The sequence below is a fragment of the Silene latifolia genome, chromosome 7, assembly GCF_048544455.1.
Source record: "Silene latifolia isolate original U9 population chromosome 7, ASM4854445v1, whole genome shotgun sequence".
NCBI lineage: Eukaryota > Viridiplantae > Streptophyta > Magnoliopsida > Caryophyllales > Caryophyllaceae > Silene > Silene latifolia.
The window spans coordinates 8,233,941-8,294,888 of record NC_133532.1 but is presented as its reverse complement, the minus strand read 5'-3'; the positions used below and the strand labels follow the sequence as shown (position 1 = coordinate 8,294,888).

The 60,948-nt window shown below is 34.1% G+C and overlaps 3 protein-coding genes and 1 pseudogene across 7 annotated transcripts; 2 read left to right on the top strand and 2 right to left on the bottom strand.

Moving 5' to 3' along the window:
- Positions 1-374: 374 nt before the first annotated feature.
- LOC141589672 (uncharacterized) lies at positions 375-8,079 on the bottom strand. The gene is made up of 5 exons (XM_074410304.1): positions 7,970-8,079; positions 7,743-7,869; positions 7,525-7,654; positions 7,260-7,417; positions 375-476 (listed from the first exon to the last, which is right to left on the bottom strand). Exons 1-5 carry the CDS (start codon positions 8,077-8,079, stop codon positions 375-377), a joined length of 627 nt encoding a protein of 208 aa, XP_074266405.1.
- A 3,722-nt stretch (positions 8,080-11,801) lies between these two features.
- LOC141591601 (uncharacterized) lies at positions 11,802-23,570 on the top strand. Of its 5 annotated transcripts, XM_074411985.1 has the most exons (7): positions 11,802-12,245; positions 13,143-13,294; positions 14,395-14,585; positions 18,075-18,790; positions 19,341-19,611; positions 20,700-20,760; positions 22,273-23,570. In XM_074411985.1, exons 6-7 carry the CDS (start codon positions 20,742-20,744, stop codon positions 23,145-23,147), a joined length of 894 nt encoding a protein of 297 aa, XP_074268086.1. In that variant the 5' UTR covers positions 11,802-12,245; positions 13,143-13,294; positions 14,395-14,585; positions 18,075-18,790; positions 19,341-19,611; positions 20,700-20,741; the 3' UTR covers positions 23,148-23,570. The 5 variants fall into 5 exon arrangements, with proteins under 5 accessions (XP_074268086.1, XP_074268088.1, XP_074268085.1 ...); XM_074411987.1 differs by lacking the exon at positions 14,395-14,585 and having other exon boundaries at positions 20,700-20,754; XM_074411984.1 differs by lacking the exon at positions 14,395-14,585.
- A 638-nt stretch (positions 23,571-24,208) lies between these two features.
- LOC141591600 (uncharacterized) lies at positions 24,209-27,537 on the bottom strand. Its single transcript, XM_074411983.1, has 5 exons — positions 27,385-27,537; positions 25,627-26,692; positions 25,459-25,526; positions 25,315-25,356; positions 24,209-25,222 (listed from the first exon to the last, which is right to left on the bottom strand). Exons 2-5 carry the CDS (start codon positions 26,680-26,682, stop codon positions 24,430-24,432), a joined length of 1,959 nt encoding a protein of 652 aa, XP_074268084.1. The 5' UTR covers positions 26,683-26,692; positions 27,385-27,537; the 3' UTR covers positions 24,209-24,429.
- Positions 27,538-30,415: 2,878 nt separating this feature from the next.
- On the top strand, positions 30,416-35,765 carry LOC141591599 (BTB/POZ and MATH domain-containing protein 4-like; annotated as a pseudogene).
- Positions 35,766-60,948: the final 25,183 nt, after the last annotated feature.

The following is a 60,948-nucleotide window of genomic DNA, read 5'->3' as shown; positions in this document are numbered from 1 at the left end:
CTTCTCTTCAATGACACACCTATTCGCATATGTGCCTCTTCATGACCCTCTTGCGTCTCCTCATGACAATTACTACCACTGCCATTCATACGCTTCAATGACACTAACAACAACGGTCACTAGCAAACAAAACTTTTTCGTTTTCTATGATATACCCCTCGTTTTTTGCAAAAAAAACTTTTTCGTTTTCTATGACAATTATCATGACAGTCATTCATACGCTTCAAGTGACACTAAGTATACAACGTCACAAATGTGCCTCTTCTGATCATTCATACGCTTTAATGACAGTCATTGATCGCTAATGCCCTAATGCTCTAATGACTGTCATTCATATGCTTTAATGACAGTCATTGATATATTTGGCATGACAGTCATTGATCGCTTCTCTTCAATGACACACCTATTCGCATATGTGCCTCTTCATGACCCTCTTGCGTCTCCTCATGACAATTACTACCACTGCCATTCATACGCTTCAATGACAGTAACAACAACTGTCACTAGCCAGTGCCTCTCATTGAATACCGCCACTATCCGTCATAAGTTGAAGACGGATAGTGGTCCTATCACAAAATGCAAGTGGGAATGTAAGTGGAGATATTCATTTCCTTCCACTTGTACTATCCATTTGCATTTTGTGAGAATGACACTATCCGTCAGTGTCCGTCTTCAATGAGAATTTGTGTTACACAAATCAAAGAATGAGAAGAACCTAGCTAATAACCCTAAGTTGTAGGCCTTGGCGAGCAAGAAATGAAGGTCCTAACGAGCCCGAGTGCCCGACTCATATACCCCTACCTACTCAATTTCTAAATTGCTTTCACTACTCTGAAGAAGATTGCAAAACTCACATCGATAGGAAATAATAAATAAAGGCTTTAAGTTACGATAAAAGTTTCTTGAAGTAATTGTTAGAAATTGAGTAAGCTCCAAATAGAAATTGACAATAATAAATTACACCGAATCGATTTATGCTTTCCTAATAGAACAAGTCGACCATATATTAGTGTTAAGGTTATACAAAATTTCTTATTGAGATAAGAAAGTGTCCTCTGTTTTTGGGCACAAAAAAAATCAGAATTATTTTATTTTATGTGTAGTTTGTTAAAGATGGGAATATTTTTTCTGTGAAACATTTTCAATCCATATCTATTTACACATAAATATTGAGAAGGAAGAGAGGAATGTATTGTGAAGAGTTTTGTTGTTTACGGTATTTCGACCCGTATTTAATCATGACTTGACCTCATTCCATATTATAACTCGATATTTATTTTGGTCCGACTCATAGTTAGGCCATGTTCTTTTGAACTGAAACAGATCTGATCTGAACTGAACTTATAGGATCTGAACTGAACTTATAGGATCTGAACTAAACTTATAGGATCTGAACTAAACAGAACTTATTGGATCTGAACTGAACTTATAAGATCTGAACTGAACTGAACTTATAGAATCTGAACTGAACTTATAGGATCTGAATTGACTTAAATTAATTTAATTTTAATATTATTATTATTATTATTATTATTATTGTTATTTTATTATTATTATTGTTCTTGTTGTTATTTTTATACTCTCTCTTATTCATAATAACTCTCCCTCTTTTCTTTTCCATCTATTCATATAACACTCTTCATTTTCTTATTTAGTAAAGTTTTATTCTTATTTTAATCACCTCACCCCACAACAATACCCCACAATACTCATATTTTATCTTATTTTAATCACTTTATCCCACAATAATACTTATTTTAATCATCTTACCCCACAATAATATATTCCCTCTCTCCAATTACCTTACACCACCACAATACTTTACAATAAAATAACCCTCCCCTGATAAGAAAATATAATCTAAAACACATGGTAAAATAATAACATTTTTGCGCTTTATATACATTGGTTTGTTCATACAATATACTACGGTTACATTACGATAAAAAATAATGAGAAGAGTGATAATTTTGTTTTGAAAATAATAATGTATATATGTATCGAATAATTAATAATGTCAAATGTTTTTCCGGCGGTTTAAAAAAAAAATACTCTGTATATTACTTTTCTAAACTGAATTTATAGGATCTGAATTTATAGGATCTGAACTGAACTTATAGGATCTGAACTGAACTGAACTTATAGGATCTGAACTGAACTAAACTTATAGGATCTGAACTGAACATATAGGATCTAAACTGAACTTATAGGATCTGATCTGAACTGAACTGAACTTATAGGATCTGAAGTGATCTTAAATTAAGTGACTTTAAGTCCAAAAGAACATGACCTTATTGACTATATTTTGACTGATTTCTATACAACCCCGATATTTAACATGGTTAATTCTACCTAGACTAAATTATTGCAAAAAAAAAAAAAAAACAATAAAAATGTCCTTGGCAAAATTAATTGTAAACAAACAAGATTTTTCTCAATTGCCCTTTTTAAAAAATTATTCAATATGAGATTAGTTTATTTGGTTATTTTTAAATTTGTCTATACTCCGTGATATATAGGTGCACGCGATTGTATTTTGAGTAGCTTAATTGATTGAATATGAAATTAACAAGGTTTTAAATTGGCACGTCATTAATTTTCATCTCACTTCATCATATTTCGATTTGAGAACAAAATTGGTTTGCAAAATTAATCAAGAAATCGAATTGAGTAATGTCATAAAATACGTATTTTGATGACATTTTTTATTTTTTTGCCTCAAACTAATGATTTTATTTTATAAGTTTTGTCAAATTATTTTAATAAATTTTTTTTGTCACGAACCTGATAATAATAGTCTATTGTTTTTTTTTCAAAATTCACTTAACCACTCAATGTTCATTTTTTTTTTTTGTGTCTGCGTGTATTTCTCTTAAATTACTAATTAGTGAATAATTCCTTGGTTTAATTACCAATTTAGCAAAGAATATTTGTTGATATATAGTAAATAGTAAAAAAAACAAAGGTACATGTATAAGTACACATGGACAAATAAAGTAAAAGCAAAAGTAAAAGTGAAAGGAAAGAAAAGAAAACAACCACTGACAAAATCTAACTGTTTACATGTGAAGAGACTTAGGAGTGGGTGGTAAATAAATACAATAATAAAGCACAAATTCTCATTGAAGACATGACATATCCGTCACAAGCTGAAGACGGATACTATTTTACCTTACAATGTACCCACTTTTTCTCTTTCTGCAACACTATTCATGTGGTCGAACTCTCGAAGCAATGTAAACTCATTCTACCCTACATTGAATAAAAAATACAACCACTTGTAGAGGTGTAGTTGCATCATGTATGCATCGTAGGGTTGTAGTTGCATCATTAGTCTGGCTACAGACGGATATATTCGTTTATAATTAAAGACTAGTTAAATAATTTGAAAATAGTGACATTTTTGGCCCTATCATTTCACTTGTTGCTTGTCCTATTAGAAATGTGGTATTGTATTTGACCCGTTTTTAGTTATAGACGGATATGTGCCGTCTATAATGAAATTTTGTGTGCATACATTCATTCGTTCATTTTTCTTATCAGTTAGTCTTGCTATAGACGAGTATATTGGTCTATTGCTATAGACGGGTCAAAAACAATGAAAGTACTGACAATTTTTTACTCCCACCACCTCACTTATTGTTTATCCTATTAAGAAAGTGGTATTGTATTTGAGGCGTATTTCATTATAGACGGGTATCTTCCTCTTGTTATTAATTGCTATTACAATTCGTCTTTCTTATGACGTTAAATTACGACGTTCTCAAATGTGATGATTTTAAGATAAAAAATAATCAATAGAAAAATGCTAATTATCAAATAATAATCACATTTTTTATTAAAATTGTACATTTAGGTCTATAACAATTTATGAAGAAAAAAAAACACCCATCATAAATGAAAATTTGCATAACTACTGTGAAAAGAAGAAAAAGAAAAAGAAAAAGAAAGAGGTAGAAAGAGACAAGTAGACAACTACTCTGTTCACATGTGAATGATGTAATCATAGAGATTTTTGGGGTATCGTAACTTGTTAGTTATCCATTTTAAATCTGATAAAAAAAATAATTATCACACTTTTTTAAGTAAAATTTTGTTTTTTCTGACTTATTTTCAGTCTATTTCAGTTCAACTCAGCTCAGTTCAATTCAGTTCAGCTTCCTTCACTCCAGTTCAGCTCCATTCAGTTTAGTTCAGCTCAACTCCATTCAATTCAGTTCAGCTTAGTTCAGCTCATTCCAGCAATGCTCGATGTGCCATCTGAGAGGAGGGCGTTGACCCGACCTGGATTCGAGCAACGCTTACTTGAGTGTTTTTATTCGAAACAATTATTTTTACTAATATCATTATTAATATTGACATTATTCCATTTACGCAATTTATTTTCGCAGTACACTTTTTACTCAATTCAGTACATTTTTCCCCTAAGTTTCCATTTGCATACCCTTATACTACACCCCCAAAAAATTAAATTCTCTCAAATTCTAACAATACAACCTCCTAAATCCATCATATCTTTTCAATTATGAACTATAATTAACAGTAAAAAAACGTCTTTGATTAGGTAATTAGAAATTAGTCATGATATTAGGGTCGTGTTCCAATTTTTTGTATTGTGTTTGTTGTATTTAGAGTTTTGGTTATATTCAGATGCTATTTGGTGGTTACGGGTCGTGCGAACGGAAGGGCTGGTTGTCAGGTGGGCGTATGGCAGGGCTTCGCGGGTTTGTCGTCGAAATTAGGGGGCGTGGGTGGCATGCAGAAGAGTGTGGGTCGGAATCTGGTGATCGTATCAGAAAGCATTTTAAGGATGATGCTTGCGTGGTGGTCGGCAGAGGAGGCGGATGAAGGAAATTGGTGGTCGTCGGTGAGGCAGACGACGATTCGCCTGTGGGAAGTGGCCGGTGGTCGTCATGAAGTTGGATGGCGGGGTGGAAGTGGGTGGGCAGGAGGTGTTTGTAGGTAGTTGGTGGCAAGGGGGAGGATATTTAATTGTATTGTACGGTGGTCTTTTCTGTTTGGTGTATACCGTATAATATTCCGGCAGTACACGAAAAGAGAGAGGAAAGATGAGAGAGATTGAAAGGGGAGAAATGAGAGGGGTAAAATTGGAAAAGTGTACTGTATTGAGTAAAAATCGTACTGCGAAAATCAACACCCTCTATTTATTATTGTTATTAAGAATATTATTAGTAAAAATTAGAGTACTATTTTTTCATTATTATAATTTATGATTATTCATATATAATATTATAATTTGTTTCTTATAAATATTAATATTAGTATTAGTATTATACTATGAATATTAATATTATTATAGTTGATAATAACAATAATATTTATTATTATTATTATTATTAATATGATTATTTGATTAATTCAACTTTATTGATTGATTGAGTTGATTTAATTAGACTGGCAAAAAAGCCCGACCCGATTGACCCGACAAAAAAAGTGACCGAGACCCAAGTGACCCGAACTACATCACCCGAATTTGACCCGAAACCCAAATTGACCCGGGCAGGCCGAAAATGTCCCGAGCATTCTTGACCCGAAATGGCCTGACCCGAAAATGACCCGATCCGAAACCAACAAACCCGAAAATGACCCGACAAAATATAACTCTAATTGAACCAAAAAGACTTGAAATGACAATTTCTATATTATTCATTGACCCGAAAATGACCCGACCCGAAACAACCCGACCCGCTTGACCCGGAACTGACCCGACAACAAACCCGAAACAGACCCAAAACCCGAAATGACCCGTCCCGACCCGAGTTAACCCGAAATCAATGAGAAACCTGAACTGACCCGACCCGACACTACAAAAAGAATTAAAACAGGCGACTGAAATTGGCGACTGAAATCAGTCGCCAAAATCAATTTGGCGATCAAATCGCCAAAGGTCGGTCATGACCTTAGTCGCCTTTTCTAGCTTTGGCGACTAAAGTGATCGCCAAATTTGGCGATCGACAAATCGATCGCCAAATGTCAAAAATGGCGATCGATAGGGTAGTCGCCAAATTGGCGACCGATTAAAGGTAGTCGCCAAATTAGCGATCGATTAGATCGCCAAATGCTTTTATCGCCTTTTTTGGGTGACGTAGCTTGATTTGTCGACCAAATTTGGCGACTAATTTGGTTTTGGCGACTACAAATCAGTCGCCAAATTGGCGACTACTTTGTCAATCAGTCGCCAATTTGGCGACTACCTTGTCAATCAGTCGCCAATTTGGCGACTGCCTTTCAGTCGCCAAAACACAAATCGCCGCCAAAGCCATCGTAAGTTTTGGTGGTTTTTTCGTTTTCATTCTTGCTAGCCAAATATTTACAACTCGCATACAAACCGATGTTCCACAACACCATACATCCCAAATTTCAACACACAACACCATACATTTCAACCCAACACCTCCCAATTTCTCAAACTTCATTTCATATATTGAAAATGAAAGTTTTACAAGCTAAGCTATTCTAAATGTTCAAGTCTAAAGTGTTCAAGTTTTACAAGCTTACATGCTAAAATCATCATACTTGGAAGCCAACACCGGCTCCACTCCCCCCTTGTGGACCATGCGGATCATTTGGATCGTAGTTGGGTCTAGGTCCGGGGTTACAACCTTGCCACCAAGTCTCAAACATTGCCATTCTTTCCTTCATTTGGCGCAATTCTTCATCACGTTTGGCATCACGTTCATCACGCTCTTTTATTTGACCTTGAAGTTGACTAATAATTCCCGGTTGATACGTGTTGCCGGGAATTGTTGAAGTCGATCTTCTACGCGTTTTCTCATAGAAAGCAGGTGTTGAACTTCCGGTACCATACACATGCCCTTTCTTGAAGCCATCCACCAACTTATACCATATGTCATTATCCAGGAGTTTCGGATTGGCGGCTTTTTCTTGTTCAAATGCTTCCTACAATATTAAACAAATGGTTGTAAGTTAATATGGTAACCACCTTATATACGACATTTTAAAAGAGAGTAAATTAACAAAAATTAAGTGTTACGGAAACTTACATATAATTGCTTGTCTTTTGGCTTAGTCCAAGTTCTAACCCCTTTGTGGTCAACCCTGGAATGCGTGTCCGAGAAACGGTTAAATGCAAATCGCAATCTATTTGTGACTTCTTCTTTCCTCTCTCGAATGAAAAAAAAAACATACATGTTAGAAAATCAACAAAAAATCTAACATAAAATAAACATGTTGCATTGAAAACAAAAAAAAAAGTGTGAAATAATAGACAAACTTACCCCCAACATACGATTCCAGAACGATCGTGAACCCGCGTAATGAGTAGGCTCGTTCACGGCGTCTTCCTTTCCTCCTCTTTTGTTGAGGGATGCTTGCTTAGACTTCTTCTGAAAAGCTTCACTTTTGGTATGCTTTATTAAGCCTTCATACTTGTCACCTGCAATTACACATATGAAATCATAACTAATAAGTTACTGATATTATTTATAATATAAGAGAGTATATACTAATTAATACAAATAACAAAACAAGTTAATTAAATACCTTTCATGTGCTCTGGTTCCTTTGGGCGCCTAACTACCTTCCAAATCACGTCCCGATATCGTCGAGTACCGACTTCCTCGTACCTGATACGGACATTCCGTTCTTGAGACGGTGACCAAGCATATGCTTGCTACAAAAAAAAGCGACAAAATTTCATATTAGTATTTATAAAAGTATAACCTTGGTTATTAAAACAAAGAAATACGGAAAATATATACCCGAAAGTTATTGAACCACGCATCTCTTTGTGCAGGAGAAGCTTGTGTCCACGATGTAGGAATTGGACCCACGAAATTAGTCTTCGTGCTTTTCGTGACACCTCGTACCACGGAATCGTCCATAAACCTGCATTTATTTTGAACATGTAAAATTACAAACAATTATTATTTAAAAAAAAAAAAAAAAAAAACAACAAAATAGTAGACTAATAAAGAATAAAACTTACCATAATCCCGCCGGCTCAAGAATTATCTTATTATCCGAAGTGTACCGTATCGGCACCCGTGGTGTCTCGTCGGTAGCGTCAGTCTCCTCACCGTCACCGTCTGTCTGCATAGATTCTTTGAAGTCTTGGTGCGAGAGGAAAGTAAAACAATTGGTTACATGCTATTAGTTTCTTACTCTTTTTGGCCCTCTTACTACCGTTGCCTTTTTTCAACACCAAAACTGTATCTCCTTCACTTGTCTCATATCTATCCGCCCCACAATCTTTACATTTGTCAAGCAAAGCATCATATTTCCAAAATAGCATACATCCTTCAGGACATGCATCAATCTTTTCATGTGGTAACTGAATACCTTTAACTACTTTTTTGGTAGTATAGAAACTTCGGGTCATGATATTATCATCGGGGAAAGATTCCTCAAGGAACGAGGCAATGCCATCAACAGCAACAAATGGCATATTGAACTCACATTTCAAGGTAATTAGCCTAGAAGCGGCTTGTAACAATGTCATTCTGCTTCCTTCATACAAGGGTTTTTCTGAGGCTTTTAACATGTCAAGAAAGGCTTTTGCTTGTGGGTGTGGCGGTTGTTCTTCAGAAATAGTTGTATGGTCATCACTATTAAAAATAGTGGAATCCATAGCATCAACAACCATCTCTCTATATGGGTTCTCATCATTTTGTATTTGTTGGGTGTGAGTTTGTTCATGAATTGGAGAATATGCTTCTCCATGTGAAATCCAATTGTAATAATTTGGCTTAAACCCGTTTATAATGAGATGTTCTTCTACTACAATGTCAAGTGGTATTTGAGGTTTTTGCATTTGGCACAAGGGCACCTAAGTTTTTTGTCTACCAAGTCATATTCATCTTGTTGTTTAGCAAATTCAATAAACTCGCTAACACCCTTTATAAATCTAGCGGTAGGACGTCTTTTCTTATTGGAATGGTCTAATCTTCCTTCATACATCCATGAACGTTCCAATCTCTTCATTTTAATCTAAAGAAGACCCCAAAGAAATTTAAACATTTTTAAAAAATAACAATAATATTAAATACAAAATTTTAAAATTATACTCCACATTATACAATAAACATATGAAAATAATATATAAATATTGTCAATAAGTAATCCATCGTCGAATGGGGTCCTTATCACTCCAACCTAAACCCGTCAATGTACGTTTCAAGTCACTAGCAAACACACTTGTAATTTATTAATGAGGAAAAAATTGGCAAACAATTCTTCGAGTTCTCCAAATACACATATACATGTATTCGGAGAACATTAAAGGGATCGCCACCAAACTCATTCCTCATTAATAAATCACAATTACGTGTTTACTACCTAAATGACTTGAACGCGTACAAAGACGATCCCAAAATGGGGACTATTCAAGAATTACTCCTAATGAGTAATTCTTGAACGAGTACTAAGTCAACATCAAATCAAACAACAACACAATCAAGTACTAAATTAATTAAGTCAATCAATAGCCCAATTCAACCACATAGTAAAGGCTTCTATCCTAAAGTCCGTAACATAATTTGAACTAAAATTAGTAAATTTAAAAAGTAACCGGTAAGAGGAGGTTACCTAATCAAGTAAAAGCAAAAATGAAAAGAAAACAAGAAGCAACGGCTCAAGCGACGGTGGTGCCTAGCAACGGTGACAACCCCGAAAAGAGAAAAGAAAAACAAAAATAACAAGGTTATTCTACCTCAATTCATCAATAACATGAATTATCAAACTAAATTTATCAAAATCAAGTCCTAAAGAAGGTTCTACTTAGCTAATAGATAATTTCTCTTAATCCAAAAGACGGTTCCACTTAGCTAATTCCATTAATGCAAAGGACGGTTTCACTTAGCTTAACATTAATAATAATAAGGCGGTTTAATTAGTAATAATAATAATAATAATAATAATAATAATAATAACAATAATAATAATAATACAAATACTAATAATAATACTAATACTAATACTAATAATAATAACAATAATTCCCTTCCCCCACCGCCACCACCCACCGCCACCCTTCCCCCACCGCCACCACCCACGGCCACCCTTCCCCCACCGCCACCACCCACGGCCGACCTCCACCCCCACCCATAACCCTAAACCTAAACACAAACCCCCTTAATCATTCCCTTTTAATTCAAACACAAATTAAACTAAATCTAACTACAAATTAATCTAACATACTAATTACAAATAAATCTAACAAACTAACCACAAATTAATCAAACTAACTACAAATTAATCTAACAAATTAAACAAATTAAACTGAAATTAAACAAAAAAAAACTAACCTAATTAAAGAGAGTGATGGAGGCAATGAGAACGGTGGTCACGGTGGTGGAAGTGGTGGAAGTGGTGGTGTGGTTGTGTGGTTGTTGTCGTCATGCTTTGTTTCGCTTTCACTTTTGCTTTCCTCTTTTTTTTTTTTTTTTTTTTTTTTTTTGTTTCGAAAGAGTAAAGCAGGAGAGAGGTCTTCTGTTTTCTATAAAAAAATTTGGCGGCGAAAAGCAATTTGGCGGCGCCTTTCGATCGCCAAATTTGGCGACTACTCCTACATCGATCGCCAATTTTCAAAACACGGTCGCCAAATAGATTCCTTTTTAAAAAGTGACAAAACTGGTTTCTACTAAGAAAATTGGCGATCGAAATTCATTTGGCGGCGAGTTTGATCGCCAATTTGCGACTACAAATAAATCGATCGCCATATTTTAATTCTCGGTCGCCAAGCTTTATTCCCTTTTAAAAAAAAAGTCGCCAAATTTGGCGATTTCGATTTCATCGCCAATTTGAAAATCGATCGCCAATTTGGCGACTAAATAGATCGATCGCCACTTTTTTGGTCGCTTTGTTTTAGTTTTTCTTGTAGTGCGAATTGACCCGACCCGAACCCGACCCGTTGACCCGTTTTGCTGTGTCTAAGTTCACTCTATTCGATTGATTCGGCTCGATTCGATTCACCTTCATTGGGACTTCATTGATTGATTGATTCAATTCAATTCAATTCAATTCAACCCTAAACCAGAAAGAACAGGGCCTAAGTGTTCTAAAAACACATGTTAATAAACTTATTTATTATCTCATCAGTAATGTAAGTATAAACTTACTTTATCATAATTATTGAGAATTTCTTGTAAATTTTTCTATGATAAGTTTATTGACCTGTGTACTTAAGGTACACATTAGAGAAACCGTAAATAAAAACAAAATAAATTAAAATACATAGCAAAAACTTCCACTTTAGACAGAAACTATCCATCATATGTTGTAGACGGGTTAAATATCACACCACTTTTATAATAAGATAAACAATAAGTGAAATGTCACTATTTTGTCTTATTATGTAGTAGTGACATAATTGACCCGTCTACACTTTAGATAAATATACCTGACTAAAATAAGACTAATTGAAATCCTTTATCTTTTACACGTTTGATAAGTGAAAATTATAAAATTTTGATAATATTATAAATGTAGTTAGTAAGATAAATCAAACAAAATTACTCCACATAATTATTTTTTGTGCTATGCATTGAAAATTATTATAAAGATTTTACGGAAATTTCTCACGGGATCCTCGAATATTGACAGATTATACATGATATCCTTTATTTTAAGTTTCTACATATGATACCTCTGTATTTACCATTTTCTTTCCCAAAATACTTTTAACAACTTTCCGTCATAACACGGGTAATATCCGTCACTTTTACTTTTATCTTTTCTAACAATATCCGTCACAAGAGTGACGTATTTGAGGGCACAAATTGTGGGGAAAGAAGGCAATGCAAATTGCAATACCAATATTACCATCCTATCCTTACGTACATTGAATAGAATACACCCACCTGTGGTTCCATGCATTCAATCCTTCATCCATCCCTTTTCCATATTCACACACCTTTCTCTTATTATTAATTATTATCCTAATCTCAATTAACCTACCTCTCTAAACCGCCGCTTAATCTTAATCCCCTTAATCTCATATCATAAAATCTTAATTCATATTCATTCATATATATGAATTAATAATCATGTCTTTTTTATCCTCTTTTGTTTTGATTTGTTCAATCCCTTTTGTTTTTATCAAATCCAATCCAATTCAATTATTTTGTGTTGGACTGTTTCAAATCATAGATCCTTCATCCTTCATCCATTGAGTTGATGTCTCAAGGTCGCGGGACAGTGGCGGAATCAGGATTTGAACTCGGGAGCATACAACTACCACTACGGAGCGAATCGATTTTACCAAGGTAAAAAACAGATTAGGTTAAATCTTTTTTTACTGTCCATCGGGGTGAGCTCCTGCTAGCCCTCCCTTGGTTGGCGTTGTCAATGTTATGGAGTTAATTTATGTGTTGATATTAGGTTCGTTCATTTTATTTCCATGCGCGTTGAACAATAATCCGTATATGTGAGTTATATTTTAATGAAACGCATCCAAATGAAATTAATGAATATAAGGAGTATCTCTTATTTTGATGGCTTGATTTCGCAAACTTTGATATAATGAGGTAGTGTTAATAGATCGGAGATTTTAATTTGAAGTTTTATCTTTTTATTGGTCATGTTATAAAGTTGATTGATCTATCGATATATTCCCTTCCATACGGTTTCATTTCATTTCCATGCGGTGTTGAAAAATATAATTGCGATGTGAGGAATATTTTAACCAAAAGACCTGCAAATGAAATGCATAGAGGGAGTTTATCATCACAAATAACATTAGAACTCCAGTGGTATAATAGTATCATACAACCATGCTATATCTTATATCTTATTGAGCTCATGTGTAATTTTTTCGAGCTTTCTTAAAGTTAATTTTTTTCATGTTTAAGTGATTAAGTTCAGAAATTTTATGGCATAACTCGACTTCTTTAAAACAAAACTCGAAAACTTTATTATATAGCTCGAGTTCTAGAGCATACAACCGGATACAACTGGTGGTAGGATCTATTAACTGGTATATCATAGTAGTCTGATAGCTTGTTTTCGGAAACTTTGAATTATTGAGACCGTGTTAATAGGCAGAAATGTAATTGGATAACCACTCGATATAACTAATGATGTTTAAAACAATTTTTGTGAATTTCTAAGTACTAATCTTCACACAATGGTTATATTTCTCACATCTTGTTCTCACTTTGCAGGCTACATTGCAACTAAACGTAGCTTTTGTACATTGAGATTTCCGATTATTTGTCTTATGGATGATGGGGACGAGTACGGTCTTATGGATGTTGGGGACAAGCCTTGACGGTGGGCAAGTTTCTGCACTAGCAGCGTCTACCATGCCATCAAGGTAAACACAATTATATTCTTCTTTTCCTTTTGTGTGGACATGAATGCTCGTTTTTGGATCACCTGTTTTAAAAAAAATTTAATAAAAAAATATTGGAGGATTTCCATGATTCACGCCCTCGGACACTCCTCCTAACTAGCCGTCCCGTGTCCGACACCGTGTCGGACACCGGACACCCGGTCGGACACACGCCAAAAAATATTATTGTTTTGACGTGGAATAAATTGTCAAAAGAGACTGATTACAAGATTGGTTTGGGTCAGAAATGAGAATTAGTTATAGTTAAGGTCAAATTTTACCTTCAGTTACCTAAATTTAGTATCAAATACACTGCAAAAATAAAATCATACGATATTTATAACCATAAAATATGTTTTTTTTATTAAATTTAAATAGCGTGTTCCGTGTCCGTTTTGGTGCTACCTACTTCACACCTTGCGATGACGTTCCTCTTCCACCTACCACCATTTGATTATGAAATATATAATGTAGTAGTTAAAACACACAAATGGCAGTTTTATTAGAGTTAGGAATTGCGTCAATGACAACACTAGTCACACTTTCTCTAAAATTACAATTACTGATAAATTTATAATCAATATTAGGCAACCGCTCTATCTAATTAAACACTTTTTGTGAGCTTTTTAGCTCTAATCATAATGCATTTTTACTGTACATTAGAGTAAAACAATTTTTTGATTTGTCTTTCGTATTTGAGAACCCTTGGAGCATAAGACAAATGTGTACCTTTACAATTAAATACTCCGTCCACCAATTCACCTTTTTAAGCCAAACTTGTTAAATATTGACATCGATTATATAAACTTCAAATTTTAGAAATTTATACATAAAATTGACATACTTATCTTTGTTATAAAAAGTAGTTTCGGAAAATTATAATTTCGAAACGTGGTCAAAGCGTGAAAAGTAGAACGAGTAGTTTGGTTTGGTTTGGTTTGGATTGGATTGGATTGGATTGGATTGGATTGGAGGGAGTATTGTTTAGCTATATTTTTTGCCTTTTGCTTATATGCAACGTTTTCTTTGTGCCTATTCGGGAGTCGATTCTATTTTTAAGGATGTCACTGATCCCATCTCAGGTTATGGTGGGAGTTGGGATTATGTCTTGACAATCAGCTCTGGATTTGGATGGGTGATACTGCATTGGCTCAAAACTCCAGTGTTATCCACCACGTCCACGTCCATTGCTGGCTTGATCTTCAACATCCGATGCTTGCTTTAAATGGCAGATTCAGTGATTATCTGCGAGTATCCTTGAACCTAGACAAGGGTATGGTGGGTTGGATACCCAACATTATTTCAACCCTTTGTTTGGGGATTGGTTTACTTGACCGCCTGAAAAGAAGGCGGTCAAGCTCATTAGTGTACTCTTGGTCTCTCCGATATTGGCGACTTTGAAAATTGCATACACTCTGATCTCTCGTCACTTGGACTAACAACCAAGATGAATGAGAAAAAAAATAGACTCGTCCAATTAGAGCTGTTGTCAATGCGCAACTCCCTTCTCCGCATGCTCGCCTGTAACTTCGGGGGCTTCTAATCACTTATCCATAGTAGCTGCTTAAATGTGTAGCTCTGTGGAATGTTTGCTTACTCAATTCAGGCTCTGCTTTTCGTCTTTAAAAGTTCGCCTATAACTAGGCATCTGTTTTACTTCTCTAACAACAATCGCAAATTCTCATTTGTAACGAGCATATTCGTCGCAAGTTTGCGACGGGCTAAATACAACCCACATGGGGGAGATAAGACAAAAGTAAATTGTCTAGGGAATAACATTCTCTTTTGTCTAATCTACCTATGTGGGTAGTATTTGACCCGTCGCAAACTTGTGACGGATATACCTGTCACAAGGGAAAACTAGCTGAACAACAATAGAGTCTGAGGTATTAAAATCGATTGTAGAAAAATTAAAATTCAGAAAAATCAGATAAAAAGTGTCTTGTGCTACAAGTGTTGTGTATCGGTGATTAACTAACCAATAAAACGCGTCAAATAACACCTCACTTTCATATAAACCTGGCAAAGCCGACCTAAATGTTAGTGTGGATATATTGGGGACAACTTTGTATGGACTGAAGGCCGGGGCGGGGCGGAGCGAGGAATTGATATTATGTAGGGCTAAATTTTTTTCCAGTCGTGTTTATATACTTGTAACTTAAAAAGTGAGAATATAACATAGTGAGTTTAAAAGAGGGTTGAACTAAAACGTTACTCCGTACTTTCGAGTTGCCAAAACAGGTTATTTTAATTTGCACTTAACATAGATATTTATGTTATTCGAGTTACCGGAATGTAATCTTTTAACATGTTCAACATCCATTAAGTAGTACGGAGTATTATTCAAATTAGCTTGAAAATGAGATCAATTTTTTCAAAGTTTTTGTCTGTCTATAAGTTCAGCTCAATAAAGCATACAATACTTTTGATGGAGTATTTATTTCATTCAACATGAAATGACATACTAATAAGAAATTAACACTTACATTATTACTAGCAAATTAACATAGAATATGACTTCTAATTTAAAAAAAAATAAACATTGACATTACTAGCAAAATATTATCATTCCCATGTAATGTAATGATCCAACAAAATAATGACATCATTAAGTGCTTACTTTTATGAATGTGATGTATGCTAAACAAAAAAAATACAAAATTCACTTGGTAGAAGGCTCGAACCTAGGCCATTTTGTACTTCAAAACTCTTTGTCCATCTATGCTCCACTAGTTTAATGTTTTCCCTATAAACTTAAAACTATTTATCAGAAAAACCGTATTGGGCTATAGCCCATACAACCCCCTTAGTGGATCCGCCCCTGAAGGGGCTCACGTGGGGTTCCACGTCATTGTGACCGTATTGTTGACATGGAGCCACTCACTGGTCAATTTTAAATTAATGAGAAGAAAATTCACTTAACCACTCGGCGGTCAATTTTTTTCCGTGTATTTATCTAACTATTAACTTCTTTTACCAATTTATCTTCATAAGAATATTTTATTCCAATTAGTCAAAAATCCCTTGGTTCATTTACCTACTTGCAAATGGACATAATTATCAATATTAATAATTTGGCAAAAAATAATGATATACTTCCTCCATTCAACTTCACTCTACCACTTTCTTTTTTCACGTTTGCCAACGCGTGTTTTACGCGTTAAATATAATTAGCTACGTATTTGCAAAAAATATAAAAGTTAGATATTTTTAATATACTCGTAAAGACGAATCAAACAAGATCCCACATGAATATATTTCCACTTACGTATCGAGAGAAAATCGAAATTGAACACAAAATTGTGAATAGTGTACAAAAGTGAAATAGGTAGAGTGGAGTTGAATGGAGGAAGTAAAAGGTAAAACAATAAAGTACAAAGTACATAGACAAATCAAGTGTCAAAGATAAAGTAAAAAGAAAAGAAAAGAAAAAAATAAAATAAAATTTGACAAGACTGTTATTATTGAAGTTTGGCCGAAATGCTGGTGTGATACTGCAGCAAAAAAAACACAAAGGGATTATTATATTAAATAATAAGTGGTTGAAAAGTTACATTGGAAAATACAAATACAAGTTGCATGCATTCATTTTGTTTGAACACTTCTTGTGAGCATTTTAGCTCTACTCATAACACAATTTTACCGTGAATAAGTTGAACAATTTTACACAAAAACGTATTCATTTGATTGGTCTTTCATACGAGTATTTTTTTAGGTGTATTTATTTAAAACCAATTCTCATTGAAGACGAACACTTTTCGTCACAAGCTGAAGACGTGTCAAATGTTGTCATTTTAACGACAAAATGTGACTATTTTAATGACAAATTGTTATAGCTTAGGAAATTGTTCTGTAACTTTTTAGGTAAAATGGTTACATTTTCCTAAATGGGTCATATTTTATCCCGTCTTCAGCTAAAGACGGGTCAAATGTCGGAGATTTTAACTAGGAAGTTTTATATTTTTTTACTGTCCGTCATGCTGGTTTGATTTCGAAAACTTGAATTATTGAGCTAGTGTTAAGCAGAAATGTAACAAAAGATCCAAACTCGTTGTTACTCAGTATTTGTTGTAGAATCGGCTTGAGCCATCAACTTAGCTTAATGACGAGTGTCTTAAAATTATTGCAACTAAGTTTTAAGGTGAAAAATTCTTTGTTACAAATTGGTGTGTCGTACTGGCCTTTTATTTGGTCAACAGTTTCTCTTTTTGGGATATTCTCTCGTGTATCCCTGAATTTTTTCGTTTTCTATGATGTACCCCTCGTTTCTCGCAAAAAAAATGACTGACAATAATTTTCTCTGTTACAAAACGGTAATTTTTTTTTTCCAAACCAATTATCTCGTCAAGGCCTTGAATTTGGTAAAAAATTCACCATTTTTTGAACTCATAGCCGGTAGTTATGGTTGGTCAAACATTTTTTAACGATTAAACTTTGACCGACCATAATTCCCGACTACGAGTTGAGTCGTGAGTGAATTTTTTTTCACATGGAAGACCTCTTAAAGACTGTCAATTTGGAAAAAAAGTTTTATCGTATTCTGAACTTGTAGCCAAGAGGGCAGAGTTTTTTTGCATGAAAAGAGGGGTATATCATAGAAAATGAAAAAGTTGAGGGGTACACGAGAGAATATCCCTTTCTTTTTTACCTTTATCACATTATATATTCACTTTGTAGGCTATGTTGGAGTTTTGTACACTGAGATTTCCGTATGGATGTTTGGGACATGTGGTCATGCCATCTCTTTTTTTTTGGAAAACAGGGAGAAATCAAGGTTCAAATCAAAAATGGGGTGCAATGTCCTAGCAAAAGGAGTACAAATGTGTGCCAAATCAAAGTTATAAATATCCAAAACAAAAAGGGGTGCAATGTCCCAACAAAAGGAGCCACAATGTAAGATCGAGTCACGCAAGGCAAACTTGGACCTCTTCTCATAGATGGTCATCTAAGATGCTATTGTATGAAGAGCCAACAGAGAATTTATTCTTGGAAGCTAGGGAATAAAGAGATGACATCAGGCATGATGGAGGGAAGAGGGATGGACAAGATGGAGTTTGTGAGAGAGGTGGGAAGGTCATACTCAAGACCGTGGAGGTTTTATTTTCCGTCTTTGATGATTTTGAAGAGCCTGTCATTGTCATTGTCGCTCCAAATGTGGATATTAGAGCGCCATTGCCAACGGACCAAGTGAGGGTGGGATGGAGGAAGGACCATCGGATACCGATGCTCTCCAAATGTGGGATCCTCGTCCAAAAGGACGGATGGGAAGTGATCATGTGTAAGTATTTACTATGAATGGCAATGGAGGCAAGGCTGCCCTTTAGGCAAAAGATCTTCCAAGCAAGTTTTAGTAGAATAGGCATCATTGAGTAGCCATAGTTAAATATTATGGCAACTCGGTTAAATATTATGGCAACTGTGAGAGCAGCGTATGTGTCCTCTGGTCGGCAAGTTTTTGCAGTAGCCCTCAAGCTAAAGGCAAGTATCTTTTTCTTTACCTTTCATTTGTATTTATGCCTGGGCGTGAATGGTCCTCGGATCAATTGTTGCGACAGTTTTTTATCTTCTCTTTCTTTCTACTGTAAAAATGAGTTGCACTTTACCAAATACCATGACATTACTCTACCATCAATCGAATTATAATCTGAACTACAAAAGTAGCACTCAGAAAAAAAACATAAAAGTGACTGTTCTTTTAGAAATGACGATTTTTACAAGTGAATGGTCCTTAGTACTTGATCCTCTACTTATTTACTTTGAGACGATCCATACTTTATTTAAATAGAGAGTGGCGTAATGTCTTTCATATTAGACCCCCTCACATTTTCCGTTCATTCCATTTTTCTCCACTCATTTCTTTACTTTCTCCCGTTTTAACTCATAACTTGCTCACACATGCAACAAGCCAGTTGCGCACCTTGCTCTCGCTTTGATTTGGGTATAAGTCGGAAGTAAAGTAGTATGAGTTGAATGTAATAAACAAGTTCTCTGCTTGTATCTTTTCTCACATCTTATTTTCACTTTGCAGGCAATTACATTGCAGCTTTTCAGCTTTTGTGCATTGAGATCAGATTTCTGTATGGTCTTATGGATGATGGGGACGAGCCTCTCGTGGCATCTATAGTTTGTCTTGCGAATGCCCCATATCTTACTGCCGAATTTTATGGCCTTGCGAGACTCCCACAGTTGGGACAACAATAGCTAAATTCTTGGCCTTGCGAGTCTTCCTTGGGGTACAAGTGGCATGTATCCGTGGTTGGCGAGTTTCTCCATCCATCAGCGGCTACCATGCCATCCAGGTAAAAACAATTATCTTCTTCTACTTTTCCTTTTGTATAGACGTGAATGATCCCTTAGCTTTATTGTTCAATGGTTGCTAATTTCTTTTAGAAAATAAAGTATTTCCATGATTTACTCCTTATCACTATACGATTATGAAATACTCCCTTTGTCCCGGTCATTTGTCGTCCTTTTTCATTTTGGGATGTCTCAGTCATTTGTTGTCATTTCTATTTTAAGAATGAATTTGATTATTCAAATGCAATTTATTCCACTTGTCATTTAGTAATTGGCCCCTCCCCCTTTCCTTGATATTTGTGCCAAACCAAAGGATAACAAATGACCGGGACGAAGGGTGTAACACCCCGTAAATTGGAAGACCTTTATTATATTTTAAAAGTAATATTTTAATCTATTTTAATTTAATATTAATTTATTTGAAATAAAATTTATTTGATAAAATATAACTTTATTTTATTTTGAAGAAATGTAATTATTTTTGATAGTTTAGAAATGTTTAAAAGTGATTTAAACTATATTTAAACCTTTTCCTTTGATAAAATATATTTCGGATAAAAGTCGTAAAATTGGGATTTTCCCATTTCTTACGGTCGTTGGGTAAACGAGTTTGGATATTGGGCATATGAGTACTTAATCTTTTAGTAAAATCGTGTTTAAGAACGTTAATTTTCTCGGAAATCGCGTTCGACGAATATTTCTAATTTCCGTCGAAACGAACCAAAACGTAAACAATTGAAACTCACCCAAACCATGCACCCTCCATCCTCCAGGGGTCTCCTCTTCATCTTTCATTTCCTCAATTCTCATTCTCTCTCTTCCTTTCACCAAACACCAAATTCATCTCAAAAAAATCCTCCTTACAATCCCTAAATCCTTCATAAATCCTTCATTCCTCCACCAATTTGCATAAAAATTATATATTTGGAATCCTCTTTTCATCCTTCATCTACTAGTAAGCTTTATTTTCATTTCCCCCAATTTTTGTTTAAGACACTTTTTTTTAGGGTTTCGAATTTAAGCTTAATAATTGTTGTTTTTTGTTGAATTATGCTCTAATTGTGTGTAGTTGTTCTGTAATTTGTACTAGATCGAGAAAACAAAAGGCTTACTAAAGAGCTTCTAGAAAACCATGCCTACACGAGGTAAAGGTTAGTGCTAATATCTTCTATGAGCTTATTTTCGAATATTAATCTAAAATTTCGGTCCATTTAGCACACTTGTATATGTTGTTATTTATATGATTGTATGTTGGATTTATGTATGAATTTTCTAGACTTTAGCTATTTAAATGTGTTTGCTTCTTATTGGAAGTGTTGGATTCAATGATTCATGTTGGTGTTGAATGAAAAATGGGAGAGTGTTGGGATTCAGGAATGTCCTTCTTGGGTATAATAGTAAGTATAGGGGAATTGAACTGTTGCAGAATTGAACTGTTGCAGAAGAAGGAATGTCCTTCTTGGGTCTATTTATTCCTCTAACATTCCAAAAAGCTATGCTAGTCATTTTCAACAAATAAACTGCTCCTTCTGAGCCCATTCTCAGCCCCATTACTTCTCACAATGGAAATCCTCAACCTTTCCATAAAAGTCCTGCCCTCACCAAGAGACATGGTGTTGAACACTCTCCCATTAAATGGCATAGGCGTGACAATTGCATTAGGGTCAATAACAGGCAATGGTTGGGGGTCAAGCTGAACAGGCTCCTGAACAAATGGGAGGCACTGGCTGTGCCATCTGAACAGAAGCTTGCTTAATCTGCTGAGGTTTAGGTGGTACTGGTCTCCACTCCACCTCTTCTTACCCTTCTCCATGATCTGCTCTTTTTTCTTCCTGCACACACCTGCTTTATGTCCCATACCCCTACATTCTGACAGGCTTCCATTCATAGTGTACAATCTGCCTATGTAAACTGTCATTCTCATCCAAAAACTCAATTACATCCGGGAATTCCTTATCCAAAGTTACTTCCACCATTACACGAGCAAAACCTAAGAAGGACTTAGCCTGAGTAGCAACATCAGTACGAATAGGCTTCCCAACCAGATTTGCTATTTTGTTCAAAGCTAAGCCCCAAAACTTAAGGTCAAGTCCATAAAAACGAATCCAAATCGGAACAGTATCTACCTCAATTTTACTCTAAATTAGAGTAAAACGATTTTACTCAAATCCCTAGTTTTGTAGAGGTGCAACATTGTTGGAGAGAGTCAGAGTTTTTATGATATGAGACTGGATTACGTTTTAAATTTTACTGTTTACCTTAGAGCCGATCTTGGACTGAGTTGTCATTCATGTTTAGGTTGATTATCTTTGTTGTTGAATATGAAATTCTTGGTGGATAAAAAATTGTCCAAAGAATTCAGTTTTAAGATGTCGATTTGTTAGTCTCAGTGACTCAGTCACATAGACCATTTCATTCGAGTCCCAACTGTATAGAGGTTAAAGGTTAAACTGTGAGGTTGTTTTACACAATGTTTCTACCCTTATGCTACCCGAAACTGCGACAAGACAGATTAATCGGCATCAACCTATTGAATTGACCACAACTATAAGATGAGGAATACATTAGTATTCGGATTATTGATCACCGTGTCATGAAATTTGTTTTCTGTTTTCACATTCAAGTCCATCAAGCTTCACACTTATATATGTTGTTATTTATAGGTAATCAGGGTAGATTGGTCCCTGTTATTGATCCGAGCGAGTTGTATGGTTTGAAAGGAAATGATCGTATAGAATATGACATGGCAACACTAGGTGTGGACGAAGATGGTACAGATCGTGATGTTGATGCCTATTTAGTTTTACTTAATGATCTTGGTAAAGCCTGCACTGGTTTAGACACGTTGGGACAGGTTAATGCCATCGAGGATATTCCTATAACCGTATCTGATGCCAAACACAAAGCATGTGTCGTTCATGCCGCAGGAATGTTTGAGGACGAGTGGGTTGACGGTTTATTGATGGTTGTAAAAGAGAATATATATCTTCAAGCTGTCGATCATGAGGTTAATGGATGGGGACAAGTGACCGATACACAACTTGCTGTCCGTGGTGCGGCGTCATTAGGTTATGCAGGGTCATATTCCCTGCTAGGTGGTGGTGAAGGTAAAGGATCAAGGAAGTTAAAATTGAGTTTGATCGAATTTAAACGAGCAATCGTAAGATTGCTTAAAAAGACTTCAACTATTTCTGATCTATTGACGGTGGCGGTAAACATGTGTGAGCCGGTTAGGTATCGGTTTATTGCAGAGAAAGTGGTATCCACTATCAATAACTTTCAGAAGCCCCCTTATGATAAGGGTGAAACTTGTGATCTTTGTGATATATGCGACTTACTCATAGATAATTGGGGGAAAATCGCTAAAGCTGCTGACGACTATCGAAAAACTAAGCATTGGAAGTGCCGAGCGGAGAATAATAAAAAAGATGAAGAGAAAATTCTCACAAAAGAATTTGTGATTCAATGGGTAAGAGTCGTAAAAAAACCAGGTACTAGATGCGAGGACCCTCCTCAGAGGGATCGCCGCAAGATTTGATGCCTAATGCCTAGTACATGATCCATTATACTAGCTTTGTGGGGAAGTTGAGTTGGTTGTTGGCAAGGGTGGATAAGGAATTCTGGAGTCGGCATCTTTGGCGGAAGGCATGGAAGCTAGATTCACCCTTGAGTGCGATAATATTGCCAGTGTGGTGGTAGGAAGGTTTAGGGAGCACAGTCCACATGGTCTTATTTTACTTATTTTACAAGATGTGTCGTTTTTGCTTAATACTTAATTTTTATTCAAGCCGTTATTCGATCTATTATGTCATTTGTGATTTTCTACTAGTTAAAAATACCAAGGATATTCGATCTTCTATTATGTCATTTGTGATTTTCTACCATCGTTTGGCTTGAATCGCTGATGAAGATGCTACAAAATAAAGCAACGGAGACATTGCGTTGGGAGTTTTTAAGATCACTTTTACTAACATCTTTCTAAACAATCGTATTATTCATGCTTGTTTTTCCAAAATTATTAAACAACCAAACATTCTCAATTTTGTGTGATCCCCAAGTGCGGTACTCAAAGCTATTTTATCATCTTTCTGGGTTCGTTCAAACTTACCTGACTTTTGTTTAAACTAATTCGATTTTATTACATACGTGATTCAACGATACAAATTGACATAGAGGTGATTTAATACAAGAACATAAAGCATGAGCCTTTGCCAATTTATCTTGACAGAAGTATTACTTGTTTCGTCATTTTATCGCTCTGCTCATCAAAGTCAGACAGAAGTTAACATAAACATCCGGGTAGAGACCATTCTGGAGGGTGAAGAATATTACATTCCCCTTCAAAGATTTATGGCCTTCGGACAAATCATTATGGACAGGTGAGACCAACTGGGTAACTGATCAAATTCTAACCCGACCTGCCGATCCGTTTTTAGGGTCAAAGACCCGATAATCCAACCCATTACCCGTTCGACACAAATCTGAAATGACCCATTAATTTAGGGTCAAAATCTGACCCTCAACCAATGGCACGGAGGAACACAGAACCATAGCCGCCGACTGACAACCCAAGGTGCTTATAAAATGTACTGTATATTCTTGAACAACTTCTCATGGTAACTTTTTAATAAGGAAAGATGAATGTCAATTTTCTCTCTTAAAATTTGCAATGTTTTCAAGTAACAAGCACTTTAGAGCTGATAAAAACTTCACGAAATCAGTAGGGAGAAAATACAACAATTTAGGAGCAAGACACTTAATAAATTAGCAAATTTATGTTTACAAAAGTATATCCTTGGTTCATCATTTTAACTCCTTGCTTACCACTCACGAAACTTAACGGAAACATCCATGTAGAAATCACATTTGCCTATTTGCTGAGAAGAACCTTCATTCTTAAAGAATGTTACATTACCCTTCAAAGTTTTAGTGCCTTCTGCCGAATTGCCATTGACAGGTGAAATCGACAGCTCAGCTTCGATGATTAGAAAGGAATATACTGGCAGGGATAGATAAGGTTTCAGCAATGGCACCGAGGAATTAGGAACATCAAGTTCCACACCTTTGCCGTCATCCAAGAAAATAAAATTCGTGAACAACTTATCCTCATAAATATCCTCATAATTGCCATATCGAGCATAAATCTTCCCTTTGATTACCCCAGGGAGAAATTTGCTGTTTAGTCTAATGTCCACATGAGCGGACACTCCTTCAGGGAAAATTGAGTAATTGACAGCAGCAAAACCTTTTTCTCCTCGGGCAACACTGCAAATGCGCCTATTGGCTATTAGGTCCATATTGTGAGTCCAAGTGGAAATCACGCCACGGCTAATAACAGCATCACTGTCAGCATCTTTGATATCTACGAGTATACCCAAGGAGCGATCAAGTATGCAGAAACTATCTATCACAGGGCCGCGAAGAATTACAGATATGCCTGCTTTTGGACAGTATACAGGGTGGGATTTATCTATGTGGAGGATGCGTTCCATGGAGAAACCGCTGGTGACAACAATACTGCCATAGAACTTGAAAGGATTACCATCTTTGCTACAAACCACTACAGAATACAGCTCCAACAAAGGCTCGGCATCATCGAGATCAGGTAAGATACTGGTACATTTTACGAAAAATTAGTTAATAACAGATTTTATAGCTACTCATGATCCTTCATAAATCAGCATCAACATATGAGGTCCACATACCAATTAAAATGGGTTTTTGAGGAACAGTATTTAGGCATGTTGCTGCACATTCAAAAAAAAAAAAAAAAAATTAGTCCATATCAGATTTTCTAGCTGCATTTATGATCTGCAAATTATCACTATAAAGAGATGAGGTCTATGTACCAGTCATCGGTCAAGGTTGCCGAAGAAGGATGTTTAGACACGACCTGCTGGTGCTGGTCCGACATTACCTGAGCAGCAAGCAGAAAGCAGACAGCAATATCAGAACATCAGGAAATTAATTCAACAAAATTAAATTCATTGGGCGCAATGAAAAGGCCTTTCACATACCCTCTGTCTTTTAAGTAGATCCTCCCGGTCCGACCCGCTGTTTGAGGCTATAGGACCCCAAATATCTCTTGGGATATTATTTCTGTAAAGTTGGTCATATGCATTACTCCAAACAACTTGCACTCTTATCCGCCCATTGCACCCCGTAATATCTTTCTTATAAGCCCACCATTCTGCGGGTCTGAATTCAACCATACCATCAGCAATTGTTAATTTAGTATTAGCATCAGAAAAAAAGGCTTCAATTTGTAATGATGAATAAGCGGGAACAGCAACTACAGATCTTGATAGATTGATAAACCTCCCAGATTGGACGGGTACACAATCTTCAATCTGCTTACGAAAAAGTAAAGTCTTCTGCTTACGAAAAAGTAAAGTCTTTGAGACATCATCGCCACTACCAGCACCTGAAGCAACAGCAGTGACAACTCCATATAACTTGTTAATATCGGTGCAGTTATTTTTTTCATAATCAGTTACATCTTGTTTATCGTAACTCTCAAAATCCCCGTCATCCGACAAACCAATTTCTTCAAAACAGTCAAAATCATCGTCTTTGCTGAAGTGCAAGACCCTTACAGTGGCAGTAACAGCATACGGGAATATGACAAAATTCACTTCTGCATTCCAGTTGTTATTGCCTTCAACACTCTCTTGTCGATATTCTTCTGACCAGTCATCTTGGTCATTTTCACTGATGGTTCTATCCAAAGTGATACTGCGTCGTAGAGGAATTATGTCGTGACCAGAGATGACGAAAAGCTCAACCTCAAGACTGACATATTGGGACGGTATAATAACAGCATTGTTCAGGTCATCTTCAGTAGTTAGCAACAGGAGGTTGTCAGAAACCATTAACTGCGGGTCGTTTTTAGTCCGGTGGTAGATAGAAAAGGAAGGACCTCGTTTATCAGAGACCGTAACATCGCCATGAACTCGACAGCCATCATTTAAGTTGCCATTTATGCTGATATTAGATATTTGAACAAGAGGGGTAACATCAAGAGTACGGTAAAAATTTGGTCCTTTCTTTTCAACAACAGTATTCATAGCCATATTGTTTTCCCTGGAATTAAAAACATACATATTAAACCACTCCTTCCATTCCGATAAAGTACTAGTCAACTTAGAAAAGAGGGAGCACTATTCAAATTCAAATGATTTTTCGTATTTTACGTCAAAAGAACGAATTTGGGATTGAAAATACGACATTTGACCAAATATAATCGGGGTAAAGTGGAAAATATAGTGAATTACACCTGAAAATATAAAAGGAACAACCAAGATGTCGAGTTGCCATGCTCATGTTAAATCTTAAAGGTAGAATTTTGTAAAACGCATGAGTTAATAGTTCATTGGTTAACCATTATTTATATCATCATCACTATCATACTCCTCCGTCTCAATCATTTGTTTATCTATGATTAAAAGACCCCTCACATTGATACGAGTAAAAAAGCAAACAAATAATTGGGACGGTGGGAGTACAAATTATCTAAATTAAAATTAAAATTTCATACTAGTACCATTATAAATATCATAATTGAAAAATTAAACAGGTTTGACAAGCTTATCATTATAAATCGACCATTAATTATCATTAAAAATAACTACTCCAACTTTAATTGAAACATTAAAATAAATATTGACAATTTTACAAAGCCAAATCAACTTTAATTGAAAATCAAACAACTACAAAAAGAACCAACAAAATCAAAGTAAGAAAACGAAGAATGGGAATGAGAGAGACGATATTACCTGGATAGAAAGACGATTTGATTGAGAGAAGAAGATGAACTGTGTTGTTTGGAAATTAGGGTTTGATTTCAGGAATTGGGTATGTTTGTTATTTAGGGTTGGAGGATACGAGAGTACGAGACTAGAAGTCACGGAGTTGGGTGTTGTTTAGATTTTTTTTTTTAATTTTTTAATTTTTTAAATAATAAATTTTACGGTTTTTTCCCATGGTACCCTCGAATTTTGCCAGATTACACATGGTACCCCTCGTTTTAAGTTTCTACATATGGTACCCCTGTATTTACCTTTTTCTTTCCCAAAATATCCTTAGCAGACTTTCCGTCATAACACCGTTAGTTTATCTCTTCTAAACCCTTTACCTTTTTGCTTAAGTTGATTTTACCCATAACACACCTTCTAATCTTTAATCTTCATCTTCTTGCTTTACATCTTCAAGACTAATCTCACTCATCCCCTCTACCACCACCCCCAACACTACCACCACACCACCACTACCAGACTCCGACAACCACCACTCGTCATAAGCTATTTATGGATTATCCAAATTAACATTAACATGCCAGAATTTTTGTTCACAGATCTGCAACAGCTTAGGATCAGACTTAGGCAACCCAATTTGTCCCACAGTTAAACACCCAAAAAAAAATTACCCAACAAGGCAACTTCAGGAACATGTAATAACCATGAACAAGACCAGCAACAAACCCACCTAATAAACTATCCCAAGCAACAAGCCCACCTATTTGCGGAGACTTACAAAGATGCGCCGTCCGCATCGCTAGATGTTGCGCCGTTGAGGAAACCCTAATTTCGATCCCCACTGCAATTGTTCATTTGATTGAAAGAAAAGAAGTATAGTGTTGAACTTGCGATTGGGGAAGTTTTTATTGTTCAGCTTCGTCATGGGGATAATATCGTTGCTTTTATGGCGCGTGTTTCGGATGAGTTGTAATGGCCGTTGGTTAAGGAAGAGGCGATTGTGAAGGCCAATGATTCGCATTACTTTTTCTCGATTTCGGACCCGAGTTGTGCGGCCGTGCGGGGAGGGAAGTGAATGAGGATGATGGGTTGAAGGACGTGACCTTGAAATTGATTGCTTATGGGTTTGAAATTGTTCAATTCTTCTACCGCGAAATTGATTGCTTCTGGGATTCATTAAGGGGATTTTGTGGTGTGGGGAATATAGTTGTTAGATAGTTGTTTGCAGGGAAGGAGGAAGAGAAATGGTGGTTAGGGTTCTGGGTAAATGTCAAGAAATTTGGGGTTTTTTTTTTTAGGAAGATGAAGATGAGGAGTGATTAGGATTAGAAAAGGTCAACTAACGGCGTTATAACGAAAGGTGGGTTAAGGGTATTTTGGGAAAGAAAATAGTAAACACATGGGTACCATATGCAGAAACTTAAAGTAAGGGGTACCATGTGTAATCTGTCAAAGTTCGAGGGTACCATGGGAAATTTCCGTAAATTTTATTACTCTCTACCATCCAAACCAAAGGTAATATGGGAGGGGCATCTGTTTTTTTTAATGGAAAAAGTAAGGGTAGTATTGGAAATATAGTAGGGGGGTATTTGTTTCGTGCACGGGTATGGGTTTGGAATCAGGAATCATACCCGGGTGATATGGGTTTGGAACTTGATTTCTCATACCTTGTGTTTGTTTCATTTTTAAGTGGTAGGCTTTGAACCTCAATTAAGGTTAAAATGCGTAAATTAAAATATCGTAAATAATAATTTTCAATATTATAAAATCATGAAAAATATTATTTAATCAAATAAGTATATGAAAAATTGAATTTATAATATGCTATAATTTGTTTTTTTCATATTTTTGTTCATTTTAGTTTGATACCCATGGATATCAATCTCATACCCTCCCCACTCCTTGGGTATGAGAAACCCATACCTCATGGGTTTGAGGTATGGGTATGAAACCCCCAAATTTGCCAAACAAACACTTGGTATGAGTTTGGCTCATTCCAAACTCATACCTCATACCTTTCCTGTGTGAACCAAACACCCCCTAGGTCTACTTGCACTTTAATTGAAAAATAAGAGCAAATATAATGGCATTGTATGTAAATAATAAGGTTATGTATGGGTTTTTTAGTAATGTTTTTTTACCAAAAAAGAAATGGGTAGTTTGGTTTGGATGGTCCGAATAAGGTAACTGTTACCTTTGGTTTGGATAGGAGGGAGTATTAAATTTCAAATCGGGTCAGAAACCAATTTACGATTTTTGAGGGAGAATCTGGAGGGTGAGAATAGATGAGCTTGTGAGGGAGAATCTGAAAATGGACTGAATGAATTGGGGGACAGAGATAACAAATTTGGGATTTAGTATTAGATTGTTCATTGTTGTAATTGAATGAATTCACAAGTTATTTGGTAAGGGGGTGTTTGGTTCGACTCATAAATATATGAGGTATGAGTTTAAAATGAGTCAAACACATATCAAGTGTTTGTTTGGCAAAAATAGAGGTTTCGTTTCAACCTATACATCAAACCCATGAGATATGGGCTTCTCATACCCAAGGGGAGGTGTGTATGAGATTGATGGGTATCAAGTAATAAAACAAAAAAACATGAAAAAAAAACTTAAATGGAACATTTTAAATGAAATTTTTTTTACATTTATTTGATTAACTCTTCATTTTCATGATTTTTTAGTATCAAAAATAATTATTTCCAATGTTGTATTTTAGATTTTTTTTTACTTTGATGAAGTTCGATCCCATTCCACCCGAAATTGAAACAAACGCATGGTATGAGGAATCAAGTTCCAAACTCATATCACCCGAGTATGATTCCTGATTTCAAACCCATACTCACGCGCGAACCAAACACGGTGTAATTGAAGAGTATGCGTTAAAGTTCGAGGATTATTTGTAAAAATGCAAATCCGTAATGGTAATTTATAAAAAAACGCAAATACATAGTTATTTGTAATTTTCCCCAAAAAAAAAAAAAACTTTATCGAGTCATAATTAATAGAATCATTTTCTGTGAGACAGTTGATGTAACGGTTACTAAAAACCGCCTTACACAAGAATTGGTAACTCCCATCAACCACCCCCACGATCAAAATCATTTCTTCATCAACAAACCCTAACAAAATCCCCAATTAACAACCATGTCATCTCCAACAACATCACCAACAACCTCGAAAGTAGTAACAGAAACCGTAAATGGGTACCACAAATTTACAATCCTAGGTTATTCTTTAGCAAAAGGGATTAAACACATAGCATCCGATAATTCTACCGTTGGAGGATATCAATGGGCGATTTACTTTTACCCAGACGGTAAAAATCCTGAGGATAATTCGGGTTACGTATCGGTTTTTATTGCGCTTGCTAGTGAAGGTACTGATGTGAGAGCTTTATTTGAGCTTACGCTTGTTGATCAAGGTGATCATGGGAAGCATAAGGTTCATAATCATTTTGATCGGTCCTTGGAAAGCGGTCCGTATACACTTAAGTATCGTGGTAGTATGTGGTATGATGATGATAATTTGAATTGTTTGTTTCGGGTTTTGGTTTTATTGTTTTGTTGTCGATTTGTCGATTTTTGTTAGACATACATGTTCATGAGCCTGGCTTATGTGGTTTAGTTTCTGTTGGGTTTCTTTGATTGATGATAACAAGCCCATTTAATGTGTGCTATCTTAGTTTACCTTTTCAGGATTTTTGGTTAAATCGAGCTTGGATTAAGAAGTGTTGAATGGTTGATCATCCAAATGTATTGAGTCTTAGGCGTCATCTAATGTACAAGTTAGAAAGTAAAGTATTTTAAAGTAATAAAAATGATCAAGACCACATTTATTCATTTCACAAGTAATGATAGCCCTGATCTCGTTGCCTCAATTCGTAACACTTGAACTTCCTTTTATCTTTCAAATACCATTTACGTGTCTTGTATTTGGAAAAATAACTTTCAGATTTTTACAAGGATTTGGCCTTCTAGAAAAATTGGTTTGAATAAGGGTTTTTTGTCAAACACAACCTTTAAAAAACTTTTTTTTCGAAACACCACCTTTAAAAAAAAGTTTGTAAAACACAACCTTAAATATTTTTTTTTGTAAAACACGACATTTTTGGCCAGAGTTTAACCACTTGCAATAGGGTGACTTTAAGTCGATATTTGAGGTAGCAAACGAGTTCCATTTTAGGTATTCTTAGACTCTTTGGAAAGGTGGAAGTACAAGCTTTCCAATGGTTACCAATACGGCGGTGATAGGTGGGTTTATGTGGGGTCTATTGGTATGTAAAGTAAGGTTGGTCAAGGGGTGAATTGGAGAGAGAAACAAATCAGAAAAACACCAATTCACTCCTTGACCAACCTTACTTTACACACTAATAAATCCCGCATAAAGCCACCTATCACCGCCGTATTGATAATGCCGGGAAAGCTTGTACTCCCACCTTTCCAACGAGTCTAAAAACACCTCAAACCGACCCCGTTTGCTATCTCAAACATCGACTCAAAGTCACCCCATTGCAAGTGTTCAAACTCTAGCCAAAATGTCGTGTTTAACAAAAAAAAAATTATTAAAGGTTGTATTTCACAAACTTTTTTTTTAAAGGTCGTGTTTGGAAAAAAAAGTTTTTTAAAGGTTGTGTTTGACAAAAAACCCTTTGAATAATTATCATTTCAAATTGTTTTCCCTTTGTGCAAATTTGACTCTTTTGTCTTTCATAAAATAAGGATTGCTTTTTGCCATTTTTGTGAAAGCTTGTCATCATGTGACTTGTTTTCCATCCTTTGTTTTCTGAAAACTTATGATCTCTTTTGGATAATTTCAAACACTCTTTCTTTCCTTTGTCTTTTGAATAAGAACCCTCTTTTGTGCAAGTTTGGGAAGTTGTTGAGACTCATCACATGTGATGGTCTTTGACCCTTGAAACCCTAACAACTCACCTTGCTCACCCTCCCTATAAAAGGCGTGCCTCATCCTCAAAACTCTAAGACTTTTCTGAGATTTAATCTAAGTTTGCAAATCGTTTTCAAAGCTTAAAAACCGAGTCTTTACTTTGCAAAACTTTTAAAAGTTTTCAAGTGTTACAATCATGGCTACTGTTACTTTAATATACTAGACTCTCTCATTTATGAATTGTTGATCTTGTAAAGTTGTCCACCTTAATTCTTTTAAGAATAAGCTAGTGGAAACTTGATCCTTATAACATTCTAAGTTTGTGTGTAGAGTTTAGGACGGAGTAGTCTTCAACTCTTTGGCAACCGGAATAGGTTGCGAGTTGGCTTGTTCTAGAACGGAGTAGTTCTTGAACTTGTGTCACAACCGGAGTAGGTTGTTGTCTTTTTATTGTACGGGTTTTTTAGTAGTCGGAGTAGATCACTAAAATTAATCAATAAAAAGTAGATTGGACGTAGGCACTTGAGTTCTTGCCGAACCAATTCAAAATCTCGTGTTTGATATTTCTTTGTTTTATTCCGCTGCTCTTTATTTCGTTTGCTTTGCTTTGCTTAACTTTCGAAGTAACAGTTCCACATACTGTCACATTTGGTCTGCAGTACTAGTACATAAACTGAGACAAATAGCTACAGTCAGAACAGTTGTTACTTTCATTCTTCAGCAAACATTCATTTTAATACTCGTTTAATCTCTCTATATTATTCGAAGTATTCTCATGTCTCTTATCATCCTACAACTCACTTTAAATTAATAAAGTTGAAGTTAAATTTTTTAAATAGTACCTAATTCACCCTCTCCCCTCTTAGGTACTTGAATCCATAAACTCAACAGTTTCCGTCTTAAAACCAATTGGCAGTAGGAGAAGTACCTATACACTTAATTATAGGGAATAGTATGTGGTATGAGAATTTGAATTGCTTGAAAAAGTTAATTGTGCTGTGTGAATTATTGTTTTGATATTGTTTGATTGATTTCTGGAAATTTTGAATTGGTGTACAAGGTATGAATTGTTGATTCGATTAGTTTGGAGTATATTGAAATGTTGTTTGAGGTTTTCTGTGTTTAGTTGATTGAATGATGTCTGGAATTGTTGAATTATTGAAGAATTGTAAGAGGTGGAAATATGTTGGAGAAGTAAGTGATGTGAATGTGGAGCGTTTATTTCGATTTGTTTGTCTTGCGAAACAGGGTCGTAGTCAGATACAGTGCCTTATATAAAACCTACATTGCTTGAGGTTTTTCCTTGTAGGTTTTTCCTGTTTCATTGATTGTTTTCTGGAGAAGTTGAATTATTGAGGAGTTGTGACTTGTGAGAGGTGGAATTTTTGATGCGCTTAGCGTGGAGTAATGTGGTTTGTTTATGAATCGTTTAATTCAGTTTTGCAGTATTGGTTTATTTGTTTCGAATATTGTTTGGGATTTTCTTGTGTCGCATTGAATGTCACATTGCTGAATTCAGGAGTTTTGCAGGAGGAAAATTGTTGATTTAGTATGGAATATGATGTATGAATGTGGAGCGTGTAATTCAGAATAAAAAAATCAATTACGTTGGAAGAAGGTTGATATGGGTGATTGCTTGATTGATTTGTACGAAATAGTATTTTGAGGATTTTTGTGTTCTGTCGATGTTTTCTGGAAATGTTGAATTATTGAGGAGCTGAAAGAGTAGGAGGTGAAAATTGAGTTCTGTTAGAAATTCAAAGGTTCGGCTGCAACTGTAGAATCTTACTATTGTTATGTCCGAATCCACTTGCAACCTGTTTTTGTTGAAGCTGGAAAATTAGACTTCACTCTGGAAGATATCACCATGTTAGATTTATGGTCTGCACGGATCGTGGTTATATGTGACTTTCCAACAAGCACATGATCCTAACAATTTTTGTGTATGATACAAGCGTTTCTTTAAGAGAAATTTGCTTGAACAATCATCTTATCTCAAGGACGACTTTCTGAAAATTAATTGTACTGTGGGTGTTGTAGTCTCATCTGTAGATTGTCCTAGATTACATCCAGTTCGGATTCCTGAATCTGATATGGGAGCGCATTTTGGGTCATTGTTAGAAAACATGGAGGGTTCAGATATTGTTTTCAATGTCGCTGGGGAGATATTTCATGCACACAAACTGGTACTGGCTGCTCGATCATCTGTATTCCAATCTGAGTTCTTTGAGTGCTGCAATGAAACAATCGAAGAGATAATCATAACAGACATGGAACCTACAGTTTTCAAGGTGGCTATGATACTTATTCTCCGTTATATATCTTTACGTCATATAACTTGCTCACACATTGAAAATGAAATGTACTCTACTCCGGAGTCGTATGTAAAATTTTCTCTTTAATTCTTTATTTATAAATTAACGTATGTAGATAGATCTAATTTTGACATCATTTTTCTCTTTGCAGGCTATGTTGCACTTCGTATACAGAGATACCCTCATGGATGATCGGGACAAACCTCTCGTACCATCAAGTTCCTCTTCCGAGTCTCCTGTATTTGACTGGTTTTTAGCAAAGTTGCGGGCAGCAGCAGATAAATATGGGTTTGCTAGGCTCAAGCAGTTGTGTGAATCTTCCTTGTGTGAGAAGCTCGATGTATCTCTGGTCGGAGAGTTTTTAGCATTATCAGATTGCTACCACGCCACTGATCTGAAGGCTGTTTGTATAAGATATGCAGCTGAAAATCTTGCAGGTATCTTTTTCTGGTGTACTGTTCATAACGATCATAATAATTGATATTTGAAAGAGTACCTGGATCGCTGTAATATTTACGAATTACTCCTTGTCCTGGTCATTTCTATTTTAAGAATGAACTTGATGAGTAATTTGATAGTCACGCCCAATTTGTTCCACTTGTCATTTACTAATTGACCCTCTTCTCTTTCCTTGGTCTTTGTGCCAAAACCAAAGGACAACAAATGACCAGGACGGAGGGAGTACATAAAGTCCTGTATGAGACTGTTAAAACTTTTATCACACTGAACTGATATTTCTTCTGCGGCTCATTTATCCAGCTGTTATGCGCTCTGATGGTTTTGAATACCTCAAGGAGCATTGTCCGACAATTCAGTCAGAGCTCTTGAAGACGATTCTTTGGTTGTGAGGGCGGCCGCAGAGAGCGTTATTGGAAAGTCCCAAAGTGTGTGGGCACAACTTTCGGATGGTGGAGATACAACTGAAAGAAGGGTTCGGCAAAGAAACTAATTAGTCAAGTCATTGTATGTAATGCTGGCTTCTATACCAAGAAAAAGGCCGTCACGGCTAACGGCTTCATTGTATTGATAGTGTATATACCGTCTATTGTGACTGTCATATCGTCTGTGTAACGAGGAGGTGTCGAGCTAGCACCTTAGGTGTGGTATAACCGTGCTTACAAGGCGGTTTTGATAGTGTATCTACAAGATGATGTATTTGGGCATTTGGCTAATGCATCATGTTAGATTAAGCTTCCTTTTCTCGGTATGTCGGTTTTATTTAGTTTCATATAGTCGAGGTCACCAAAATGCGATCGGTTTCAACATCAAGACCCTCAAAGTCAGTGGTGGAGCTAGAGGTTTGCACCAAAATGCGTTTTCTTTTGCCATCTCCTAAAATCAACTTCCTCCATTGTTTCATCATCTCGATGCTCCGGCATTGGGGTACTTAGGACATACACAACCTTGAGGGTGGTGAGTAGAAAATGCATTTTCTTTTGCCATCTCCTAAAATCAACCCCTTCAAATTTCTCAAGTTTTCCAAACTTAGATGTCATTTCCTTAACATTCGACATTGTCAAAACAGTAAATACTTTCTAAGAATGTTGTAGTTTTGTGTGGGGTAATTGACAAATCGAACTTGGATAACTTGATGATCACGAAATGTATCGCTTTCCTTAGAAAGTATTTCTACCCTATTAAGCCTTTGGGTTGCAAGAAATCTTTCCTAGGATAATACACCAAATTCCCTCTTGTTCTAAGGCAAAACAAGAGAAAACTTATGAAGTTTTTATATTTTGTTTGTTATACAAAATTCTGAAAATAAGGTTTGTTTTTATTATTTTCTCTAACCCTTTCTCATGCATACTTTAAGTATATATATACTTATGCAAAATAATCAGAAAAACGAAAGGTAGTTACTTTCCAAACGGAACATAAAGATAAGTATGAAACAATGCAACACGGTTCATAGAACCCGATAAATATCACTCACCCCGATCGGGGTTAGCGTCCCCGATCGGGGACGTGGTTTTCCACTTTTACGTAAAACAAAAATTTGGAAATTTCCTCTAGATAACAACGGCCCCGATCGGGGCTAGCAACCCCGATAGGGGTTAGTCAATTTTCCATATTTTTGCTACGATTTCATCGACTAATTTGCATTGTAACTTATTCTTTAATTTTGCTCATTCAAACTCGTTTATATGAGCGTGTACTCCACACTCCCTAATCCATATTATAACGGTTAAACTCGCTATGATTTTTGGTCAAATCCCGATTGCATTCAAATGATACGGTGATTAACTTAAATCACCAACAAAAAGTCGCACATAAAAAAATTGAATCTTCGCAACGGCTCGAAAGAAAAAGACCAGCCATACTTTCTTGATCAGTTGTCACCATTATTTATGAGAATAATTTCATATAGTGTGTAAATTCCATGAATGACTTGTGAAAAACTACCTCTATAAGTTAATTTACCTTAATTATCCGTCCAGAATGATCTATTTGATTTTGTGCATTGATCCAATAGCTTCGCCTTTCAAAATTCGGTTAACTACATTGTTTATGATGCTATCAATTATACATTGCATATATCGTCATTGGATAATCTCATTCGTATATTCGTTCTAAGGATTAACAAAAAGATCATTTGACTGAACAATTTTATTTTACCAATATAAAAAGGGTAATAATTAAGCATTAAACGAAACCCGACCTCAAAAGTTTAATTATTATTTACCTTGCCTCAGTATTTTCTCTCAATTCGCGATTAGGAGACGATCTAAATAGATTCTTTCGTGGACATTGTCACTTGAGTTTGCAATTTTACTCTTTCGTCACAACGATTACATACCTACATACATAATAAATATGGCTCATTAAAAAAACATAAAAACAAATCAAAGCCAACAAAATTGTAAAAAATGGTGTAACTAAGTGTGGATGATTAAACTATGCCATGGACCATACAGACATAAGGATTCCCTAAATGCTAAGAGAACAAAACACAAAACAAAGTAAAATAAAGCAATGCCAAAAACAACGAATTAACAGAATAACATGCAACTTAAATGGCAAAATAATCTATATTTATACAATTTTAGGGATAAATTTTATTTGGACTGAAATTCTACATTGCCAATATATTATAATCATCACAAAGATAGTCTTTGTGTTGGACTGTTGGTATAGAATTCATCCAATATTCTATGCTAATAATTTGAGTCCTATCAAAAGTAAAAAAATCCTCATTAAGGAGTTTTATAATTAATTAACTTAATATAAAAACGTGTAGTAGTAGTGCTAGAATACATGCTCCCATAGAATCTTTCTGACATCCCCCTACTACTAAGAGAATAAAAATTTTCTTAGTTTTCCCTCCAAAAGATATCTAACTAAATAAGGTAACAAATTTTTTTCCATCACATTATTATCTTTTCAATTAATATATTATTATAATTAAGCTCTAATTTTTTAATTAAAATACATATTTATGACTATTTCATTAAAATCCATAATTTATTATGCAATCATTTTCATTTCCATATATATTATTTTTCATCAGTTACACTCTAACAATTATGCAAACTTCTTCTTATGCAGTATTTAACATAATTATTGTCATCATCACTTACACCCTAAAATTACATAAATTTGTTTCTTATATTATTCTTCATCAATATGGTGTATGTATTTTAAAGGACGTGACAATTTTTATGTATTTTTTTAATTAAAAAAAATATTAGTCTAATTATTCGTAAATGGTCTTTTTAAGTGTGTGGTATACTATTTTTATCTGTTTTTGTTATAAGGCTTATATGCGTTTTAATTAAATTTTACATTTTTACATCACTTAATTGTAATTTAATGTCATAAATTAGTTTCATGCAATGATATAGCATTATAGAGTTAATTTTTATGGTAAAGTAAAAAATAGTTTAAGACAAAAATAACTTAACTTAAAGTGTCTTTTCATTGTAATAAACTTTCATTTTCTAACTCTTACTAAAATTATATTAGTACATTATAACATTAAAGGTACAATTAATTTATGCAATTAATTTAATGAGAATTACTCTTTTTAAAACAAAACTAAAAATACCGTGCAATAGCACGGGGATCTACACACATTGCTATCAATGTGTAATGGGTAGTATGTAAGATCTTATAGGATAGTCAATATTTTTATTTTATTTTTTATTTTATATTTTATACTTAGGAGGTAGTTTGCAAACGTTGGACTCTCTATAATTGCTTGAAAAAAAGCTTCCTTTAATAATATAGATAGATATTGATATTGATTGATTGTACAATTTTAAGAAAAAGTGGTACTAAAGGTAATAAAATAATCACAAATCATGATTAATGATAAAATAAATACATTTATTATGTAAATAAGTACGAAATTACTATGTTACGATTGACAACCAAATTGTATAAGACAAAATATACAATATACTCCGTACAATATTAAAAGAATGTTGTATCATACAGTATATTTTATGAGCATGCTCACATTTTCAGAATATATGTTTCCTTAATTCAGAATGAAAAATGAAAAATATATTATATGATACGGCAAAGATTACATTTTCAGAATATCAAGCACACCGATTATGATATATAATAGGTCACTTATAATTACGACTACACATTACAATCAATTATTAAAAAAAAGGATAAATGTAAATTGTAGGTTTTAATATGATTTTACCACTCCACTTCAAGCTGATGTTTTAATAAATTTTCTACTTTGTAGTATAATTTCACGCAGATTACTGTAGAAAAGTTCTTTTGGTGCTCAAGTTTGAGTTCATTGACTATTGTACATGCCAATTACGTACCCTACTTTTTCTTAAGTACATATTTCCGGCAACTTTTGTGAATTCTTTTTAAATATTCTGTATTGAATCGAATCGGTAAAAGATATGAAAATTTTACATAAGAGATCTTCAATGTAAAAAAAGCAATGAAAATTTTACATAAGAGATCTTTTTAACTAATCTTACGATTGCTTGTTTTGTTGAGTTAGCGCTCCAAATTAGTTTTAAATTAAAATTTTCTAATTTTTAATTAGTTGCTTATTTTTAGGATTAAAGGAGTTGCTTATTTTTAGGATTAGAGGATTAAATGGTCAACTAAATTAGTGACTAATTTTATGTAGTTAGTTTATACGCGGGTTACTCTCTAGGTTATAGTTATTACATATTTAAATTGTAAGCGTAATTAAAAGCAATGAAAGAATACTAATTGAGGAAGTTTACGATGATAATTTTTCCTTTTTTTTCTCTTAATTATATTCATCTTTAGAAATTCTACACGTTTAGGTTCTTTCAAACCCAATTTTAACTTTTTTGATTCTTTACTTTCACCTTGACTTAGCACAGAATATGACTCTTTATAGCCTAATGACAGCGCCGGGATAAAATGATTTGAAATTTGTATATATAAAAAGATCAACAACAATATAATAAAAAGAAATGACAAGACATCACATTACACCATTTCTCTTTAGAGAGAATTTTAGCAAGAAATAAACAAATGACAGAGATGAAGTGAGTATAATAAAAAAGTACATAAAAAAAATCCAAGACAACAACAATAATAACAACAATCGTGGCAAAACACTAATAAACGTAGCAATAATCTTGACAAAATAGTAATAATCCGTGCAAAAGTTTAGTAAATTATGGTCGTATACATAATATAAATATACTTTGACGATATATTATGGCAACATACGTTTTAGTTAATAATTTTTTCTTTCTTACGAAACCTTTTGTCCTCGGGACTAATGCGATTGCAAATCCGATCTTGCATAACATCACCAACTTGACAACATGACTAGCCACGTGAATTTAACGGATAATAAACGTTGCAGAGGCTTCAACCTAAGTGAATAGCAATTTAACAAACTATAATTTAATACCATCCACCTTTAGATAGTATACGTTTGTAGAGACAAAAAATACGATAATCATGACCAATCAGGTGTTAACAGTATAACTCCTATAAAAATTGCGTTGAAAATTACGTCAATTTTACACCACCACATCCTCACTTGTGTCTCGATTTTCTTGCTCTGACGGCTTTTTTTTATTACCTCACTAATTCAAAAACAATTTTTTCAGTCACAAACTCCTCTCCATCGATTATATTTCCCTGTACCTCAAATTCCCATTTTTTTCCCTTTTTAACTCCGTCAATTGCCAGCGCAATATTCCCCCAATTCCGAACGAGAAACTTGGATCTCTTACATGGTGTAGAACATTCACGTACCGCCAAATTTCCAATAAGATTTAAGACTTGATTTTTATTGAAAGAAAATCAGACAGCTTCACAGATGTTAAACGCAATTGTAAGAAAATCTGCAGCAGTTGGTTTCTCAAAAATTAATTGTTTAATTGCATATTGAAGCTCCTTAAATCCCACTTTTATATCTCTGGAGTCTAAATTCTGTGATAAAGAGTAATATCCCGCAGAAAAACCGAGTCTGTCAGCACCCTCAATGGGATATTCCCCGTTGTCATTCACTTGTTTCCAGCGACCGTTCGGTTCTCCTAGTGCTAGGACATATATAGCCCTTTTTACAACCATCAAAAGGTGATCAAAATCTCTCTCTCTCCAAAACAACCTAAAACATGAATCACTAATACCTTTTTTTCAGCATCAGATAATGTCATAAAGAAATCATCAAATGATTTAATTTCATTCAACTCGGCTAACCCCGTCACGAACTTTGTGACTCCTTGTATCAAGTTGTCGTATGCTACCCTATCATCAGCAGCTGTAGTTGTGCCCATTTGTGAGAGAACGCGATCGTTTCCGAATAAGTCATTTAATGCATTGGGATTTATCAGCTCTTTGAAATTGGAACCTAATAAATACTCAAATAGTCAAGACTAAAGGAACATAAAAACTATGTTGCTGACTACAACAATTTTTACATCAACAAAACTTGACTAGTCTTATTTTATTACTTTTCTTAATGTTTTGGCCCTACAACTCTTTATTTAACTTCTAATAATTCATCTCTTTCTCCTATCAACAAACCCCACATTTGCCCTTTATTCATTTTTCTTAAATATTGTGCCCATCTCAAAAGGGGATCATTATGATGAATTGGAGGGAGTATAATATAATAAAATAATAATAATAATAAATAAAAAAAATATATTAAATCAATACATATATATAAAGCAGAAACTTTTCAAACGATATTAGAGAGTCCAACTTTTTTAGAATTCCTAACAAGACTAGATTTCGAAACACATTTAATAAAATTATCCTAATAAAAGTAGATTTCTTAATATTTTAATAAAGTTATCCTAATATAAGTAGATTAAATTTATTTTAATAATAAGATTATTCTAATATAAATAGGTGATACTCAAAATACACAATGTAACCAATTTTATGATATATTAATTATTATATACATTATTCATATATTATATCGAGTTAATTATATTTTACTCCCTTTTGAAATTCACATTTTTAAAATTAGTACTCCTTTTGAAATTTTTTGCTAAAATTACTGAAAATGCATTTTTCCTAAAATTACTTCAAAATTCCAATTTAAGTGCCCTATTTAATACTCTGTTTTTGAACTTATTCCAATTGTGCCTTAGCCAATTTATACTTTGAAAGGTATAACTATGTTGACAAATGGAGGGAGAGTTCAAAATAAGGAAAATAAGTCATAAATTGAAATTTTAAAGCAATTTTAGAAAAAAATGCAACTTAATGGAGTAATTTTAGCAAAAAATTTCAAAAGGGAATAATTTTTAAAATGTGGATTTCAAAAAGGAGTAAAATATAATTAATTCTACTATATCTTAAATTTCATTTGTCATACTAACTGAACAGTTAACTGAAACCTAAAAATGTAGCTTAAAAGGTAACTGGAAATTAAGAGATGATAATTATTTAATTGATTAAGCCAAAAATATTTGGCAAACTGACCGAAAGGTAGCTATTTTTTTGGTAAAATGATATAAAAGGACATAATAAGTTCTCTGTATTTAATATTATAAATTGAATTAATAAAAAAACAGGTAACTTATTTCTCACATGCTCCTCTTATTTTGGTAAATAATTTATATATCAAATAGTTACAAAAAATTAAGATAAATCAAATTTTGCTCAAAAGCTAAATTCTTTGAAATAAAGCCTAAATATGTGATTTTTCATGATCTCTCGACCTTACCTCATATCTAATTAATTATTTCTTGATGTTTTTTTGCCAATATTTACTTATTTTGACCTTATTGTTAGTAGTTGATCTCAAGTTCCATTTTTAATGTTATAATCTCCATTATAGCTATTGGTTCAGAATAAATATTAACAATTAGACATCGTAACACAAGGTACATATATACTCCAAAATCACGAGGAACGGAATAAATAAGTAATTGGTTCAAAATAAATGTTAGCTTTCTACATAAGAATAAAAATGATTGTTAACTCTACAATAAGAAAAAGCAAATTAATTTGATAAAAAAGGAAAATCTATCACAAGTGCCCAACTATATCGCATTTGTCTTGGATGTAGCGAATATAAATAAAGTTTTAGACTCAAACTGAATTTTAAATCGTGCCAACCATGGGTGTTATATATGGGGAAAATAATATCAGAATTATTTGAGAAAGTTATAGAATAGACGAGTATATGACATTTAAATGGAACGAAAGTGGTTATGGTTTTGAAATTTTTACTTGCGACAAGTAGGGGCATCTAATTTTTCTATTAAATACGGGTATGAGAAGGCCTACATTCGTCATGTCTTATCCCCCATTTGGCATCCTTACTTTTAGGTGTCGCTTTTGTTTTCATTATGCGAGATTTGGTCGGGTATTTTAGTTGGTGTAGACTTTGGGAGTAAGATTCATTATCTTTTAGGAATTTCACACTAAATGTATTTCATCCTCTTCGCAATGATCTTCCGTATTGCTTCCACACAATTATTAATGCGGAAATTTGATCATAATTTTCGACATATTAATGGTCAAAGTTATAAAAGTTTGACCTCTAAGAAGCAAGGCGGAAGAGTTTAAGAAGGGGAGAGAGTATACATGATGAATTTTTTTAATATAACTCATAATAGTATGCTCTCCCAAGTGTGGTATGTCGGTTACGTTGTAGCGGAACATTAACTCCGTAAGAGAATTTTCTAACTGGACCTGTCTTATTATCAATCGCCCTGGAAAATTCATAGTAGAAGGGAAGATACTTACGGGTTCCAAAGTCGGCAAAAGGTACTAAACCCGAGGATAGTAATGACTTCCTCAGATACAAAGATTTTTTTCGATATACGTTGAGGCCATGCTACATAGATGTGACAAATAGATCAGGTCGTGTCGGGTTAAGGTGTCACATTTAAACGGAGCACGAACTCTTTAACCCAAACCCAACCCAATTAAATCTCGTGTCGTGATCGTGTCGATCCAGGTACATTAATAGATCATCAAACCTCAACCCTAACCCGTTAATTTCGTGTCGTGTTTTCGTGTCATGTCATATTTGGAAAGTGTAAGTATATTTATGTGAGGATCAAGAAAATTTGGGAGTAATTTAGTAAATAGGTTATTCGTGTCGGGTTCGTGTCTAGAGTGCTCAACCCAAACTTAGCCCAATTAAATCTCGTGTCGTGTCCTTGTCGACAAACTTACATAAATGGTCGTTAAATGTCAACCCAAACCCGTTAATTTCGTGTCGGATTCTTGTCGTGTTTTCGTGTCGTGTCATTGTTTGTCGGCTCTAATACTGCGCTATAACAATAAACAAGAGTTAGGGACAATCACTAAATCATGTTGAAATTTATCTGCCGAAACCAATTTTTATTAATGGCCACCTTTATGTAGTTTTAAGAACAACGTTATCCGAGAGATTAAGGTTCTACATCGATGATAGAGATCAAATGTATCAAGGCCACAAGAAGGACATTGTTTACAAAGAAGTTTTCATAATTTACCAAATTAAGATGTTATATTATATATTTTGCATGGAGTTTTTAAGGATAAGTAGTCAAAGACTATTTCGGTAAAAAATAGATGGTGCTAAGACAATAAGAACGACAACTCTATAATTCAACTATATCTCTGAATGTTAGTATACAACTGATATAGTTAAATACCAAATGCCAGAACGCTTTTGTTGCTTTTTTGTTATAGAAACTGATAATTAATCTGTCCTCATCTAAATCAATTGCTGAAAATTTTGTTTGCTTCCATTGTTAGCATAATTTGACTTTTTGTTGAATTTAATAGTTTTCTATTACCACACCATGGTAACGTAAAACAACGTTTTTAGCGGTGCAATAAAATATATACTACTAACTGACATTATTATACTAACTTGGTAACCCAACTATTTTAAAATATGACATAAACTACTAACTGATGTTGTCACAGATAATACTACTAGGTGCCCGTGCATTCTATATAATAGAATCAGAGATATTGCGAGATGTCTATAAGAAGCAAATACTCTTAATTGTAAATAGTCAAGATAAAATTATGTTCTAAGAGATCTAACATTTTCTTTCAACGCACTAAATATATATAATTATGATACCTGCTGTTTTTTTGTAACATCATTCAGTTTTACGTAGTTGTAAGATAATTTGCAAAACTCATAAAGATATGTCTCCGTTATTAAGGGTTCATATTGGTGAGCTCCACCATGTTTATAAAGAAAGCGTTTTGTATTTAATTAAAAACTGGTTGTGCCTGTGACAATGAAAAAGCTAGCGACATACTTAGGGGTTGTTTGGTTACCCCTTCTAAAACACATGAATTGTAAAATAAGTGGGTTATTTATTTACCCAAAATCCCATGAATTAAAGTTCCATAGGAATTCTAATTCCTCCATAATTGAGGAAGTTGCTTTACTTAGCTCCCCCTAGGTAAGTGGTAATTCCTATGAAATTCACTTCCCACATTCCAACCAAACAAATTTCCTCAATTTCATGTAAATTGCAAAAACATGTGAATTGGTACTTCCTTTGAACTCCAATTCCGGTTGTGAACTAAAGGACCCCTTAAACTATATCACTTGATGTTATAATAATTGATGGCAAAACTTTTATACTAAAATCACTAATAATTTATCGGTTATCATCTATATCAATCACGATTTTTTTTTTCCATCAATGACAATATAGTAGGATTTTTCTATCAACTTAAGAATATATTTTTACAGATAATCCTAATGAGAGACCCGTGCATCGCACGGGCTTTTCAACTAGTATAAATATAATAATATAAACAATACAAATTAATTATTAATAAAGATAATAGTAATATAATAAACATACAAATAATATATTAATAATAATAACTACAATCGTAAATAAATCAATACATATATATATAAAGCAAAAACTTTTCAAGCGATATTAGAGAGTCCAACTTTTTTAGAATTCCTAATAAGTGTAGATTTAGCTTTTTTCTCTTAATATTTTATGATAAAATTATCCTAATCAAAGTAAATCTAATAATTTATGAGAAAGTAATCCTAATAGAAGTAAAAAATACTAATAGAAGTGGATCTAATAATTTATCGATTATTCTTTACTAACATAATAATAGAAAAATAATGTTATAAAGAATATTTATTTTAGAAATATTTATAAAGTAAAAAAAAAAAGTCATATAATAAACGTATAAAATTGTATATTTTATAAACATATAATTAATCTTTGTGAGAAAAACAAAAGATCATAATCTCTTACAAATATAAATATTGACAAAAATCTAAGTTGTTCGATTTTAACTATTTGGTGAAATAATTTGTGTAGTAATAAAGATAATTTTATTTAGAAACTTTTTTGAATATTTAAAAGATTTACAAAAGATTCGAGTTGGTAATTATAACCAAACCTGTAATTGTCTTACACAAAAACCTTAAGAAAAAGCTAAACTTTGTTTTAAAAAAAATACTTCATGAAAAAGTAACATGTCATAATAGGAAAATGAGGTAAAGAATGATATTTACTTAGCATTTGACAGAGAAAAATTTCTACAATGACAATATTAAAAATAAACAACTTCAACGATGGCATGAAATAGTTTTAACTCTGACTTTCTATAACGTGTCAAATGTGTATGATTAAATTACCAATAATATTCACATAAGATTAAAAACAATTGAGCTACCATTTAAAAATATTAAATAAGTCTCATATAGATTTTGTCAAATGAGCCAAAAAATTAAATACAAATGAACAAAGTCAAGAATTTTGATTTTATGCGGACTAATAATTCAAGAACCAACTAACTATGAATAAGTCAGTGTAAATATATATATAAATTGTGAGAACTATATATAATCTACTATTATATCACCGATTTTTTTTTCAAACTGGTTTCAAACTTATCTCAAATCCATAATAGACGTTAAAAATGTATTGAACTGCCAAATATACAAAATTATTCAGTTAGATCAATTTTTACTTTTTAAATTCCAATTCTTCTATGTGTTTTTATTCACTTAATTATTTACCGCGGTTTGCGAATGGTTGGTTATTACTTTGTCATGTACTGATTGTATATTTAAAAGTGCAATAGTTTTTACGGTAGCTTTTCAAAGGTGTTTTTTTTTTTTTGGAAAATTTCTATTTTGGTCCCTGAGATTTGGGTTAATTCCACTTTAATGTCATGGGGTTTGCATAATTCCACTTTAGTGTCCTAAGGTTTCGACTACTTCCACTTTGTTAACCTGAGTTTTGAATAAAATTTCATTTTGGTGGCCTAAAACATTTAATAGTCAACTTTTATCTTAAGTAATTATATTTTCAGTAAAATAAAGTGCAAAATTTGATATTAAACTGCATACAACATAGTAATATTCAACAATAATCAACCCAAAAGTTTTCTGTGTTCCGATTTTCAATATAGTTGGACTTTTTCTTTTATCAACTTAATTGACGTATATTATCAAACCATGACAATGTAAACCAACGTTTGCAATCTGTTCAACAAATTCTTAGAACATTCAACATGCATATTGTTAAAGATGATCCTAATGGGAGCCTCTTGCATTCTATGTAACAGAATCGCATATATTTTTGTACTGTTCTTTAAAGACTACTAATTTTATTGGAATTTAGTATGAATTTGATTTTACGAGAAGGTATATAAAGAGCAAAACACTCTCTTAATTGTAGATAGTCAAGGTAAACTTTTGCTATAGGAGATCTAACATTTCTCTAAACACACTAAATATAGTTATTTATGATACTTGTTGCTTTACATAACACCATTTAGTTTTACGTAGTTGTTATAGGTTAAAATAATTTGCAAAACTCATAAAGGTCTGTCTCAGTTATTAAGGACGGTTCATTTAGTGAGCTGCACTATATTTATGGAGATAATGTTTTGTATTTAATTAAAACTTGTGATTTCTATAACAATAATGGAAAAACTAATTACATACTCTTATTATGTTACTTGATGTTTTATAACTGAAATAATAACTACTAAATGACAAAACTCATATGCTAAAAGCACTAATAGTTCATTGATCAACTACACCAACCACGAACTTTTATTTATAAATGATTTAAACATAATTGAACTTCTTTTATCAACTATAAAATATATTTATAAAGATAACCCTAATAGGAGCCCCGTGCATCGCACGGGCTTTTCAACTAGTTAATATAATAATAATGATATCAATAATAACATATAATAATAATAATAATAATAATAATAATAATAATAATAATAATAATAATAATGTTGAAATAAACAAATATGAATTGATACCTCCGTCACAAGCAAGACGGATTGTACTCTGTAATATCCAATCACTAGTTTTAAGCCGTGCAATTTTGAATGGGTTTCCTTATTTAGCCATTGTTTTTATTAGAATTGACAAAATAGATAAATATAAAAAATTAAATATACAAAATATATAGTCTAAAAAACCCAATTATGTACATACAATAATTACTATAAATATACAAATTATATCGAGAACCTAATTACATTATAAATTTTGAAAATTTTCGATATAAATATATTAGTTGTTGTATTAGATATGCACTTAGTAATTTACGGGAAAAAAAACTATATTTAAAATTTTAGTGCTATATATGTGAAATTTCATTAAATTTGTCACTCCCAAAGTTCAAATATATCCACAATTTTCAGTCCGTCTTGCTTCAGACCGCCTTATTTTAGACCACAATAAGACCTCTCACAAGTTAGAAGCACATGGGTGGTGGGACACCCCCATGTGTTTTCCCACTCACACCCTAAATGAGTTTTTTGTGAGAGGAAATGGTATCCGTCTGACAATTTCAGACGGGTATGACGGTCTGGAATAAAAAATTGTGCACAATTTTATTTTTTTTGATGACGAAGGGGTTGAATCCCTCCTGGGCCCATGCATTCATGCACCACCCTATGGACCATGTAAGCCACCCTCTTCGGGGGCTGCAGTGGTCAAATGATCATCGCCCCAGCTGGTAGTCGAACCCGGAACCTATCAACTCCTGCATTTTTGCAAGTTTAAGTTTTAACCCGGCTAACACTAGAATAACACCACTTGGTTAAATATCCACAATTTAATGTGCTCTTCGTATGGCAATATTTATCGTCAGTTATCGAAAGTAATTCTTTATGATAAAGTAGATGAAACGTTTTTTTTTCTAAAACAACTTATAAAACAAATATACTATATGGTAACAAATGTATATTACTCCCTCCTATTCCGAATAAGTGTCCCATTTGGACAATGGCACGAAAATTAAGGAATATAGTTAAAATAATGAAAATTATTGTATAGGGGTAAGAATATATGAGTTAAATAATGAAAAGTATTGAATATGATGGGTTATGTGTAGACCTGGCAAACAGATCGGGTCGTGTCGGGTTCGTGTTCGTGTCACATATAAACGGGTCACAGACCCTCCAACCCAAACCCGACCCAATTAAATGTCGTGTCGTGTTCGTGTCGACCCACTTACATAAATGGGTCATCAAGCCTCAACCCTAACCCATTAATTTCGTGTCGGGTTCGGGTCGTGTTTTCGTGTCTTGTCCATATTTGGAAAGTTTAAGTATATTTATGTGATGAAATATCAAGAAAAATTAGAATTAATTTAGTAAACAGATCTTTCGTGTCGGGTTCGTGTTTAGAGAGCTCAACCCAAACCCAACCCAATTAAATATCGTGTCGTGTTCGTGTCGACCCACTTACATAAATGGGTCATTAAGCCTCAACCCAAACCCGTTAATTTCGTGTCGGGTTCGTGTCGTATTTTCGTGTCGTGTCATTGTTTGCCAGCTCTAGTTATGTGTGGTTGGGGTAGTAAATAAAGAAAAGAGCTAAGGGTAGGAAAGTAAAAAATCATGCCCAAATATGGCAAATGGGACAGTTATGTGAATAGACGGAAATGGCAAATGAGACAGTTATTTAGAATAGGAGGGAGTATATGTTATAATTCCTATAATTAATTTGTATAAATTTAGAAATCATAAGATGAGTGTAAGTGTAACAATGAAATGATCGGAAAGTAATTAAATAGGGTTAAAAAACATGGGGTTCCGCACAAAAACAACCAATTAGATAAACCTAAATAACTCTAATTTTTATACTATTTAGATTCGTTTTTCATGTATTGTTTGCCTATATGATAAGAGATTCGTTGAATTTTATGAATTATTTTGGTTACATTTACTGCAATCGATTGCTGGGTACACTGGTACAGTATGAAAATTTGGTTTGAAATGCGTATGATTCCTTTAAAAGTCAAATACGACTACTCGAATTATTAGCAGTTCATGGCACGTGTTGGGCGTAAACCAAGAGCCTTTTGATCCTCTGTAGACGAGTTAGACCTCTTTTGAGATAGAATAAGTAGCAGAGCAACGAGTGACATAGTTCCCTTTCGGAGCTGGCCAGCTACAATGTTGGTGGGGATAGGTTTACGACATGGTGATGAATTGATAATTTTAGTTACCACTCCACTGCACCTCAATGTTTGGTATTCCGGTAATAGAGGTCAGACAATAAATTTAGCAAATACAATTTCAAGTACCAAAAACCAAACCCAACGGATATCAGGAGATGGAAAGAAAAAAAAAACACAACAATTTCAAGTAGCAAATTTAAGTTTACAATGGGGTGGCAATTGGAGGATTCGTCCAAGAGGATGAGTGCTCCGTATCCCCCTTGCAGAGGCTTAAAGCACAAGCCTTCGCCAATTTTGTCAAGGCGGGAGTATACTAGATTTGTCATTTTATCTCTTTGCTCATCTACGGCTACTAAAGCTAACGGAGACGTCCAGGCAGAGATCACCATTGCCTAAACGCAGAGGAGAATCGCCATTGTTGAAAACTTTAGATTACCCTTCAGAGGTTTAGGGCCTTCTGCCAAACTGCAATCGACAGTTGAAACCCAAAGGTCAACTTCAACGACCAGAATGGATTCTATTGGCAGGGATAGACAAGATTTCAGCAATGGCAATGTGTGTTCCGAATCATTTAATTGCACACCGTCTTCATCAAAGAGTACATTTTTGAAAAACTCGTCATGGAAACATCTTCCAGGCTCACAATTGTCATATCGTGCGTAAATCTTCCCCTTGATTATTACTGGGAGACATTTGTCACTTGGTTTAATCTCCACAATAGCGGACACTCCTTCAGGGAATATCGAGTAATGGACCACAGCAAAACCTTGTTTCCCTCTGATAACGCTGCAAATGCGCCTATCGGCAAGTAACTCAAGATCAAGATTATGAAATTCAATCAGGCCGCGGCTGATAGCTGCCTGACTGCTACCATCCTTGATATCTACACTTCAGAGCAATTCTTTCAATCAGGGACAAAAACTCAAACTCATGGTGCTTAGGGCCTTTAAGTGATACACGCATGCCTGATTTTGGACACTCCAGAGGGCAGGATGCATCCCACAAGACAATTCCCGGCCAGCAGCAGTTGACACAATTAATTGACCCACAAAACTTGAAAGGCTTACTATCTTTACTACAAACCACAACAGAAAACACCTCCAACAATGTCTCCGTGTAATCCGGCTTATACGTACGTGTTGCATTTGGCACATATGTACGTGCTTCACAATGATGATGAGGTGCAACCTTATATTCAGCAGTACCAAGATGAGCTCAATGAATGTCACCCAAACAAGAGTGAGATGTGGATTGCAAACGAGCAGACCAAGGGTTTCGTAGAGTGGTTTAGAAATATTGTCTTGGATTATAAGAATCAGTATGATGATGTCATTTCTCCTAGGTTACTACGTCTCGGTTTAGGAGCAGCTTTACTTTTTACCCACGCGAGCAAGACGATTTGAGCACAATGCAAAATAGCAGTGTTTGTTTTGAATTTGAGACGATGCACTTTGCTAGTTCAAAAGATAAAAACCCCATTTGGAAAAAAATGCTTTATTATGGTGTAATTCAAGAAATATTGGTATTAGATTACAATGATTTCAAAATACCTCTATTTCGATGTAAGTGGGCTGATAATAACCATGGTGTTCGAAAAGATAATATGGGATTTACGTTGGTGAATCTTGATAAGGTTGGCAACAAGGATGATCCGTTCATAATGGCATCACAAGCTAAACAAGTGTTTTATGTCACTAATCCTATGGATGACAAGTGGTCTGTTATACTATCTATAAAGAGTAGACGGGGTGCACCGGATAGTGGTGATGCTGATGAGGATGAGGATGTTGTATTTGAGGGGTTGGATCACCATAATGTATCAAATTTTGATGATGTTGACAATGATAACACTACTCCAAGCATCTACATGCGTGATGATCATGGTGAAGGTATTTGGGTTGACGAAGAAACTTTGTCATCCAAAACACGCCCCCGATCCTAAGAAGGTATTTGGACTCTATTATAATTTAAATAACTGGTAATGAATATTCAAAGTAGCACTTCTTTTTTTTACCTAAATTTACAGAATGTTTATGGATTTCCAACTTGACCTTCGCTTTTTTTTTTTTACCTGTGCATTGTTTGGTGAGATTTGATTTCTTTGTCATAGAGCAGCAACAATTTTTTATTGTACTTATAATTGTTTAGGATTTTTTATTGTACTTGTATGTATTTCTATTTATTATTTTTGTTTCTTTAGCTATATGCATATTTTATTGTACTTATAATTGTATGAATTAGTATTTTTAGGTTATCATGGGTGAAAAGCGGAAAAGAAATAACAAGGACGAGGAGGATAAGCCTGGTGAGAGGGGTGCTACCAAGTGTCCTGCATCTCTTGCAGCTATAGCGGTCAAACAACCACTAAGTATAACTTGGAATTCCAAGGGTTTGTCTACCGGTCCTAATGCTGGCACTTTGTCTACTTGGATTGGAGTTGTAACGAGACAGTTTGCACCTATAGATTTAGAGGATTTCAAGCAATTGAATATTATTTTGAGGAAGTTACTCTTAGATCGTATAAGGGTATGTATGTCATTTTCAGTGTTCTAAATTCAATATATAAGGGTTTGACAATTTCAGACTTCGAATGCAAGCAATTTTTTTTTAAATTTATCATTATATGTTACTGGTATGTTGCCTACTTTCGTATATACACATATGCAGGAAGCCTTCGTTATTGACGAATTATATGATAAATACCTATTAAAAAAGGCAGCCCTATACTTAAGGCAGTAGAAGTGTGGCATTGCTAAATTACACTTGTATGACAAGGAGACGGGGAGATAAAAAAGAGTCCACCATTAAAGAAGTGTCCCAACATTAGTCAGGAACAATGGGATAATTTCAAGGCGATCCGAGCTAGTGAGAGGTTTAACGTTACTATCCTCCTTAACTGATTGTCTTATTATACTCACATGATTTGGCTTATCATATTTTATTTCACTGATCTACTTGTATTTGAAGACTGTTAGCAATATAAACCGTGCAAACATTGCAAAGACGGAGTCCAGATATTATGACTCTCAAGGCGGTTACAGATTGATAGAAGACCTTCTTGTAAGCAACATATCCCATTTTTTTTTTTTTACTATAATGAGATCATATAAATCACGTATATATCAGTTTTTTAATTAGTCATTTTTTGGTGAACATATAGAGGAAACAAGGAGTGACAGTTTTGGATCGCCACGTAACTTATAAACCAGGCCACACACCTAAAAGAGACCGTGTATTAAGCAAATTTGATCAGGATGTCATGGCGAATATTGTAAGTGTTCCAAAAATATATTCTCTGATAACAGACTTCGATCTAATTTTTTCTGTATATATTCTTAACTTCTTTTTGTAGCCGAAGGTTCTGAAGGAGATTGAAGAAGGGAAATTTACTCCCAATGATTGTGATGACGTTCTTGCTAGAGCAAACGGCCGGCCCGAACATCCAGGTCGATTAAGAGGCGTCCCATTACATATTGGGGTCACAAAGTATTATGGTTAGACGAAACAGAAGAAGAAGAAGCAAAACAAGGCTGCCAAATATCCAGATGTGAAAATTTTCTGTTCAGTTATTAGAATTCACATCCAGTATAGATGATGAGATGGTGTTTTAAACCAATAATATATTGTGTGCACGCAGGTTTAGTTATTAGTTTTGGTGATACTAAAAATCAATGTGGGAGGCAAGCCGTCTGAAGAGGAATTGAAGATTATGGAGGATATCAGCAAAGAGGGTAAGGAGAAATCAAAGGTAGTGTTACCTGATGAGGTCGCCCTGCTCTGTGAAAATGAGAATGACGTAGCTGCTAATGTTTCACGTGATGTCGAGGATGCAGACCATGAGAAAGAGGAAGTGGTCTATGAGAAAGACAAGGTGGAACAGACTGGTGTTGTTGTTTCCCCGGAATCCGAGAGAGTAAACGTAAACATATAAAGAATAATACTTTTGTTCAGAATAACGTAAAATAGTAATTATATTTAATTACTAATAATTATTATATGGTTTAATTTAGGTAAAAGAAAGCGAAAATAGGATGCCACTTGAGAATGTTTCTAACGATACTCGGATTTACACATCGCCTTCAAACCAGTTCCCAGTTTTTGGCAAGGTAGTACGTAGCTAGCTAGCTAGCTAAAGCGTTTATTATGCGTTGATTATGGTAAATGTAGCGCAGTAGGCTAGGCGTACCTTATAAGAATAATATCGTTTATCCATTAGGTCAATAAGAGAGGAGTCAATAGGAGAGGAGCTATTCTAACTCACCCTTCGTTCAAGGAAGTTGTGCGTGTTGCCTAGGCTTTCGTATACCTAGAGGTCGATGCTTCAACCTAAAAGGTTCATGGCGTCCCACTTATCCAGAATCATAGAAAAGTGGAGATAACTGCCGTCCATAAAGGTCATGAAAGTCTTCAACTACCCGTCTCAGTTGGTGACGAGCTTACCATTCTGAAAGATGCGGTTAACGGTTTTGTCCAATGGCCTTTTAGTCACATTTATACTTTTCGTCGTTCTCCTCAGGATCCACCGAAGCGTTAAGTTCAGTATAATGAAGTTCAGGTATTTCATTAATTACTTAATTTCTTAATTAACATGTTCTGAAAATTAAAGAAGTGGGGTGTTGCCTGAGCGTTTGTTGGTACTGCTGTTGTGATCAACCTGTATTTTATCTATAGGGCACAAGAAAGACGAGTGAGGCTGACTCAAACCCAATCACTTCATCAAAGGCTAATAAAGTTCAGTGAATGAAGTTGAGGTACTTAATTAATTACTTTATTTTGTAATTTATGTTGTTCTGAAAATTTGAAAAGTGAGGTGTTGGCGATGCTGTTTTTGTTGCTGCTGTTGTGATGTATGTTATCTTTAGGGTACAAAAAAGACGAATGAGGCTGACTCAAACCCAAGCACTTCATCAAAGGCTAATAAAGTTCAGTTGAATGAAGTTGGGGTACTTAAGATTTGTGCATTTTTTAAGTTACGATGTTCTGAAAATTGGAGAAGTGAGGTGTTGACGATGTTGTTGTTGGTGCTGATGTTGTCATTAACTATATCTTATCTATAGGGCACAAAAAAGACGAGTAAGGCTGGCTCAAATACAAGCACCGTTTCATCAAAGACTAATCAAGTTCAGTCTAATCCTGAAGTTCAGGTATATTTAATTAATTACTCTTGGATCAATTTACGCTGTTTTGAAAATTGGAGAAGTGAGATGTTCACGATCTTTGTTGTTGTGTTGATGTTCTTCTTTGATGATGCTAAAGTCTGCATCGGTGTCCATTTAATATATATAAACTTTGTTCTATTTTTAATGTGTTATGAACATACATGCCTTTTGGAGATTGATGTTCATCATTTTTATGCTTGGATGAAGTAAGTTTCATTCTTAACTCATTAACTTTATTTTAATAAAATTGAGTATTGCATCATTTAGATCAGATCTTATACTATCATTCATGCACTTTAATTATAAAACCATTTTTTAGGTACTTGAAGACGAGAGTGATGACTGAGAACAGGATTCCAAATGAGCAATACGGATTCACGTGCCTCTATATCTTATCTATGTTTATCACTCTTGTTCAGTACGAAGATCGTGTAGATTACATTGCTCAACAATTGGCAAAGAACAAAAAACTTGTTTTCGCCCCATATAACGAAATCGGGTAAAATATACCTAATATTAAATTTCATATATGACGTTTATGTTATTATTGACCGTGCTTATATATAGTTAGAAGCATGAGCATTCTACCTGGAATTTTTTTTAAATGTTGTCAGGAGTCATTGGGTGCTAGCAGCAATCATGTCGGCCACGGAAAAAGTTTTCTAGTTAGACTCTTTGCATAAAGAACCTTCCGAGACATTTAAGAAGTTGATTACTCAGTAAGTGATGACTAAAATCTATAGCCTTATACATAATAAAGTTTCATTTATTTGTACCAACATATATATTTCTCTGCCTTTGTAAAAAAAAAAGGGCCTTTTAGAAAATAAGAGCTTCAAACGAAGATCAAGCCAACACTAGCCCCACTTTTATCACTATAACAGTGGTACGTAAATACAAAACTTATAGTGGAAAAATCATTGTCTGAACGAGGAATAAATATTTGATCTGGCCTGGCTATTTAGTTCAGCTTATGTTGGTAACATCATCTGCCTTTTGTAATAGGTCCCCCGTCAGCCGGATAGCATACAATGTGGATACTATGTTTGTCATTTCATGTTGGAAATTATTAGGCGAAGATATATCTTTATTCCAGAAAGGGTTAGTAAATAATGTGTTTTCATTAAACTTTTTACCCATTAATTTTATTTATTTTTATCTGATATATATGTTTATAAATTGTTAACGTCTTTGTTGTCGTATTAGTACTTAATAAACCAACCACAAGTCCCTGAGTACACAAAGCAATAAATCGATGAGGTCAGAGACTTGTGGGGAAAATACATCCTTGAACATTGCAATGAAGACTAATTAATGAGGTATTTCAATGGGTTTACTTCTAATTTTAATTTATTTTAAAAGTATATATACATGAAACTCAGCAAACCATCTTTATATATTTCGTTTTCTACATGTTTTAACCCAAATGAAGTGAAGCTTGAAGTGCGGCATGTAAACGAGTTCTGAAGACTAATAGCTTGTGCTATTGTAATTCTTGTTGCCTGCTGTTGTTATTGTATGTTGCTGCTAAGATATATAGGTATTATGTATTAATCATGGTGAATGTAATTAATGTAGAATTTAGCATTACTATTGCTGCTGCTGCTACTGCTAGTTATTTGTAACAAGTTATTAGTAGCTAGGATTCAAAAAATTGCAGTTTTTTTTTAAATAAAAAGCCACAAATAACAACGGTTATTATAAAAAAAACCGTTGTTAATACTTTCCCTCTTAAAAAATAAAATGGCGCCTAAATGACTTACTATTGACAACGGTTAACAGTTGTTATTGAGAATACTAACAACGGTGTTTTGTACACAAACCGTTGTTATTAGTTTCCCACCAAATTTTTTTACACTTAGGAGACTTTTTTAACAACGTAAAGGCTGATACAACAACGGTTTTTAACCGTTATCATAGGTATTAACAACGGTTAATCCAACACTTTTAACCGTTATTAATTTCCCACCAAAAATTTTTACACTTAAGGGACTTTTTTAACAATGTAAAAGCTTATGCAACAACGGTTTTAAACGTTGTCATAGGTATATTTGAATTATGTTAACCGTTGTTGTAAGTAATAACAACAGACACAATGACAACGTCCGCCTTTTTTAATAACAACGGTTTTTAACCGTTGTTGTTGGCTAAATCTGTAGTAGTTAGAACAACTATCATTAGACGCCTATTAGTGACAACAACAATGAATGTCACTCACACCCGCTCACCTGCCACTTAAAAGTTCAACAATATATATTACTTGTATGTGTGGAACAAACTTTGAATATAGTCGGTATTAAGTCGATTGAAGTTTTGACTTGACGGAACAACCAACTATGCAATGTGTTAATGTCAATGCTTAGTGAGGAATATACAAGTCAATTATTATTATTGTATTCTATTTTATACCATAATGTCAATGCTTAGTGAGGAATATACATTTATCACATGGTACAGAACACTCGAGAATATCAAGCTTCCCAATAAGATCTTTTACTTTATTGGCAATGAACGGATATCTAACCGCTTCACAAACATTCAACGCCACAGTACGAATATCTTCAACGGCGAGTTCCCCAAAGATTAAATTTGTAATAGATCGCTTAAGTCCCTTAAACCTAAGTTTTATCTTTCCCGACGTTAAACCATATGTTATATCATAATAACCCCGTAGAAATCCAAAGTTTCGAGCACCATCAACAGGATATTGATTATTGTTACCCACCTCTTTCCAACCACCATTGTCTCCCACTGATAGGACGTAGATACTCCTCATCACCACCATTAATAAATGGTTATAGTCTCTATCTTTAAATGAGCGTAAAGCGTGAATAACGAATTTCTTTTGTTTATCATCAATTGTTGTATAGAAATCGGTGAACGTTCTAATTTCTCTCAATTCGTCCAAACCAGTAACCGGCTTAGTGACTCCCTCTATCAAATCAGAATAAGCTCTTTTATCGCCCTCAACCTCATCATGTCCATTCTTAAGGCAACTCTATCATTTCCGGTCAATGCAAGTAATGCAACAGGATCAATTAATTCCTTGAACTTGGGACCTATATAATACCCAAATATAGTCAAGACTAGCGGCGACAAAAAACTATACAATGTGTTAATGCCAAGACAACTAAACATTGTACACCTTTTGCGCGTTAGCTTTGATTTCCAAGATAGCTCCATGTACATGACTACTAACCATTAATCTCTAGGCAAAGGAGGAACCATGGAGTTATATATGCTAACCCCATTAAACAAAATAGAGTTATGGTTATGACTTTTAATGGACTAAAACTAGTTATATTATCCTCGAAATTTACGCGCTAACTATGTTGTTGGTGTCATGCAAATCCGAATTTGCGATCGCATTGGGCCTTGATGACAAAATAGACGCGTAAAAAAAATATTAATCAACACGTATATTGTTATAATATATCGTCAAAGTATTTTTATTGTTATGTATATAACCACAATTTACTAAACATTTGCCACGTTTTATTAGTATTTTGTCACGAATATTACTAAGTTTGTTAGTGTTTTGCAACGATTATTATTATTATTATTGTATTTCTATTTTTTTTTTATTATACTCCTCCACCTCGGTAATTTTTCTAGCTTTTATTGTTATTTCATTAAAAACGGTTGATCTATGATAAAGTTATTTTCAGTCGTTGGGCTTTGAAAATAAATCTTATTCTCAACTAACTAGTAGCTAGCAGTAAGAAAGAGTCGAATCCACATGGATGCGAATTAATTATTCTAGTTTGCTATTATTTAGATTCGTCTTAAGGTAACCATTTTTTTTGAAGGTTTGGTTGATTTCTAAAACTAATTGTGAGGTAAATAAAACGAATTCAAATATATTAAAAGAGTCTAGGGATCGGGTTCACTAGATAGTCATCCAAGGGTAAGATTTATTTCATTGATTGAGCAATTTATATTGTTGAAAGTCATACGATCGGTCGATTTTAATATGTATTTTTAAATGTAAACTTAACATGCGATCGCTATTATTAAGTCAGTCTAATTCAATTATCGTGACCTATAATAGTCTTAATCCGGTCGGTGAAAATTCTAGTTTGCAAGACTAATTAACCAATTCAGATCAGTAATTAATTAATTGGAAGTAAGACAACAATTGAATAACAATCAAAAGCAATTTAACAATCAATTCATTAATAACCCTTTTCTAATAACCTAGACCCCTTTCACCCTATATTATGAAATTAGCTACGCATACTAACAGTAATAACAACAATAATTGTAGACGATAAAACAGATTGTTACTCCTTAGGTACTCGGTTTTTGTTTTATCTATCAAAATGGGTAGTATTTGACCCGTCGCAAACTTACGACAGATATGTCTATCACAAATGAGATTTTGTGTAATAGTTAAACCCCAAATGCGGATTTTTTTTTACTCAATAAGCGCGATGATAAAAAAAGTATGATTATTGATGTTTTATGGGAGTGTAATGCCAAAGATAAGTTCATCAAGGATTTGCTCGATAAAGTTGATCTTATTGCAAATCTGTTCTCCTGACCTTTACCTTTCTCTAATAGGAGTAAGTCTCCTTTAAGACGCGTTATTTAATAAGACGGAATTTTAAGACTACTATATAGCCAAATGTGACCTCTTTTAGAAAAGAATCACCATAAGCTGGAGACACTAGCTGAACCATTTTGCATTTTGACCATAAATAGTTTCAAAACTCCATCTTATTATTTCAGACAAAAATAACCCGTCAAAATAAATAAGGATTTGCGCTCTAATAGAGATTATACCTCTTGAGCCTTGTCTGGTGCATAGTTAAGTGAAATAATGTTGTTTAGGACTTTGGCATGTTTACTATGTTGCATTAACTTTTTTGGAAGCTTACTGTTTTTCCGGTGTCCTCGAGAGGAGGAAAGTATTTTGTATCTAGTAGGAATATTGAGTCTTTTGCTAAAACGACCATAAAGTATTTATTAACGGAATAAATTACTCATTTTCAAATTTTAAATCCCATTATAACATTTTTGAATCATAAGCAACATGATTAATTTTGAAAATGAGTAATATGGTAAATAGATTGGGTAAAATGACTAATTTAGTAAAAAAAATCTAACTAATGTTTTTTATAATCTTTATTTTTACTTTTTTATTTCATTTTATTAATGTCAATATGTCACAGTTATGTTAAGCACTCATACATGAGTAATATATTTACTTCTATGACGTTGTGGTGCACTCGTACATGAGTAAATTACAAAGAATTACGATGTTAGAATTACAAAATACAAAACTTGAAATTATAATTCGAATGAAAAGATAAAGATAGAATTAGTACTGAAAAACGAATTAAAAATATG

Excerpts from the sequence above, each read along its gene's own strand:
- LOC141589672 (XM_074410304.1), bottom strand. The coding sequence starts at position 8,079 with ATGCAGACAGACGGTGACGGTGAGGAGACTGACGCTACCGACGAGACA. Across the intron at positions 7,418-7,524 it reads GGAACCAGAGCACATGAAAG|GTGACAAGTATGAAGGCTTA; the intron begins GTATTTAATTAA and ends GTGTAATTGCAG. Across the intron at positions 477-7,259 it reads TCTGGAATCGTATGTTGGGG|CGTATGAATGGCAGTGGTAG; the intron begins GTAAGTTTGTCT and ends CTGTCATTGAAG.
- LOC141591600 (XM_074411983.1), bottom strand. The coding sequence starts at position 26,682 with ATGGCTATGAATACTGTTGTTGAAAAGAAAGGACCAAATTTTTACCGT. Across the intron at positions 25,527-25,626 it reads ATCTACTTAAAAGACAGAGG|GTAATGTCGGACCAGCACCA; the intron begins GTATGTGAAAGG and ends CTTGCTGCTCAG. Across the intron at positions 25,223-25,314 it reads TCAAAAACCCATTTTAATTG|TATCTTACCTGATCTCGATG; the intron begins GTATGTGGACCT and ends AAAATGTACCAG.